General features: G+C 34.5%; 9 protein-coding genes across 14 annotated transcripts; 2 read left to right on the top strand and 7 right to left on the bottom strand.

The window, feature by feature from the left end:
- Positions 1-9,962: 9,962 nt before the first annotated feature.
- Positions 9,963-11,389, bottom strand: LOC125195853 (GATA transcription factor 15-like). The gene is made up of 3 exons (XM_048094111.2): positions 10,944-11,389; positions 10,729-10,866; positions 9,963-10,447 (listed from the first exon to the last, which is right to left on the bottom strand). The coding sequence occupies exons 1-3, from the start codon at positions 10,962-10,964 to the stop codon at positions 10,121-10,123; spliced, it is 486 nt and encodes a 161-aa protein (XP_047950068.1). The 5' UTR covers positions 10,965-11,389; the 3' UTR covers positions 9,963-10,120.
- A 9,080-nt stretch (positions 11,390-20,469) lies between these two features.
- LOC125195850 (uncharacterized) lies at positions 20,470-23,463 on the bottom strand. The gene is made up of 3 exons (XM_048094108.2): positions 22,953-23,463; positions 21,602-21,958; positions 20,470-20,913 (listed from the first exon to the last, which is right to left on the bottom strand). The coding sequence occupies exons 1-3, from the start codon at positions 23,353-23,355 to the stop codon at positions 20,549-20,551; spliced, it is 1,125 nt and encodes a 374-aa protein (XP_047950065.1). The 5' UTR covers positions 23,356-23,463; the 3' UTR covers positions 20,470-20,548.
- Positions 23,464-24,146: 683 nt separating this feature from the next.
- On the bottom strand, positions 24,147-27,510 carry LOC125192951 (uncharacterized). Its single transcript, XM_048090633.2, has 3 exons — positions 27,087-27,510; positions 25,348-25,728; positions 24,147-24,818 (listed from the first exon to the last, which is right to left on the bottom strand). The coding sequence occupies exons 1-3, from the start codon at positions 27,493-27,495 to the stop codon at positions 24,451-24,453; spliced, it is 1,158 nt and encodes a 385-aa protein (XP_047946590.1). The 5' UTR covers positions 27,496-27,510; the 3' UTR covers positions 24,147-24,450.
- Positions 27,448-35,924, bottom strand: LOC125195740 (importin subunit alpha-1a-like). 2 transcript variants are annotated; one of them, XM_089057349.1, is made up of 12 exons: positions 35,781-35,924; positions 35,425-35,663; positions 34,627-34,723; positions 34,420-34,511; positions 34,186-34,317; positions 33,826-34,011; positions 33,570-33,733; positions 33,401-33,479; positions 33,110-33,238; positions 32,708-32,835; positions 32,252-32,620; positions 27,448-27,466 (listed from the first exon to the last, which is right to left on the bottom strand). In XM_089057349.1, exons 2-11 carry the CDS (start codon positions 35,632-35,634, stop codon positions 32,254-32,256), a joined length of 1,584 nt encoding a protein of 527 aa, XP_088913475.1. In that variant the 5' UTR covers positions 35,635-35,663; positions 35,781-35,924; the 3' UTR covers positions 27,448-27,466; positions 32,252-32,253. The 2 variants fall into 2 exon arrangements, with proteins under 2 accessions (XP_088913475.1, XP_047949887.1); XM_048093930.2 differs by lacking the exon at positions 27,448-27,466 and adding an exon at positions 31,587-32,127 and having other exon boundaries at positions 35,781-35,923.
- Positions 35,925-43,752: 7,828 nt separating this feature from the next.
- On the top strand, positions 43,753-44,435 carry LOC125194522 (uncharacterized). Its single transcript, XM_048092786.2, has one exon. The coding sequence runs from the start codon at positions 43,762-43,764 to the stop codon at positions 44,374-44,376; it is 615 nt and encodes a 204-aa protein (XP_047948743.2). The 5' UTR covers positions 43,753-43,761; the 3' UTR covers positions 44,377-44,435.
- Positions 44,436-54,807: 10,372 nt separating this feature from the next.
- On the top strand, positions 54,808-59,034 carry LOC125195744 (uncharacterized). 3 transcript variants are annotated; one of them, XM_089056430.1, is made up of 8 exons: positions 54,808-55,010; positions 55,590-55,713; positions 55,797-55,885; positions 55,999-56,174; positions 56,267-56,325; positions 56,418-57,977; positions 58,091-58,235; positions 58,316-59,034. In XM_089056430.1, exons 4-8 carry the CDS (start codon positions 56,063-56,065, stop codon positions 58,987-58,989), a joined length of 2,550 nt encoding a protein of 849 aa, XP_088912556.1. In that variant the 5' UTR covers positions 54,808-55,010; positions 55,590-55,713; positions 55,797-55,885; positions 55,999-56,062; the 3' UTR covers positions 58,990-59,034. The 3 variants fall into 3 exon arrangements, with proteins under 3 accessions (XP_088912556.1, XP_088912557.1, XP_047949892.2); XM_089056431.1 differs by lacking the exon at positions 55,590-55,713; XM_048093935.2 differs by lacking the exons at positions 55,590-55,713; positions 55,797-55,885 and having other exon boundaries at positions 54,809-55,010.
- Positions 59,035-59,204: 170 nt separating this feature from the next.
- On the bottom strand, positions 59,205-63,918 carry LOC125195745 (AMSH-like ubiquitin thioesterase 3). The gene is made up of 14 exons (XM_048093939.2): positions 63,715-63,918; positions 63,297-63,361; positions 63,118-63,193; positions 62,839-63,015; positions 62,659-62,759; positions 61,922-62,027; positions 61,791-61,837; positions 61,309-61,630; positions 61,048-61,137; positions 60,902-60,964; positions 60,424-60,498; positions 59,948-60,010; positions 59,766-59,818; positions 59,205-59,616 (listed from the first exon to the last, which is right to left on the bottom strand). The coding sequence occupies exons 1-14, from the start codon at positions 63,835-63,837 to the stop codon at positions 59,442-59,444; spliced, it is 1,536 nt and encodes a 511-aa protein (XP_047949896.2). The 5' UTR covers positions 63,838-63,918; the 3' UTR covers positions 59,205-59,441.
- A 749-nt stretch (positions 63,919-64,667) lies between these two features.
- Positions 64,668-65,873, bottom strand: LOC148927128 (uncharacterized). Its single transcript, XM_089057631.1, has 4 exons — positions 65,568-65,873; positions 65,298-65,467; positions 65,006-65,228; positions 64,668-64,931 (listed from the first exon to the last, which is right to left on the bottom strand). Exons 1-4 carry the CDS (start codon positions 65,683-65,685, stop codon positions 64,819-64,821), a joined length of 624 nt encoding a protein of 207 aa, XP_088913757.1. The 5' UTR covers positions 65,686-65,873; the 3' UTR covers positions 64,668-64,818.
- A 135-nt stretch (positions 65,874-66,008) lies between these two features.
- PPR40 (pentatricopeptide (PPR) domain protein 40) lies at positions 66,009-69,099 on the bottom strand. Of its 3 annotated transcripts, none has more exons than XR_016129053.1 (2): positions 66,692-69,098; positions 66,009-66,227 (listed from the first exon to the last, which is right to left on the bottom strand). XR_016129053.1 is itself a non-coding variant. In XM_048095465.2 (2 exons), exon 1 carries the CDS (start codon positions 69,018-69,020, stop codon positions 66,864-66,866), a length of 2,157 nt encoding a protein of 718 aa, XP_047951422.2. In that variant the 5' UTR covers positions 69,021-69,099; the 3' UTR covers positions 66,009-66,244; positions 66,815-66,863. The 3 variants fall into 3 exon arrangements, 1 of the variants encoding a protein (XP_047951422.2); XR_016129052.1 differs by having other exon boundaries at positions 66,009-66,244; XM_048095465.2 differs by having other exon boundaries at positions 66,009-66,244; positions 66,815-69,099.
- Positions 69,100-70,437: the final 1,338 nt, after the last annotated feature.

Raw genomic sequence — 70,437 nt, forward strand, 5'->3', positions numbered from 1 at the left:
TGCAAGATATTATTTAATTTATTTGCCAAGACTTTGATTATATTTTATAAGTGCCTGTCAATATTTTCTCATTGAATAAACATAATAAAATCATAAAATGAAAAAGAATAGCTATATAAAAGCAAATGAAAAGCTTCTTGATTTAGGGCTTGTCATGGTTAGTGCCCACCACCAACCAAACAGGGGGCCATGTCTACTTCATGCTGTCTTAATTAAAATAAATTTCATACTTAAGTCATTATTGAAGACTGAAAGTGAAGCCAATATTGCTCTACATTATAGTATGACATCTCCGAATCTTTGTTGGGATTTCTAAAATTAATATTTAATACTTTATAGGAAGAGTACTATTATGATAGGTACTATTATCCAATTTGATTGTGACATTAGGCTTATAATTTATGAACTTATCACATTTAAAACAGTAAAGAACAGCAGATAAATGTAAAAAACAAGATTTGGTATAAAAAAATAAAAATAAATTAAACTTGCATATTATATATATCTGTCTCATAAATATATAATAACAACAATAAACAATTATTTTCCGAGTAACATATAATAATGGATTAGTAATTGACATGGGCCGACATAGTCTCAAAAGGCTATGTTAAAATTATTGATCAAAGTGGAAATTTGAAGATTATTTAATGAATTCTAGAGGCATCTTATATATACTCCCTTTGCCTATTTTTTTTTTCTAAATAATTGACGAAATTTTCCAATTTTGGAAGAAATTACGAATGGAACCCTGCTGTTTTGATTATTAATATATTTTTATTTTTATTTTTATTTTTATTTGAATTTGTAAATCAGGGTACATAATCACGTTAATGGTTGCCAGCCTGGATAAGCTTGATTTGGTCGGTGAATGAATATCAAGGAAAAATGCAATCTGAAAATGGAGTATGGTTAAAGTCAAGAAAGTTCAATTTTTCACAATGAATATCATTCCCAAGTTTGCTATACTTTTAGTGTATCGAGACTTGCTATTATTATATGGGTAACAAAAGATTAAGGAAAATTTTCGAAAACTAACATAATTCTGCCTAATACTCCCTTCAGTCTACAGTAGTTATCATTCTTGATGTTGGCACAAGTTTTAAAAAGTATAAAGAAAAATTTAAAACATACTTACCATTTATTTATAATAAAATTAAAATAAAGTGTAACCATTTATGAATGACGATTATTATGATATAGAAGGAGTAATACCATCCAAAAAAATATTAAAATATGAAGACCGGATCAGATGAGATATAAATATATATAGTTAACGATATAATACTTTAACATGACTAATAAACAATATAAATATTTGCTTATCAAAATTACAATTAATATTGTAATGTTACCTTGTAAAACCCATACCCATTGGTCCACGTATGAACTGTTTATACTAAAGAGGCCGTCAAATTGACTTATGAAATTAACTGCAATTTATGAACCCACCGAAAAACACAATAAAATATGAATTATAGAATAAGAATACATTTTAAATTCGAACTAAGAGAATCGAACAAAACTTTGGGTGTGAAAGTGAAAGAGAAATTTTCCAGAAATGTACTGTAAATGACATATACATAACCCCGGCAAAACATATGAAAAGTTGCAATCTTTAATCACTTACAAATTTATAATGTCGAGACATTTTCTAGAAAACATTTTTATCTAAAACTTCCATTATTCACAATAAAACCATAACAAAAAATAATTATTTAACAATAATTACCAAATTCATGAAATGAAATTGAGAAAAAGCACCCTCCACCATGAGTAGCCTTTGAAAGTAGTATAGTAAAATGGTAAGGCTGTCGGTGCAACTTTTGCACTCTCATAAAGTATAACACCAAATCAAAATTGGATTCTTTCCAACTAAATTAGTACTTCCCCCACCCTGTTTCAATTAGTCTAATTATTATCATGATTGTTTAGAGAATAAAATTACACCAAAAATATTTATATTTAACATATTTAATAGTAAATGACTGAATTAAAAGCTACACAATCTCCGAAAAAATGCAAACCAAATCAAAAGAATAGACGGGAGAGTATATTCTCAGATATAATAATATTTCACTTGCATATATTTCAAAAGATTCATAATCATAAACCATATTCTCTCTATTTTATTAATAGAGTTATTTTTCTATTTTAGATGTTTCATAATAGTAGAATTATTTCTGTTTCTAATAAAAAAGTAAGAGTAACATATTTTTCCACTATTACGTTTTACCCTCTCTTATTTTATTACTATTTCAGCATTTTTGCGTGTCCTACTTTATTATCTTTTGATTTAATATATTACACACGTTTTATTCTTAATTTTTGTGTAAAAAAGAATGATTTCTCTACTATAAAACGTGGAATATTAATTCATCCACAAAATAAAAACTAAAATGAAAGAAAATAAGAAAAACCCATTAAAAAGTGGAAAAGAATGGTCTTTATTATATTCCACTTTATTCCACTCCCCTTTTTATCCTTCCTTAATGAAGTCATAAAGCCACATTACAATATATTGTAGCTTCAAAGCCAAGTGACCCCTCTCTCATTTCTTCACTTCCCATTTCATGAAATAATCCCATCATTTCATTTCTCTCCACCATCAAGAAAAAATGATGCAAACTCACCCCCAAAAACTCAAAAAATTCCTATTCTATCTCTCAATTCTATTTCTCAATTCATCAAGAAATGTGAGAGCAAATTGGGAAGGATCTAAATACCAAATCGAATGCACAATGTGCTCCGCTTGCGACAACCCATGCAACTCCGCCTCGCCGCCGCCCCCTCCGCCGTCTCCGCCGTCGCCAACTCCGACCAACATCTGCCCTCCGCCGCCGTCGCCGCCCTCCTCCGGCGGCACCTACTACAACTCCCCGCCGCCGCCCGCCTCATCATACTACTACCAGCCGCCGCCCTCCGGCGGCTTCTACAAGCCGCCGCCGCTGATCCCCTCCGGCCCCACGCCGCCGCCGCCAAATCCCATTGTCCCTTACTTCCCTTATTACTACTACAATCCGCCACCATCTTCTTCCTCACTAAAAAAACTCTCTTTTTCTCTCTCTTTCATCACTCTTCTTCTCTCTACCTTCTTTTACTAAAATTATTTTTTTTTCTAAGAAAAAAAAAATTCAAGCATTCTAAAATAAAATGTCGAATTCACAGATCTTCAATCTTGCTAAGCACCCCTTCAATTCTGAAATTGTTCGGTGGAATCGAACAAGAAATAAAAAATCAACTCTTGATTTTTCATAAAGCTGATGGAAATGGAGTGGAGTTCCAAGAATGCCCCTGATTCCGGCGTCACTCTCGAGAAAACAAAGAGGATTGTGGAGGGCTTTTCTGGAAGAGGCTATTAATCAAGGAGAGAAGTCTGTAAATTGAAGACACCTTTACTATGATTAGGTCTATTTTTTTTTAATTTTTTTGTTTAGTTACAAGTATCAATAGATTTTTTTTTTGTAAGAAGATCAGTCACTTATTATTACATGATATATGAAGGTTTCTACTTTCTTCATCTTTTTATGTTGTTCTTATTAATTAATGTTTAATTCAGCATAATTATGTGAACACAATATTAATGTAGATTTGATGCACAATAAAACCAATAATTGCAGAGCTTTTTGGTACTTTATTTCTAAATTTTGTTAAAATTTAGTAGAGATTAGTGATGTTTTGAACCAGACATTGAATAGAAGCATACCTGTCACAATAAAAGCTATTCCAACCATAGCTATGTTAATGCAGTGTATCATTGTTGTCTATGCCTTTGTCTTAATTAGTTGGTTGAGTAAAATAATACTAGTACTCCTATTCATTTTGTGTTTTATAACTGTTTATTAGTAATATATTTTATAGCAGTGACATATCTTGATTTAGTTATTAGTGATACACTATCAAATAATGCGAAAATCGAAAGTGATGTTAGATGTATAATGTGAAATAAGACTAAAGTTGTTGCTTGGATCATGCAACTTTTGCATTTTAAAATTGAGAGAATTTAACTTTCCAGCTTGTCTACATATGGTTGCATGGCTGGCTCCAGTTATATCTAGAAGGTGAAGCTTAATTATTTGCATTATTTCTATATATAGATTAGTACTACTACATAAATTTGTGTTACTAGTATTATATAACATTTTAAATTGAAAATTAGTATTCTAATTGATCAAGGTTTTAGGTCGCCTAATTAAAATTACAGTTAAAAGATTAAATTGAGCTAACTTTTTTTTGGTTTGTCTTGCTCGCTGTTTCACTCACCTAATATTATAACTTCAATCATGATCTATGAAAAACAAGTTATTTAATTTGTGATTCGATACACTAAAAGTTCAATTGACAATTAAAACACGAGACATAAATCATTTTTTGAGAACTACAGGCGTTTTTTTAGTATATTTACTTTACAAAACTTATACTTTTATTATCAATATTCCATATCGTTATTTGAATAAATTCAGATTTTTTAAATCAACTTACACTAAATATCTAGAGATTAATTGTAGGGCTGACAATTTTTGACCCGACACGTTAATCCGATACGAATACGCACGAAAATAATGAGTTTGGTCAAGCCTTATTAGGTTCGTGTCCTTATTGGGTTGACCCATTAAGAATCCGAAAACTTCGGATTGGGTTTGGGTTGGATGCAGGTTGGAAACGGATAACCCATTAAGAAATAATATTATTATTTTTATTATTTATAAAAAAAATAATGCTTTACAAATTTCTTGTAAATCAAGATTAAAACGTGCAAAATGGATTATTATATAAATGAAGTTTAAAATTAGGTTAAATCGTTTAATATTAGATTTTAATCGTGTAATATCAGGTTTTAATCGTGCAATATCGGGTTCGGGTCGTTATCGTGTCGTGTCAATCCATATTATATCGTGTCGTTAACGGTTTCGTGTCGGGTTTGGATCGTGTTCAGGTTTGAGGGTAGCAGGTCGGGTTCGTGTTCGAATTGACAGTTTCCTTAACAGGTCGGATTCGGGTTAGGCCTTATTGGGTTGGGTCGTTATCAGGTTGCCCAATAACGACCCAATCCGCACGATTTGCCACCCCTGATAAATTGTAGCTCATCTCCTTAGCTTTGAAGTCATTGGTAAAATTGATCTGAATTGTAAAAGTTCTAAAAACAATTCAACTTTTAAAAATACAATAAAAATAGCTTGAACTCGAAAAATAACCCAAACTATAATGAAATTTGTGAAAATGACTCTGAATCAAATTTCTATCTCTCATAAACTTCAATTAACCAATGCATGCTCATTAATTATGTTCGACTAATTAAATTCATCAACATCAGCAATCACAGTTTAGATTTGACTCAATCACAATCTCATCGTTAAATTCAAACTCATCATCATCAACAAATATACTTAGTTCATGATGACATAATTAAACTTTAGATTTTGGTATTATTCAACTTTAGAAATCGAATAGGTCCAAGAGAAAAATGTGTCCATAATTAATTTGCTGACCGTGTTGATGGTACACGTGGAATGATGAAAATGAACTCCATAACTTTTCAGCATGTATCGGATATTTATTTTCTCAAATCTATATACATTTATAATGTGACTAGTTGATTTTCAGTAAAGAAAATATTTAGGTTGAGTGAATTTGTTGTTGAAATAATGAATTGTTTTCTAAATTGGCAAGAAAGCCTAATTGTGGTTTGGACCCATATTATACTACTACTACAGTCCACTAAAATTTTATGTTCTTCAATATATATCCACCTACTTAGTTATGGTTTAACTGCCATTTCCTTTTATATAAATAAATTACTAAAAAATAGGAGTATGGTAAGAGAATCCTATGCAATTTTCCCTTTGTGAAATACTCCTACAATCAGATTAAGCACATGCTAATAATTAATTCGTGCAGCGGAGCGTAGTTTTAATTGTTACATTAATGAATACTACTATAATGCTATTGAAAGACGTTGGAAACGGGAGTATCAATTATTTAGCAAATCAATTTATCAACGTTATTTGTTTTGTTTTCAATGAATTAATATATACTATTTCATCCTGTCTTTTAAAAATAAAATTTTCTACAATAATATAAAATTTTAATATAAAATTAATAAAAATAAAAGAGATAGAAAAGAAAGTATGATAGTGAAAAATTAATCATACCTTATTAGAGAGAGGAAAAAATTTCCTTAACTAAAAAATTTCAAATTTTAGAAGACAGACAATAAAATGAATGAATTACTTATTTTTACGGGACAAATTGAGTATACATTACGCGTGTAACGTATTAGTAATTTAATCAGTAGTATAAAATTTACTGATTTAACGTCATTACTTTCAATTATCAAACAAATTATTAATTGAAATCATAATAATAATAATAATAATAATAATAATAATAATGGGTCATATTCTAATGCTTATATCACCCTAATCCAAAATCAAGACCAAATCTCCACCCTTATATTTTAAAATGAGTGGATGAGATTAAATCTTACGAATCTCAATAAATAGTAGACAAAATATTAACAAAAGCGTAATATCGTCATTATATTATCATATGATAATTTTCGTGAATGTTTTTTTATATCAACATAGTGTATTACAAATATCAACAATATGACATAAGAATATCAACACTAGTACAAGAAAATATCAACACATATTTATTGAGATTTTTACATAGTTTTATTGAGATTTTTACATGGTTTTATAGAGATTTTTTGATGTATTTGTTGATAAAAATCTGGTTATCAACATTTACGAAAACTAAAACAAAAAATATCAAATTTCATCATCCGAACATCGTCGGAACATATGCAATTGAGATCTCGTTGGAATCCTTATAAAATTATCTTTAATTTGATATATTTTTTGCGAAAATTTAATTTAAATCGAGATAGTTACGTAAATTTAAAGTTTTAAGATGATTTTAATGAGAGGGAATTGACATTAATACCCTCTAATTTTATTTATTAATTTTTTAAATTAAAAATATAATCCATATGACATTATTTCAACCATTAAATCTTTTAATTTAATGATTAAAATTTAGTCGAGTTTGGGATTGATAATTATTTAGCAATTCTCAACTCCCCTAATAATAATAATAATATAATGATCCATATGGTTCATGAAAGATCATGTGTTCAACACACAAGCTGTCAGGTTGATTGTATAAATTTAAACATGTAATTCTACTATAACCAACTCTATAACAATTGTAAAGTAACTAGGAAAATGTAATCACTTTTACAGTTAAATCTAATAAAATTTGTGTTATTAAGCTTTTAATTTAATTATTATATTAAAAGATGGTGTTTATATTTATTACTGCGTTGATACCTCAAACTTTTCAGTACTTCGAAGACCTCTACAGCAAAGATTTAATTAGGACATAAACATTAGTAAAAAAGCAAATGAATTTGGTGAAACTCATCAACATGAAATACACTTTTCAATTAGTATAAGGAAAAAAGTAATTTATTTTCACATCTAAATAAAGAAGAGGTACGATTAATAATTGTAAATAGTGAAAGGTAACCTTAGCTGGATGGCATAATATGTGTGGGGCCCAATGAGAAAATGACAAGTATCCACGTACAATTTTTTTTTTCAATAACTCTATCAATGATATTTCACATTTAATTAGAGTACTAATATAACATTCAAAAAGGAAAAACGAAAATTAGGAATTGGTAAATTGGGTTCTGATAATTGGACTGTAGGCCCAAATTGACAGGTCCAATAAATTTGATTAACACAGTACCCAATGCCCTAAAAATTTGCGGCATTGAAATCGAAGTAAAATTCAAATATATATGAAAAAATAATTATTCCCCGTGTTATGCTATTCACTCTTTTTTTAGATCGTAAATTTAATTAGTATAATTAAATTAATATTTTAATTATTACTTAAAAATGAAATAGTTAAAATAGTTTGAGACAAGCTGAAATTAAAATTGCAAGTAGCATGAGATAAACGCAGTATTACTATGTAATTACATGTGCTTTCACGAGGAACATATGAGCATAAAAATTCACTTATAAACGATTTCCTAGAGTGCAAAATTTATTTACTTAATTAAAAGGTCAGGATAGTAATAATGTATTTGCAATATAAATTGATAAATGTCGATGATTTGTCTTAAAATATAATATATTTATTACTTTCGTGTAATCTACTAAAATAGATAAGCATTCGCCCCCATTTACATGCATTCTTGCCTTCCACTTGTTTTTTGTTTTAAGAAAAAACAAGAACAATCTAATAAAATAACAAATACTTAAACAATTTTGAAGGAATCTTAAATTTTTAAAGCTAAAATTGCTACGCACTGTACTAATAATAAAATTGTTTACAAGGTAGGTAGGTAGGCCATATTAATAACCAGGAAACCAAATTTTTTGAATTTGTTGGAAAGGTACACCATTAATGCAATTTGCCTATTTAATCTCCTTTCATGTATAGCGTGAACCAAACTGTTAGGTCTTATTCAAACATACTATTCCATTTTTTTGAAAATAGAGTATTTTTTTCAGTCCCAAAATATTTATTTTGTGATTGTGCTATTTTATGATGATAGAGTTTGACTAGTCTAATCCTATTTGTGTTTCATTTGACTGCACAATCACTAACTTTTTTTTTCTTTGGCATTAAATCAAAACTATTTAAAGAAAAACAAGAGTCGTTTAATCATCAAAACACTCCATTCTGTAATTGGCATTTTGGATTATGGGAAAAGAATTAGCGGCTGAATAGTTTGACTTCAAAAAGCATTTGTTGATTGGTTGAAATTAGTAGGATTAAATATGTCGCCTAAGATTGTAAAGAAAGTGGAAAAAAAATACTAACTCTAACTAATGTGTAAAATTTGATATACTTTTTCTTTAAGAGCTGGACTCATGGCGGAGTGGCTGACTCATATGGAAATGGCAATAAGCAACGCGGGCTTGCTAGCCTGTCCTGCATAAACGAGGCGGGTGCTAGCCACGTTGCAAGGGACTAGCGGGACGAGATATGAATTTCAAATATTTTATTCTCTTTATAGTCCGAGTATATAATTATGCACGTAGACTAAATGGATTGGTTGCGGGTGTAAAACTATAAATGGATAAGGAAAATAGTTGTATGCAGGGCGGAACTACGTATAAAGGGGGAGGCCTTTAGCCCCTAATCTAACTTTTTAAAAAATTTATATTATAAAGTCTCAAAATATATTCGTGTTTTACACATATTATAGTATAAAAGCCCCTATTGATAATCTAAATCACCTGAAAATTATTTTTAAACAAAATTTTGAAAATTTAGCCTCTACTCGTATTCATTTCTGCCTCTGCCCCTGGTTGTATGGGACTACTTAAGTGATGGTTAAGAGATGAATGTGGTGGATGCTCTTACGACATCAAATATTCTTCTCAATAAGTTGAACCTCTCAATAAAGTGGTAAGAGTCGTGTATGTTGTGGATGTCCTAACATGAAAAATTGAAAATCGATAACTATTCTAGAAAAACTGTCACTTTATTTGGATTTAGATCTTTAGTATAATTGTCAGTAAATTCAACATCAAGGCAAGTTGAATTCGTTTGAATCCGATTCTACAACATACATACATGTAAAAACAAGATTAAATTAAAATATCCAAACTGAAATTTGGGAGGGAAAATTGAGATCAAATTTTTGAGGATGAAAATGGTTTGCCAACAACATAAATTTTGGACCCTACATTTTCCCTCCAATCTTTCCAACATAGAGTAAGTACACACACAACATGAATTGGACATCTCATTATCTTTTTATTTATGTGTTCTTGTTAGATGGTCCTATTATCTATACTACTAAATCTATTTCAATCCCTTCATTGTAAATCTTGTGCCATAACGTTAAATTCATTTCTTGATCATTAATCTTCACAAACATGAATCATAACAAGAATCTCCGAAGAGCAAAACTAATTAATTTATAAGCAAAATTAAATTAGAACAAATTTCGACATTATGCTCTAAAAAGGGGGGTTACATTCCGAAAAAGCCCATTCGAGCCTTCTCTCTCACTCGCTCAAACCAAAAGCCCAAGGGCAAAAAAAAGAGGAAGAGTTGTACAACAACTACACCACTATGTACAACTCCCCTAAGCATAAACCGATCCACACGACAACGCCATCAACAGAAACGCAGCTTGCTCTTCCTCCCCCATTTTCCTCCTCCTATTCGTGTTCGATCTCGGTCTCTGCAACGCCACGTCTCTCCCAAACTCCCACAGCTTCTTCTTGAACGAATCCCCAATTTTCCCTGGGGTACTATCGCCGCTGCTGCTGGTACAACTGTTGTTGCTGCTGTTGCTCTGGTTGCTAATCAAACTCTTGCTGGATTTCTTGGTTTTCTTCTCCTCTTTTGTCACTCCCATCAATGCCCTCCTCTTTTTCCTGCTGCGAATTCCACATGCGTTGCAGAGTGACTGCAGGCAAAACAACAAATCAAGATTTTAATTTTTAAAAAAAAAACGCACTACACACAGTGATAAGCACATGGGGATGGGAACTTACACTTCACCTACCAAAGATTTTCAATTTTTTAAAATAAGGCAGCAAAGATCGAAACTTTATAAAAATTGGGGGCCCTAGTCGACATACATGTCGTCTGTCACGTGAAATGTCAGTTTTGCCCTTTGATTTATCTAATTATCGAAACTACCTAAAATGTGCAGTAAATAAGATCGGAAATAGGGTTTAGTTGTACCTTGGGTCCAGCTGGACCACCGCGCCATAGGGGGGTTTTGGAGGTACCACAGTCTACACATGTCTTCACATTTGAGCCGTCGGATGAAACCCTATCTGGAGTAGGTGTTTGGCTACTCATTTCTTCACACTCCGATCCCTGCAAAATTAGCACAAAAAAAATCAGAAATCGGAATCGCGATCGTCGCATTCTGATCATAATCGGCGATCACTTACTTTATCGCTCAGATCCATCATTAATTCGTACTGTAATTGGAGATCTGAGACGAACTCAATCGATCAAACCAAGGTGATCGAACTGAGATCGCACCTATGATCCGGCAAAATTGGAGAGGGAAACGAAGTAGAAGCAGCGATTGGAGCTCGAAACTGCTTAATCACCGGATCAAAACACGATCACACGCCGCGATCGAAGTGGAAAATTGATCTTCACTGAAGTGAACTCTCTCTCAACTTAACTAAGCAAAACAGAGAACTTCACCTATCACTGTCTCTCTCTCTAACTCAGCAGAGGCACATGATGAGGAGAGGAGGAAGGGAAGTAGGGTTTTTGAGAGGTTGGGAGAGTGAAGAGGAATTCGGCTAGAAATCGAGAGATGAGAGGGAAAACCGACAAACAGAGATTCTAGAAAGAGAAAGTGCTGTTTTGGGGGGCGATTGTGAAAAATAATTTCTTGGAGGGTTTATATATAAGTTTATGAAAACCCTAAGGCGCGCGGGAGTGCGAAATTACGGAAAGGGGCTTTATTTCCAAACAAGTCGTCCGCGCCAAATACTGTGGAAAAGGCGCCACTGCGAAATTTGTGAGTTTATTGGGAGGGGGGTGTTTTCGGGAATTCGCTGGAAATATTTTGGTGTTTGCCGCCATTGGGAAAAAAATGTTTTTGCTCAAGACACGCACAAACACACTTTAGTGTGTGATGAAATTTTGAACAATGTTTTGAGAATAGTAAAATAGATAATGGTGGCGTGCCTTGTCTATCACTACTCATATTATATTGATTTTTGTACATTTCTTATTTTCTTATGTGAATAATTGGGGCAATGATTTTAGATAAGTTTGGGAGTATCTTTTATATGGAATGAATGGAATAAAATGATTTGATTTTTTCTAAAAAAACACTAACTTATTGGTCAAGAAAGAACACACAAAGTTGAGGAATTTAGTCCTAACAAATCTCTACGGTTTCTAATACAGGGATGCTACTCCTATCGCTTTCAATTTCAAGTTTATTAACCGATCTAAATAGTAGATGAACTTTTTGATTTAACTATATTTTGTAACAACAATCGATTGGATTTTGTCAAGTATGACAATTGGCCTCGTACTAGTTACAAACACAAAGGTCATATTAGCACCAATTTATACTACTATATTTTATCATTTTTTCTTCCACATTAAATGCAATGTTTTTTTATGTTGCTTCGTATGTATGTGCTACAAAATCGAGCGTAGTAAGTAACTATTAATAATAAAAACTCTACTCAAATATACTCCATCCTTTCATAATTGATTCATTTTCCTACTTTGGAAAATTTCCTTCATGGTTAATTCATTTTCAAATAACGAAAAAATATACTCCATATGTGCCATTGATGAACTAAGATTACTGTATCATAAATTTATACAATCGATCACACAAAACTCCACGAATCAAAATTGGCTTCATCCGCTCATATGAATGTGAAAGAGATGTGATGAGCCTTTACACCTTATCATCATCGTCAATTTTTACTCCAATTATGTCTTGTTAATAGATGCGACATTAAGAGTAATCAAATGATCTAAACTTTTAGTACCTCCATGGATCCATCCATCTGTTAAGCAAGAAATTTTTCCTATATAAAGTCGAACAAGAAATTTTTCCTATTAAAGTCGATTAGAAATGTCATTTCCCCAACTTTTCTCATAGTTTTCCCGTTGGAATTTCCATGTGCATTGCAATAACATTCATGGCAATGGAAATGATTTTGTGCTTGACAAACTTAGATCCATCATCTCAATCTTCATCACCTTATACCAAAATCTTTTTTATTTGTATCTCCAATTCAATTCGGCTTGATTTTCACGTCCTTAAAAACACTAGATTATATCAACACATCCCTGACTTACACTTTCCACAAACAAGGTTAGTCTTCCAAATTTCCATCATTTTTTTCCACATTAAACTTCATTGCACTTGATTGAATAACTATCTTACAATAGACACCCGAATCTTTATTATAAAAAAAATCCTTTATGTGAAATATCAGACAATGTTGCAAGATCAAATCAGAGTCTAATATTTCCCAGTCATTAAAATAAAGAATAGAATGATAGTACTAAAAAGGGAAAAAAGACAATTATTACTTATACAATAATATAATATGAAAAAGTTAAATTCGGATAAAAATCGCAATCATATGTAGCATTCCTTTTTATTCTCGGACTATTTGAATTAACCAACCAATTTGACATTAAATTGACATTCTATATTAAGCTATTATTTGATAAGCACAATATTATTGCATTAATTAGTTGTGACCAATCCTTCTTGGCCTTATGTTATTAGAATTAAATGTAAACAAATTGGGCAAACAATTTGATAATATGTTTTTCGTAATTTCTTTTAAAAATTTTGTTATATAAAAATGAATGTAATTGAGATTTCTAACCTACTAGCAATAAATATCCTTCAATTAGAAATTACATATCCGTATACATATATCGACCAAAATGAGAGAACAATCATGTATATGCTCGATTAATATAAGAATATTATAGCTGTAATTGATCTATGATTTTGTTACCAAAAAAATGATAACATTGCCAGCAAAATTTAAAGTATATAAATATCAATGTTATGTTTAGGACATTCACAATTTTTCCAAAACAAACATTACCAGTAATTAGAAACTTTTGTTATATTTCCATTTATTGAATCACCCATTAAATTTCTTTGTATTGCTCACTTTATAGTAAAAGGATATTGATATGAATAAATTAATGTCGAAATAAAAGTTATAGCAGTATATGAAAATGGCAAACTCTCCTGCGCTCGATTGATGCGCTCCATTCTTAATAACTACGGAGTATAGCTTAAATTTTACTCCATCTGTTCCATAAAATTAATGACATTTTTCTTTTTCTTATCTGTTTCATAAATATATCTTATTTTCATTTATGAAAAGTTTTTTCAACCTCACTCCGTCCCACTTTAGAAGTCCCGATTTACCATTTTTGGGTGTCCCATTTTAGGAGTCCCGGTTAGAATATTACATAATTGGTAATAAGCCTCACATTCCACCCACATTTTATTATAAAAGTAATACAGTATATAAAAGTAGGGTCCACATTTCACTATTTTTTTTCACCAACTTTCTTTTACATTTCTTAAAACTCGCGTCGAACTCAACCGGGACTCCTAAAGTGGGACGGATAAAGTAATTTATTTATAACTTATATCACTATGACCCATCATTAAATACTAATAATAATAATGTGGGTCCCACTATTCACTATTACTACTACTATTAATTCTTTTTCTCTCTTGTTATACCAATTATACAATCATTCTTATGCTGTCTCAAATTTTTTTGAAAATTTTTTTGAGACGAAGAGAGTATATTGAACTAGACCGTGGGCTCACTACATTCAATGTGTTCGTCCAATTACTAGCAAGTAGTACTAGTTCACGAGCATTTGGATCCTAAATCTTCACTCTTGACATTAAATTTATCGACTCTACGAATTAATGTACCAATTTTTTTTTCTATCGTATACTGTATGGCGTAAGATTTATAGACATATGTCGAATCCCACATCAAATCATAAATCAATCAATAAGTCATAACCAACTGGATGCTACACATGAATAATTGAAATACAATAAGGTCTGAACATTAAATATATGGAGTACATATGATAAACATTATAGTCATCTACTTTCTAGCTCTAAAATTCTACTAGCTGTTCTAGCCATCTATTAAAATTAAATAAGAACAATAATTACAAATGAAATATATTCAAGCTAACAAAACTAGGATAAATCCCGAATGAATGAATCTATATGCTTTGATTTGCTTATAACCTCTACTTGATGCTCTTCTAGAGTCTCCAAGCCAAAACTTGTGTAGTATGCAAAATATGATACTACCTCCGTCCCCTAAATTTTGACACATTTTACTATTTCGGTCCATTCCTGAAAATTTGACACACTTTACTTTTTTTCCAATTTTAGTAGTGGACCTCATATTCTACTAACTCATTCCTACTCACATTTTATTATAAAACTAATACTTTAAAAGTAGGACCCACGTCCCACACTTTTTCAACTCACTTTTCATTACATTTCTTAAAATCCGTGCCGAATCAAAGTGTGTCAAAATTTGGGGGACGGAGGTAGTAATTGATTCTTTACTTTTGAGCTTTAGGGATATATATAGAGTCCTATTATACAAAGTACATCGTTCCCACAAAACTAAAAATTTAAATCGGATGATTAGATTTCCAGATTTAATGTCAACTCATAACAAATAACGTCAATAAAAAATGTCAACACAATGTGGAGGAAGTTGAGTGGACTTGGCCTTGAAAAACTCTAATGTCATACTCATATCTAGAACCGCAAAAACCACCATTTTCGCACTGGTCGTGCACTTAACGAGTTAATTGAGATGCATGGTCTGCATTTGGCGCACTGAGCACGGACCACACACACAAGACACATTAGGCGCACGGGCTGTGCCCTCAAGGTGCTAGGACAATAACTTAACTATAATTAACATGGTGAAAATGATTGAACTTAATTTGATGATGAGTGGGTGAAGGTGAAACAAAGTACGGCTTTGGCATCTTTCATTAGATGTTGACAATAAATATAAAAATACGAAATATATCAAAGTTGTAGTAAGAGATTGGCAAATCTCTTAGTTAAGCTATTTATTTTGTATTTACTCTCATTTTGGAATATAAATTCCAAATTAAACTGGATATGCTATATGATCTAAATATATGAAAATGCAACTCATCAAGTTTGCGACTAGTGGCGTTCAAGTACCCAAAGACCAAGTGCAAGGATGTGATTAGTGTGATTACGAATAAAAGTATCTAAGCTTCAAATATTATTCGCAATGATTATTACTCCCCTTATACCATTTTAGGAGCGCCAGTCACTTTTGCACACCCATTTTATAAAAATCATAGGAATAATAAATAAGTTAAAGTAGAGAAATGATAAAGTAAGAGAGAGAATATTGTTGAGTAGTAGCGCTGTTCGGTTTCCTAGATAAAATAATACTAAGATATAATTTAGGATTGAGTTGTGAGATTATTTTAGTTATAGAGGGTTAACTATGACTAATTATCCCACGATTATCCATCTAGGATTTAATTGTGGGTTGTATTTCATGAACCAAACTGTAACATCCCACTTTTTCGAACCCTAATTTTCAAGATATAAAATTTTTGCATTAAATGTTTTTAATGCTATGATACATGTGGAATTAAATGATGATTGATTTATTGCAGTATTCTTTGTGACCTAATTGCGATATTGAGTTTAGTTTGAGTTGAATAGTCAAACTTGTGGAAAATATGACGTGGCCGTGGAATGGTCAAAATCGTTGGAAAATATGAAGTGGAGGTGAAATTCGAATATGTGGATATTTTAATGTGGGGTAAAATAATAATTGTGGTGAATTATTTTCCTAAGGGATCAGTGAGAATTTAATAGGAGCATTATTTAATTATGTGGAATTTTCGACCCCTCCTATTTATTGGAGAAGAAATCATATTTTTCTTGGATTTAATTATTGCTTGGGATTATTATCCGAATTTAAATCTAAAGTCCAATATTCCTTATTTAATTGGTGAATTTTCGGCTCCTATGATTTCTTTAAGGAGATTTTCGAAAATCTCCTATATTATGGGAGAAGGGATTATTTTATTCTATTATTTGATCCCTTATTTATTCTCTTCCATAAATAAATTAAAAAATCCTAGCATATCTTGCCATATCTAAGAATATCTTGCCATATCCTATTTAAAATAGGATTTTAATTAAATTCCTTGTGGGAGGAATGAAAATCACACCTATTTCCTTTTAATTGGGGAGAATTATTATTTTATTCTGCTCCGTGATATTTTATTCTACTCCGTGAAATATTCAAATTAAATCATAGTCTAATTTAATAGCCTAAAATTCGAAACCCCCTTATTTCTCCTAGCAAATCACGCCAACTTCAACCACCAAATCTCTTCCAAATCTTTATTTATTTAATTATTGGATTATATCTTGCACTCTATAAATAAGAGGCAAAACCTAAACCTAGAACACCAAAATCACGCCCCCACTCCCAAAATCACGTCTCTCTCTTTCTCCCCATTCTCTCAAAATTTTCTTCTACTTTCTCCAATATTTCTTCATCTTTTGGAGAAGAATTGAAGTTGAAATTCAAGAATCGTTGAAGAATCAAGACTACTAATTGAAGTTGAAATTCAAGAATCGTTGAAGAATCAAGGCTACTACTTTGTTTCTACTGTTCATTCTATCGAAAAAGGTATTTTTATTTTGATCTTTCCTTCATCTACCGATTAATCGGTGTTCTTGAGTCCACATGCATTTAGATTGAGTGAAGGGGAAATTAATTGATGAATGAGATGCACATGTGTGTGTGTGTGTGAAACCGTGTGTGTGTGTTGGTGCGTGTGTTCGTGTGTGTGTGTGTGGGTGTGTTTTGAAACACTCAAGCGTGACACGATTTGATGATAAATCTGGAGTGTTGTGCGAATAAAAGCGATATGATGATCGTACTTTGATTTTGAATGGTGATATTAAAACTAATCGATGGGGAAAAAAAAGGGAAAACGTGGGAACATGCATGATTGTAATACATAAATTAAAGGTGATAACTCGCGCTCACAGAGTGATAGCAAGAAGAAGAACATACTTGTGATCTAGAAATCGAGGTGGGCTTTATTCTTAAACTCTCTTTTATGTTGCAAATTTATGAAAGTGGAGCAATAAGGGTGGATTAAACTGTTATGTCATGCCTATGATTATTTTGGATATTGTGTGTGCCTGATGCCTAGTTTGCGAGTGCGCTCCATTAGGCTATAGGGTTATATAAACGAATTCGGGTCTGAGTAGGGCCGCAAACCCTATCAGGCTAGTGTACACGGGAGATCGGGAGCCGTCCTTGCTAGTCGGCCGGTCTCGTGGGCGAAAGTGTGGCCACACTTCGTCGCACCATGATATTGTTGATTGATGAGAAAATGGGAGGTATTGTTTGACTGGCCAGTCCATGAAATATATTTGTGATACTCGATGCTATTCTTTAAAATAAATGCTAAACCTCGAGTTCACTATGGTAAGGGTGGCGTAACTATTAAAACGTTTTGGCATGAGTCCACTGAGTATGTTTAAAATACTCAGCCCTGCATGTGTTTTCCCTATGTGCAGGTTGAGCGATGACGAGCGGTTGGCGGTGTTGAGCCAATAAATTAAATATGATATGATTGTTTGAAACATCAAGTGGAGTTGTGTCTTCATACATGTTCTTCACTTATCTCTTGGTTGCTTCCGCTGATTTATGACACTTATTATCTTTTGGCTGATTTGAACTTATTCCTTTGAAATTAGGGTATTGAGACATAATGCGTTTTGGTGGATTTATATTAAACCCTTGCCTTTTGAGAATATTCCATGATATCTATCCATTATTATTTTCTTGATCAAGCCTTTGATCTATTGCTTTAATAGTGCATTAATTATTTTGGTCAAATCCCTTTAAGTGGAACCCTAGCCTATGTTGTATTGCTTTTAAGTCTGCCTAGGTAGCATTCGCCCCATTTATTATACCCTAGAATGCCGGGCTGTTACACAAACACACTACATATTTAATCCTTGATACAATCTTGTAAACCGAACACCCCTTATAGTACTGATTAATCATGATTACATAGTGAGAAAATGATTATATTCAGTTGTACTAATAAAATGAGACATATTACTATATATTGATTAGTAAGTAAGTTGTAATGAATTAATATAGACAGATAACTGACAAATCTGCATATACTATATAATATCAAAATCCATATTGTAAGTTGTAATGAATTAATATAGACAGATAACTGACAAATCTGCATATACTATATAATATCAAAATCCATATTGTACAGAAACTGTCGTATTTTCAAGTTGTAATATATTCCCTTCTTCTCACATCCAGTGATAGATTTCTTTTTAGCCGTTGTTTTGTGAATTGATTTCTTTTTAATCGTTGTTTTGTGAAGATGATAATAAATATAGTTAAAATAGAGAAAAAATAATATAGAAGAGTTGTATATACATTATTTTCATAATTATTTTACTTTCTTTTTACTTTAACTATTTATTATCATTTTCTCCAAACATATGGCGAAAAACAGTCGATCACTGGGGATGAGACAAGAAGAGTACTGGTTTAATTTCAAATTTAAAGCAAACGGCTTACAGAAAGAGGGAGGAAAACCTTGTAGACTTCAAAATTAATACTCCATCACTCCTATTGCGAGTGATGGAGAAATAAACATCCAATAGTTAAAAAAAATCTAAATTTAACGTAACAAGATGTGATAAACAGAAAATTTCTGTGAATTAGAAAAATGGCTTGCAGTCAGTCTGATTTAGAAAAACCCAGGGAAAGAATATTTGAGAAAAAAATCTGAGATATTCCCATTTTTAATTAATTTCATTTACAGATTACAATGTGACAATTGTTAAAAGTTTATTTTTTTTAATTGAGATTATAGATAAAATTAAATAGGACAAGTATATTTTTCCCTATATATTATGGTGACAGCAAATGAAAAAGATTGGTCATGAAACCATTTTGTATCTTGGTGAAACAGAGACAAAAAGGTATAGAGGACCACTACCTTCAAATATGCAAGTCACTCACGTATCCATTTCTTATTCCTTTTTTTATTTATTTATCTAGTTACCCTTAATTAATATCCCAAATATTAATATATATCAATTCAAAGCTATTGTATCCATAAGAAAAAAATATTTGAAGCTTAGAAATCCGATTAAAATGAGTATTTTCCCAAATTTTAAGAGACCAATAATGTTTCCTCAATGACTCAATGCTCGACCTATTATTTAAAAGCAAAATATTTATCAATTTAGGGTTAGTATATAATTGAGAATCAAGGCCCCAAGCTAGTATATACTACCATCGTAATTTATGAGAAGCCTATTTATAAATTATTTTAGTCGCATACTTATATAGGGTCATATTAGGTTAAATGAGCTCCCTAATGCATAATTAATTATCTATTATAGGCTATCATTAGAAGACGGAGGGGGCTCATATCAAATAATATAGATTTAATTACATATATTATGAAATGTTATTATAAAAGTATTAATGTCATATTTTTAAAATTAAATGCTCTAATTGTTTCTCAAATATATAAGAAGTTGTTTTTTTATTATTGTATGGAAATAATATTAATCAAGAAAATAAGTCATCATTCTATATAAATATATATATTGAATGATAGACTTCTGATTAAAACAAAAATTTGAAGAAAGTTCATATCTATATCAATTACCATCGTCGTTCGAGTTGATTATAGATATTGCTGGATTCTAGTTGCAATTTCAAATGTTAATTTTTTTTTTGCAATATATATTAAGTTAAATAACACCACACTCCCAAAGGCTACATTATCACACAAAACATACACATATTAGTTGATAAATCACTCCCAAAACATTAACATGTCCATCAATCTTATAAACATCAAGAACAACAAACTATATAGGATTACAATTAAAATTTAAACACAATCACATCCTAAGTTTCTTATCGTGATGTCCAAACTTTGAGAAGAAATGAGCAAGAAATGCAAAGAATGTAGCAATGCAGCTCATTATCCATAATAAAAACATGATAATCAAATCCACAAATTTCCTCTTAGGCAGATGAGATCTGTCTGATTGCAGTAAAGCCCTATACACAGCCTCCGTTAGTGCGAACGCGGTTACGGGATCACAGTCTTCAACAAGAATCCCTTTCTCCGTCAAGCATGCCACGTCGTATGCCCCACTCGTCTCTGGTATACCTAAATATTCACATATTTTTAGCCTCGCCCCGATCCTATCTTCCGGGCTTAGGACGTCACCGTGTGTTAGAATTAAGATCGGATTCTCATCTGTTGAAATAAACATACATTTCTTTATTAATTTCTACGGATTTATATGTATAAATAAATAATAGTAATATTATTAACGAGACAATAACAATCGTACACAATGCACATTAAAAAAAATTGCTACTAGTACCGAATAAAATTTCTCTCCGAATCCGATATCAGTTCAATGTTAATTACAATTACAATGTTAAAATGATATTCTTCTAGATTAGTTGGTAATAGTAGATATTAAGGTTAATTTTAAATTAACAACTCACGTGTAGTCCTAGTCAAGTTGTCATAATAATAAAAATAAATAAATAATGCAATTTGTAAGTTCTTTACAGATATTTCAGATTTGACTAATCTCATATGGGGAAAAGGAATGCGACTTTATCGACTAAAGTGATGTTTCAAATTTTAATCATATAATTATAGACATTACTACTTACTTTGACTCTGTTCTGCAACAATTTTTGTCCGACTGATAAATTTATTACTGTACTTATTTAAAACTAGTAGAAATTCTCAAAATTATTACCAAATATTGAAACTTAAGATATTACTCCATTATTTATTACTGGATAATCAATCATAATAATCAATTACCATTAACGAAATTCGAATTACATGATAAAATATTAATTATATACTACCTTAAATGAGTATAATAGACCCTACTTAGGAAAAATAGAATGAGAAAACTTACTCAAATTTTTGATGCAATCCAAATGAAAAAGGGACTTCAACGCCTCGATGGATTTGAAATCAGCAGAATTGAAGGCTTGGTGAATTTGCAACAAATCAGCCACAACCATCACACAATTGACCCTTCTCTTCACATATCTTGAACTATTTAATCTCATAAATTTTCGATCATCTCCTAATCTGTAGCAAGGTTGGTTGTGTCTAACGCCGTCTCTCATCCACGTCGAAACCTCGTCCAATCCTTCGTCTATTCGAATCTGGTCGAAGCCTCTAGTGTCGTAGACACACAATCCACTCCTAGGAGATCTCAACACATTGTGCTCTTCAAGAAACATAGTCGTGTATCTTGATGATTCCCCTAATTTCATATGCATATTAAGTTAAATAGTAGTAGTACCATGTTTCAAGAATTCAAGATTTTGTGTGAATATATCTTGACAATCTTTAATTAGGGACGGACGAAAAAGGAAATTAGGATCAATTAATGGAGGACGGATGGAACATTGAGAAGCTTAAGTATATTAGAAAGCATATCACTTGGTAATTATTGTATTTTATGGGTTGAGAACATCAATTGGTAATTATTGTGTTTTATGGGTTGAGAACATCAATTGGTAATTATTGTGTTTTGTGGGTGGAGAATTAAAGAACATCTAGTGGGTTTTTATTAATGTTGTTTAATACTATAAATGATAATGAGTCATGATTAGTCTTTTTCATTAATATATGGGTTAAATCATGATAAAGGAAGTATACATGTGCACTATATATATGCACCAATTAACCAAATTAGAGCACCTAAAGTTTGATCAAAGGGGTATTGGATGCATAAAATATCTTGAAAATATATAATCACCACATATATAAATTCCCTAGCTAGACATTACCAAATAACCTAAAACTTGGACATAAGTCAAAGAAGGGAAACCTCTACATAAATACTAATGGGTACTATTATATGCACACAATGCTCTAGCAGTTATACAACAAATAACTAACTACTCACAACTCACAAGAATAACTAACTAGTGCATATCTACACTATATATCCACCAAGTATAGTAGTAACACCTTTGATATGTACACACTATTCACAATTACTCACTAGTACTACTACTATTTATAATTAAAAAAAAATGAGATTTATATTAACGGATGAACCGAACTGACAGAAGAAATTTTTATCTCCGAATAAATGAAGTACTACTATACAACAACACCGCTTAAAATTTCATGCTGAAAAAAAATTCCAGTTTGAATTAGATTTGTTGGTGAACTATTTAGTCACACAAGAAGACATAATAAACATCATGATTCATGAAACATATAATTGATGAAGAAAATAAAAGTACCTGATGTCTGAGCAAAAGGGATCAAGCCAGATCTTCCAAGAACACTATACATCAAATTGATGAGAGAGCTTTTACCAGACCCATTCAACCCTGTCAAGAGAATTGTGATGACAGGTGGAATATCTATTTCTTCCTTCTTGATCCCACCGACAGGAAGCCATAAATCTCCAGCTCTATAACTCTGCAGTTTGTGTCTGAAATCTTCGAAACCTTCCACAGAAACAAAGGCCAATCTCTCCATCTCTCTCACAACTCTCATTCTCGGTGTCAAGTTTGAGATGTCTGATGAATTCTTGAAATTGCCATTTTCGTCGAATTCTTGGAGGGATTTCCACCAATAAAAAGATGATGATCTGGCCATTCCACTTTGGTCTTCATCGCTAGAGAAGACATGGTTTTTCATCTTAATTGGGAAGATCCAGTTTGAGGTGGGATTTTATTGGGTTTGATTTTTGTAGGAATTGATTGTTGTTGTAGTTATCTACACATGGTGGTATCATTTTCAACCTGTTGTATGATTTAATTAATTTGAAAGTGGGTGGGGATCATGAATATTAAACTAAATGGGGATGGTTTTTGACTTAGTGGCTAAAATTGGTGACAGACTGTGTCATTAAATGCAATTTAGTACAACTACAGCTACTACTTCAATTTTAACTGGTGGGGGTGGGCGTGGATGTCGTCTGCCCGGAGTGCGTCGCCGCTGCTATGGGCAGCCAATGCGACGGCTCCATGAGGGTGCGTGCAAAAGCATGTACACGAGCGAGTCGGCTCACACATGACTTATTTGTTATCCCCTTTGTTTACGGTTTAAAGTCCCATACTTGACATGAATTTTAGGAAATCTGAAGGAAATAGTGAAGTTAGTGGAATATAGGTTACACTTTATGTATTTATTTTATATAGTAGAATATGATTATAAGAAATTAGTGGATTGTCGGGGGTCCATTACATAAAATGGAAAAAAAAATAATTAAGACTTTAAATTATGGACATTATTCATATATTATTTTGTGGGAGAAAGGAATACTATTTTAATATATTATTAAATAAAAGTTACTCTTTTTCGGGCACCAATGAACTTCTCATTTTGCCATTTTCATTCTCCCGCTAATAAACTTCTCATTTGTTTTTCAATATATTATGGTATAGTTGTGCGGTGTAATGATCCCACTTAATTATATGATGGTGTAGTGATTTAAAAGATATAATTTCCTTATGAAAAGAGCAATCCTTCAATGTAAGATCTTGAAGTTACACACATGACACATAACACATCATATATGGCGTCTCTGTTACACAAGCATTAAGCAAACCCACAATCTACGTACCTAAATAACCTAGCTAGCTAGCAATTGGGGATCCTAACATACATTACTTAAAATCATTGCCCAACCTATAAAAGTCGAGCTATTCAAAGTGAAAAAAAACTTGAAATCATTGCACGAACTTAAATATTAGTCAATCCTCACAAGACACCACTAATTAAACTCAATCCTCACATATTCCTAAGTCTCCCATCACAATTCCCAAATCTTCCAAATATTTGTGCAAGAAATGAAAAGAGTGAAGCAAGACACCACATGGTCCATGAGAAGATGAAGGTGGTCCATTCTTTCAACCTCCATTTCGGAGGATGAGCTCTGTCCGCTTGAAGCAACGCCTTGTATACGGCTTCAGTGAGCGCGTACGCTGAGATCGGGTCGGAATCTTCCGCGAGCACCCATTGCTCGGCCAAACATGGTATGTCGTAGACGCCATTTGTCTCAGGGATGCCCATGTACTCGCATATTTGAAGCCTCCCCTTGATCCTATCTTCGGGGTTCAGAGTGTCCCCGTGTGTTAGGATCAAGATCGGGTTCTCATCTATTAAGAATATAAATGTCATGTTAAAATAAGTACTTACTTATAGTTAGAGCTGTCATATTTTCGACACGACCTTGCTTGAGCCCATCAAGCCAAATGAAGAATTTAGACCTAGCCCAATCCAAAAATTGGAGAATTGTTTTCTTAATAGGACCCATTTTGACACCTTTACTTACACATGTGAGATTTCACGCATTGAACTTGTGAAGAAAAAGTGATCAACTTAAATATACCTAATGAGCACTTTCTATCCTTATTTTAGAAGGGAACCTCACTAGAGTTTGGTCGATCTCTCCTTCACGTATCAGGTACGCTTCAATGATTGAGACCGTACCTAACCCGGTAAAATTTGATACTTGCGGCATAGTACACAAGATCCTAAATTCAACATAAATAAAGAATACTAGAGATTAAAAATTTCACACAATAGACTTCATATATCAATTAATTAAAATGTAGAAAATCTGATTTGAACATATAATAAATAAAGTAAAAGAGGAGCCAGAGAATGATTAAATACAAGACTTACTTGAATTCTTGATGGGTGGGAAATGGAAGAGTGTTCTCAAGGCCACAATTGGCTCCAAATCACCAGATTTGAATGCTCTATGAATCTCTGATAAATCAGCCATAACCATTACAAAATTGACCTTTCTATTGATGTATCTTGAATTAGTGAACTCCATTGATTCATTGAGTTGAATTAATCCCTTGATGTTTTCATCACCAGCCCTTTTACAAGGCTGGTGATGTCTGACGCCGTCAGTCATCCACGTCGAGACCTCCTCGAGTCCTTCCTCCATGTGATTTTGGTCTAAACCCCGCGTGTCGTACACACAGAACCCACTCCTAGGTGACCTCAACACGTTGTGTTCTTCTAGATACATTGTGGTGAAATTTGAAGATTCACCTATTCATATAGAATGAACAAACATTTCATATGTATCGAATTAAACTCCTTCCGTTCTAGAGAAGATGCATATGATAAAATGTATAGAACTTGTGGTAGGATAATGTTTAAAAATGAACGCTAAAATTCACACACAAATATTTAATAAATCTAGAAACTCCAAACTTATTGGTTAGAAGGAGAACATTCTTATCAACTGAGTTGTGCCTTGACGTCGTCACGTTAGACCCACATCATGCCAATTAATAAATCTAGTCTCATAACGAAAAATGAAAATCCTTTTCATTAAGATAATAATGAGTCCTTTTATGATAACTGGCAAAAGATAAAACATGATGAATACACAAAAGCACTAAAAATATGTGTGAAATAATCTTTAATTGTACCAATCACTTTCTTCAAATAAGACTGCAGTAGTCAGTATTTTGCTTTGTAAGTGGAAAAAAAAGATGAACAGCGAGCCCTTTTTTCCATACCAGCTAAGATATAGACATGATGAACCCACAAATTAAAGCTCTGAAAAGACACTTTGAAAATATTTTTTAGAACTTATTAATATTAGTAATAAATAATCGGAAAACACAGTGTGTGAAAAGAAAGGTCCCTTTTTACTAAAAATGCATATGAATAGAAATTTATGCTAAATATGAATATTAATAGAAATTTGTGCTCAATTTAGTATGGTTTTTTGACTCAAAACTTTCAATGTTCTATGACATTGTTTATTGTATGTTTGTAAAAATCTGGAAATGTATAACACCAAACCCATATAAATATGTAGTATAGTATGAAGAAAAACCATATGACCCAATCAGCAAATCTATACTCATCACAAAAATTGAAACATTATGTGCACTTTCTCAAAACAGATAGATATCGCACTGGTCAGTACTGACTACTGAGTGTTGTATGGAAAAAAGAGCCCTTTTTTCATATACTGAGCTAACTCCTAAAATTAAATGTTAGTAGTACTAGTTAGTTTTATAGAGTTTTTAAATGAAGTACTTATACTGAATTATCAATTTTGAATTTTTCTTAACTATATTTTCTAGTTGTATTGAAACTCAAAATAATGTTATTTTATTTAACGAATCAACATTGCTAAAATATGTCATTCGGATGAGACAATTGGAAAAAAATGAACTCCGGTTTCAGTCTCCCATTTTCAAAATGTAAAATATCAGTATTTGACTAAATTTCATGATTTAAATGACTATTATCCCTATTAATTAAATTTTAACAATGGATTAATTGTAGTACAGAATTCAAACTGAATCGAACCAAACCAAATCAAACACAGTTAGTGGTGTGTATGAAAGAGTTGAATATTGAAATGGTGGGGAATATAATGTATATACCTGATGTCTGAGCAAAAGGGATGAGGCCAAATCTACCAAGAACACCATACATGAGATTGATGAAAGAGCTTTTGCCAGAGGCAGTCAAGCCAGTGAGCAAGATTGTGATGAGAGGTGGGATTTCCATATCCTCTCTCTCTATCCCACCAATTGGGAGGCAGAAATCCCCAGCTCTGTAGCTAAGAATCTTGTGCCTCAAGTCATTCAGCCCAGCGCCGCCGATGAATCCCAACCTCTCCATTTCTATCAAAAGCTTGATTCTTGGGGTGTGATTTGCAGGGTCGGAAATGTTGATTTTGAAGTGGCCATCTTCGTCGAAATCTTGAGGGCCTCTCCACCAGTAATGGGATGGTTTTGGGGAGGCGGATTGCTCCTCGTCGCTGGAGAAGGTGAAGCAGTTCTTAATCATATCTCTCTCTCACTATCACTCCCACACTCTATTTGTACTTACTATGTGAGTGTTTTATTGGACCAGTGTTGTGTGATGGATATTTTAATTTTATAGATACTCTATAGTTAACCTTCTTTGATTGATTAGTTAATTTGAATAGACCTCGCATCACTTTTTATCTTATCCATTAATTAAATTTTTTTATTAATATTTAAAAATTAAAATTTATAAAATTTAATTTTATAAAATTAAATCTAATATTGAAATAAAGTAACAAAGTGAAAGATGACAAAAGGGAAGAAGAATGATAATTTTGAAATAATATCAGATTTAGTACATAACTGAAATAATACCAGATTTAAAATATTAAAACTATAAAAAGACCAAATTGCCCACCCCCTCCAAAGGGTATTTTCGACCGAAAACAGTGAAAAATGACAATTTTCGAGATAAACCCTTAGTCTATGGATGTCTGACGATATTTTTAATGTCCAGAGACTATGAACGAGATAAACCCATAATACAGGGACCATTTTTGTAGTTCACTTTAAGAAATATAGTGAACTATGTAAATGTTCATTGACCTTTGCGTTTTGTACGTTAATATTCATTGGACATTAAAAATGTCATGGTTAATCTTGGAATAAGATGTAATTGATAACTATGTTGTTTTAAAGAGAGAGAAAAGGATTTAACATAAGGACTACCCATGATATTTTAAACTCCAATGACTATTAGCGTGCAAAACGTAAGGTTCGAGACCATTAGTGTAGTTCACTCTAAGAAATAAGGTATTCACACAGTCTCATGGTGTGATTCATAATTGATATAAAAAATATTGAGTGTGAAACAATAATCGTGACAAAGCATCCACGTTGGGGATGCTCAAAATTGTGTTGTGACTGTGATGAATCGCTACTGTGCATGGTTTAAAAATCATGTAAATATAGTAAAGTTATAGTCTAATGTGCATGGTTTAAAAATCATGTGATTAGCCAAAAATTTACTAAAAATTATTGTCTAATATGCATGGTTTAAAAATCATATGATTAGCCAAAAATTAACTAAAAATTATAATATGCATGGTTCAAAAATTATGTGATTAGCCAAAAATTAACTAAAAATTATGATTAAATTCTTATTAATGAAAAGCAAAAAAAAAAAAAACTCAAAAAAGAAAGTGAATTGTCAAGACTTTGAATTTTTGCTATCCACAAGTTTCCACTTTTCCGTTGATTGGGATAAGGGAAAACATGTTGTTTGGAATATCTCCACGTCAAAAAATTATGAAATTTTATACTCCTATTACATAAAAATAATAGTAATTTATTTCTCTCTCCGATAATAAAGCAGAATTTTATGATATTGTTATTCATGAAAACTGAAAAGTTGAAAAAAGAGAAATACTAAAGTTAACTGTATGTACTCACACAGATGGTGTGGGACATATGAATCAAGTAATAAAAACAAAAAAAACAGAGAAATCGGACGCAAAATTTGGAGTTATAAGCCAAATCTTACAAAACATTTATCAGATACGCATGAAGCTTCAAACAAGAATCTTACCTTTCAAATTAAGAAAAATATAGACGATTCCCATTAATTTAATTAGAACAATGCTCAGCAAGAGCAAGATGTATCATTAAAATTTTATTGTTACTAAAATTAGTCTAACCAAAATCTAGCAAGATAGTGTTTTTCAAATAGAACTGATAAAGCATACTCAATCGGTCCCATAAAAATAGACATTTTGTTCCATTTTGATATATCTCATATAAATAGTCCATCTTTTTTCTTAATAACTTTTGTCTCTCTATATATTAAGATAGTCTCACTCTCCACTAACAATTATTTAACCATATTTTATTTCTAGTAATAGAATAAAATGAATAAAGATGCTTAATATTTTGAAATATGTGCCCATCCAACATGAAATTTGATCTGGACTCGTTCAAAATGTGTGTGGGTTCATTTTATGGAATCTAATATCCACATTGATTGTGAAGGATTTTAGACCCAATGATATCTCTTTTATTTATTAGTCTTTTAGGATGCGTATTATATTTGATCTATAATATTCGTGCTTTCAATAAGAGACACAATGACTCAGAGAGGTGGCTTGCGAATGACCCCTGACAAACGTGGGCATAACCAACCAGAACATTTGAGAGTCAACTCAGAACGGTGGCACGACAAACAACCCTACACGGCCAACGAGAATTCGATTGCCTTGACCAACAAGGACGTTTGGGAGCGACTCAGAATGATGGTCGGGCAAATTATCAGCCAAAACCAACTTGGCGATGACCAGTAAAGTGATGGCCAGACAAAGAACCAATTGTGAAAGGAAATAAACCCTATATCATAATATATTACTCTTTTGAGATGGCCTGTAACAATTCCACAACTCAATCAACAAGCCTTTCCAATTTTATTTAAACAATTTTTAACTTACAAGGAAACAAAAATATTCGAATAGTGATGAATCATTTTCACCTTGCCTTTTTAGGACAAAAATTATCAATAGACATTGAGACTCCAGGGTATGCCTCTGCAAATTAATTTTGGATCCTTTCTAACTGTGACATCACGTGAAAAATGGCAAAAGATGATGCATAAATGAAACCCTAAATTTACTACTCCCACCGTCTCATAATAGATGATATAGTTAAAGAATGACACAGAATTTTAGGATATATTGTTTTGTGTGTTGGATGGAGAGGAAAAATAGTATATTTATATTAATGCAAGAGAGAACTTTTTCCAACAAAAAGAAATATGATATCTTTTATGGGACAAACTAAAAAAGAAAGTGTGATATCTATTATGGGACGGAGGGAGTACTATGTTAGTACTTCCTCCACCCCATTAAAATATGGGCAATGGAGATGACACGAGAATTAATACAAAATTAGTAAAATAAGAGAAATGAGGAGAATGATATGGTAAAATAAGAGAGGGGTGGGAATTGTAGTTAAAGTAGTGTTAGTGGATAAGGAGACCTACATTATTAAATTAATATAACTTTCCAAAAATGAAATGCACATATTTTTATGGAATGGAAGAAAATGAAAAGTGCACGTAGTTTTATGGGATGGAGGAAGTAGTACATTATATAACTCCAAATTTTTATATGCCTCGTAAAAGTAATCCATTTTCGATTTTTCAAATATCAAAGTTAAATTGATTTGATTCTTATAATTGAGATTTGAGAGTTATAAGATTCTTCAAAACAAAGATAGTAATACAACTTCTCAAGATTCTTACTCCCCGTCCCACAAGAATATATACTTTTGGTTAGACACGGGTTTTAATACATACTCCCAACGTCCGCCATTAGGAGTCCCGGTCACTTTTGGGCACTTGTTTTGCAAAAATGATGATAAATACTAGTTAAAGTAGAAAAATGATAAAGTAAGAGAAATAATAATGTTAAGAAGACACTTCTCAACCCTTCTCAACAGTATTCTCTATTTTACTTTATCATATCTCCACTTTAACTATTTATTATTATAATAATGTTAAGTGCCCAAAAGTGACCGGGACTCCTAACGGCGGACTGAGGGAGTAATTGGTAAAGTAAAAGAGAAGTATAAAGAAAAAATAAATAAAGTATTGTTAATGGAGTCCCACCTAAACATTGAGAAATTTAGAAAAATTCATACCCTGTGAGACTAACTAAAAAGGAAAGAATGCATATTCTCATGGAACAAAAGGAGTATATCCTAACTTTTCTTAAATACTTTTTTCAAAATTTCAAAATTCATGGTACTACTTATATATACTCATCTAGCACTGTATATATGAGTATATTATTTTTTATAAAGCATAAATGACATTTATAATTTATTATTAGTTTAGATAAATAAAATTGGCTGATCCAAACAAACATTTTTTATTCGCACCGCTTGGATAGAGAAATCCTAATAATAAAAATAATTAGGAGTACTATATTGCAGTCAATCTTGAATAGTTAACACCTACCTAGAGTTTATTTTTGCACAACACATGTTTTTCAAACAAAGAAAAAAGAAACAGACACGTATAGAAAGAACCTTATGAAGAAGGTAAAAAACTCCCACTTTCGTAAAAAAACCACAAGTGTAATATGATCCAATCCAATCCAATGGATATATGTAAATGGTCTCCAAATAACTCAAATTCACTTTTGTTGCAAGCAACATAAATAGACAATTATGACCGCATTGACAAATGGTATAAAACTTAAGCATGATCAAACAAATGAAAACAATACCGTTGCCACGACTTAGGACTACGACAACTAAAAGCATGTATACATGCAAACACAAGACTCCCCACATCGCCAATCTCAAATGGAAAAACCATTCCATGTAGGGTTCCCCTAGACAACTCCAACCATACAGGGGAAATGACCAGATACGACCCGACCGACTGTCTCTGCCCATGCTGGAACCCCGTTACTCAATTGACCAGCACGGCACAGATCGACACGTACTAGGAGGTCTCACCTCCATAATATTGACCGACTCTGGACCCGACCCGACTCACCAAACTCGTTTAGGAGTGCTGCAAACTGACCAGACCTGAACTCGACCCATGCTGCAACTCCTGACCCTTGACCGACCTAATTGGTATCACTACCAACCAGAGAAACTGCTGTACACCAGACTGAAAAAAAAACAAAAGGATGATGATTCTTGGGTCCTAAAAGACGCATACTCATCATATGATTTTTTATTTTTGACGCGTATCAAAATGAAGGGATTAGAATGAGAAGAGTGGGAGAACTAACCTTCAGTTGAAACTGAATCCACCAGGTGGTACTTGAAGGCCATTTCCTCCAAAGTTGAATCCGTTCTGGCTTTCGTCAACAGCAGCAGGTAAAGTCTCGTCCTCCTCTAGCCAATAGGTCTCGAGTATCTTTACAGCCTTCTCGTAGATTTCGTTGTTGTCATGACTCTGCAAATTCTCAATTTTTTCTAGCCCTTCTGCTTCATCTATTAACTGGGCAAAATAATTGACATCTCCATAGTTGCTCTTCTCAGCTTCCCCAACCTTCAGTATGTTTTCCAGACCCTCCAAACAAACAGTCACGATTCTTGGATCGGGGCAGATCAGAAGATCACATAAAGGTTTAATACAGTTCTGACTGACCAAGTACCTACATCAAGAAAGTGTGCAGTTTTCGTAAAGAGGGAAATGGAGATCGAACTGATCCAAAAAATGAGCTTGAAAACATCGAGCTTACATGATTTGCTCATTGGTTCCTCCAGACGTAGCGTTTGATATAGCCCATGCAGCCTCTTTCTTTATATCGAATTCGGCAGTCTGAAGTAGATTGACTAAGGGACCTATCAAGCCAGCATCTATTACAGCCTGCCATTTAAAAAAAAGATCAATAATGACTTCCACAGAACAATGCATAAAAGGAACCAAGAATCCAACAAATCACAGTAAACTCCACAACGTACACACAATCACTTCCCTTATAATTATATCATCAAAATAATCAGTCCTAGCAAGTGAAAAAGCCAGTAATTTGAACAGAACGGAACTCAACAAATCATTATGCTCACAGAAGATTAAGACAAGATCATAATCATGACATCATACAAATGAGACTCAATCCATCCAAGTGCATGATTATTACCTGTATTTGTTCTCTGTTTCCAGCAGTGATGTTTGAAATTGTCCAACAGGCTTCTTTCTTGATGCTCTTTTTGTGATGGTGAGTCAACAAGCTTAGTAGTGAAGGAAGTGCACCATGCTCGATGATCGACTGAAAGAAAGAAATGGAATTAAAGAGCATATAAAAATATAGTCTTTAAATGCCAAAATTCTTCAAGTATACTAATCACAAAACATCTGAGCTTCCGACAAGCAAAAGTACTATTAAGCAAATTGCAATAGCTGCAACTGAATGGAGGTGGAAATTTCATACCTGAGTTTGAACATCATCGCCAGTCACAATATTTCCAACAGTACGGAGGGCAGGGATAAGCACTGAAGGAGAGGGATGGCTACAAAAAGAAAATAAGTAAAATCATAAATAATACACAAGAAGTTCAGGGAGTCAAGGACCAATAGAATATTATACAAATGCCACTCACAGGAGGAGATCAACAAGGCGTCGACAGAGACCAGTCTCAATCACAGCTTGAATTTTGTCATTTGTACCATCCGATAGATATGAGAGAGCCCAGCATGCATCAGTAAGTACCTCTTCATCATCTGAGTAAATAAGACACTCAAGGGCTGGAATTGCTGGTCTTACCTGGAAATGTTGCAGCAAATTAGAGGAATAACATCTTCCATAAGCCAAAGAAAAAATATATAACACTCAGCTGTGAAAATCAAAGCCAATACCTGCTCAAAGGGAGGTTGTGGCTTGCCTCTGCAGAAGTTTGACAAAGTCCAGGTGGCATTTCTCAGCATTGAGAGCTTAGTAGAGCCCTTCAACTGAGCCAACAAGGGGATCAGGGCCCCATTGTTAAGGACAAGGTCACGGCATTTAGGAGAATCACCGGCAACATTCCCCAAGGCCCAAACAGCCTACAGGAACAAAAAAGAAAAACCAACACTTTTTTTAACAAAATTATCCACTAGGCCAGGTACATACGGAACCTGATATTGTAAAATAAGAATGGCAATGGGGTGTGTTTGCCGCTATTCCAGGGAGCCTACTTCCCATCCCAAACTAAAGTTAAATGTAAAAAGGATGTGTACCTGTTCACGGACATCGTCACTCGGTGAACCTAGAAGCTTCACAAAAATCGGCACAGCATCATGATCAATAACTACCCTGGTGTTTTCTGATGTACCAGAGGCAATATTAGTAAGTGCCCAAGCAGCCTCAAACTGTAAGGGATCACAAGATGGACAAAAGCATTAGAAAAAGTCAGAGATATGCAGGCATGGCATACAGTAACTCTTTCAAGATAAAACTTTTCACATAGATACCTGAAGCTGAGGGAAGTCCTCTCTCATGAGGAACTGAACAAACCGAGGAACAACACCAGATTGGATAACCTCTTCAATAGGAGGGCTTCTTTCTGAAATATATTTTGCAAACAATTAGTCATCATAAAAGACAATTCGACTATCAGTGTAAATCACCTAAAGAATACATAGAAAAATTAGATATATGAATGAGGGAGGAAGTCTTACCAATTGATAGTAATTTGCGGAATTGTGCAGTTGCTTCAAGCTGCAAGTTGTTATCATCTGACCAGATGCCAGCAATCATAGCAGGAAGACTCTCCAACTGCATAGAAATGGAAAGCTATAATTCCTCCAAGTAAAAACTAAAACAACAAATGACAACAATAAACACAACCACTCTACAAATTGAAAACGAATAAGCACACACAAAATATCACAAACTGAATTGACAAGCATAAAAATCTGCGTATGTCAAGCCAAATATTTATTATTCAAGAAAGAAAACAGTCTCCATTTCGGTTTACAGAAAACGCCAGATTCACACAGAGGTAAAAATCAATTATTTATCCAACACATGCAGCATATTCTTATGCGTATGGATTGATGGAAGCTAGAAAACACAGAAAAGAGTCGGATATAGTGAACACAATACCCCCCACACACATACTTCCACAGAGAAGACATGTACTACTTTTATACATGTAGTAAGTAATAGAGATTCTATCAAACATATGAGACTTATCTCTGCTACAATCAAATGCATGTTCCAAAAAAATTAGCATTTCACAAACAAATCAAACAATAGCAATTGCAAAGAAAATACCATACCAATCATTCAATCAATCAATATATTCATATTTAGTTCAGCTAAAACAACATAAACAAGCAATTATTCAATCAAATAAAAGAATCTCAACCGAACTCATACAAAAATCAAAATTAGGCAAAATCTAAAAACCTACTCCCAAACACTTCCAATTTCACCAGACAAACCAACCCCGTCGAATAAGTAACGAGATATACCTTCCTCTCGAGCGCGGAGGACTGAAGCGAGGCTGCGAACGGCTGCGGCTGGAGGCCTTCCCTACGCTTCTTAAGCAAACTCTCCTCGCGCTTGCTCTTCCGGATCTCCACCATGTTGTCCTCCCTCCTCCTCCGCCCCTCATCGGCGTCCACCGCCACCTTGTAGCGGCTCCGCCTCACCTCCGCCCTAGCGCCCGGCCTCAGCGACATCGTATTCTACAGAATAAGGCGACGAACACCTGAACAGCGATGAACACGAAACCGAAGTATGAGCATGAATACAAATACATACACCAATTATAAACACAGAGAGGAATCGATTCAATTCAATTCAGTTCAATTCAATATGGCTTTACCTTCGTTGATAGTGAATGAATAGTAGGGTAGAGACTAAACACGGAGAGAGAGAGAGGGGGGTTTTGAATTAGGAGAAGTTTCTTTTGCAACAATTATCAGCCGCATGAGGGAAAACTGATGCTACCGGCTACCGATGCAGCAAGTGCCATGAACCATCTTTTTTTAATTCAACCTTCATCCCTAAATTTGCTTATAATTACACAACCCCCCCCCCCCCCCCCGCGGTTCATTGTTACCACAACAAGTACTACTAACTTTTTTTAATTTTTCGTCACAAAAAGTTTAAATATCTGCCTTATTTGTTTATAAATTAGATATTTTTGGCTCAACTTATAATATTATTCATCAACTTTAAAATATTTGTGTTAATGTCAAATTTTTTGTTTAATTTACTTTTGCAATTAACTACTTCCTCTGTCCGCTATTACCATTAGAAGTCTCGGTTTCCATTTCCGTCCACCGTTAGGAGTTCCGAACCTTTTTTTATTATAAATGATAGATAGACTCAACTTTCCACTCACTTTCTATTTTAAAACTAATATATAAAAATGAGTCTCATATTTCTCTATCTTTTCTCATCCATTTTTTTTTTATATTTTTTGTCAAACTTAAATGGAACTCTTATTTTTGGACGGAGAGAACTAAGATATTATTGTTGACATGATTTATTTATGCACTTTTCTTTATAATACACGATATTATATTTTCATCAAATAATGTCACGCGAGATTAACAATGTCACATCAATGAATCATCAAGACAATTTAGCTCTAATATTTAATGAAATTTAAATTGGTCGTATTAAATTAAATGTTGAATACTTAGTATAGTATACATACTTTAAATGTGAAATGCGAATTTTTCATCATGCAAATGCCTTTTGTGATAGTGAAAACTTATTAAATTTTAAGGATATTAATTTCTAAACCCAAGAAGTTGATATATTCATAAACTTGAAATTTAGTCCCAAAAATTATGAACTACTCGTGGGAAATTGATTATTATTTGCCACTAAAATTTATATTCGTGAGAAATATCAAATATAGTCAAAGTAAATGATGTTATAGATAAATAGTCGTATATTTTGAAATATCGACATTCATATTTAATTCTTATTTGTCAAATATATAAAAGTATAATATTATTTTAATCTAAAATCTTATGGGAAAAAGCACATAAAGCATTTTATTCTACACAATTAGACAATATGAGTAAAATGAGAACATTTCAAATGGAAACCTTTGTGTGAGAACTGAAAAATGAATTTTAAAGAATGACTACTGATCTCTAAAATCACAATTTTGTGGCCGAATTTAATATTAGAGTGAACTACAAAAACAGTTCCTGGACTATGTGTTTATCTCGCCAATAAACCTTGGACTTTAAAAATATCCCCAGATAACCCTGGACTAAGCGTTTATCTCGAAAATGGTCCTTTTTCACTGTTTCGTGACGAAAATACCCTTTTATGGGGTTTTGGAGGGTTTGTGCAATTTGGTCTTTTTACATTTTAAATCTGATATTATTTCAGTTATGTACTAAATCTGATATTATTTCAAAATTATCATTCAACTATTAATTTTGTCATCCTTCACTTTGTTTCTTTATTTCAATATTAGATTTAATTTTATAAAATTAAATTTTAAATTTTAAATATCAATAATTTTTTTAATTATTAAAATTACTATTAAATAACAAATTGATAGTTTTAATCAATATTTGATAGTGTATATTTAATCAATAAGGTACGACGACACCTTAGATTTAATCAATATTTAATAATTTTAATCATAAATTGATCATATAACACGATTTATTCCGAAATAAATATGCATCTAATGTATAGGAGAATTTGACTAAAAATATTATGAAGTTGACTAAATCGTGTTATATGATCTATTTATGGTTAAAACTATTAAATATTGATTAAAACTAAGACGTCGTCGTACCATATTGATTAAATATAAGACACTATCAAATATGGATTAAAACTATTAATTTGTTATTTAATAGTAATTTTAATAATTAAAAAAAATTTATTGATATTTTAAAATTAAATTTTAAAATTAAATTTTATAAAATTAAATCTAATATTGAAATAAAGAAACAAAGTGAAGGATGCCAAAAGGGAAGAAGAATGATAATTTTGAAATAATATCAGATTTAGTATATAACTGAAATAATATCATATTTAAAATGTAAAAAGACCAAATTGCCCAAACCCTCCAAAACCCTCCAAAAGGGTATTTTTGTCAGGAAATAGTGAGAAGGGACCATTTTCGAGATAAACGCTTAGTCCAGGGTTGTCTGGGGATATTTTTAAAGTCCAGGATTCATTGACGAGATAAACGCATAGTCCAGAGACTATTTTTGTAGTTCACTCTTAATACTATGAACTTAAAATTTTGTTGCAAAAATCATGAATTATGGGAATTTTTACGACCTTCGTTTTAATTTGGAGAAAAACTGAATTCACGGGAAATTCACTACATAGCCTAATAAGTTCATGAGTTTTACGACCAAATTTCATAACGTACAAATTTCTGTTAAAGATTGCGATTTTAACGACAAATAGCAAGTAAATTCATCTCTTGCAAATGAAGTTATCACTCATGAGTTTGAGGTGTTCCAGCTCTGAGCAACATCAGCATGTGTGTTACTGCCATTTTCCACATGATTCTTGCAAGGATTTGGACACGATTTTGAGTGATGTCTTAAATCAGCCATGTTTGAATCCTGTAAAAAACTGCACTCAAAGATTAGTCTTTTTGAAAGTAACTAATCATGCATCAAACTACAAAATGCGTGAACATATGATATGGTCTTTTTAAAAATTAATAATGATAATAATTGTTTCAATATGGAGTATATCTGAAACAGGTTCCTATTGAAGTTCTTGATCCATCACTGTCATTCATAACTTTAACAAAAATGAAGACACCCAAAATGGGAATTTCCACGAAATCACTTTCGTAATGTTTTGTCTGACAAATTTCACATGGAATTGTTGTGTGCAAATTTATCCATCCATCATGATATTCATAAAATTAAGCTGAAGTCAGATTTTTTTTATTATCAGAGTGCTAACACAACATTAATTGAATCTTTTTTTTAACAAAAAATCAAACTTATAGTGCTTTAAACAAAGAATAAGTGGAAATTCAATTAGAATATATGGCACAAATGTAAATTTTGGTCATCACAAAAGAGATTTAGGTTCACGTGAAAATTCATGCATTCACAATGGCATTAATTGCACTAAAAATGAATACCTCTGTATTCGGATGTTGTAAATGCAAATCACTTTATTATATCGTAGTTTGATGAGATTTATATTGTTTATTATCATATCAAAAATCATAAACTGATTATTGGGAAGTTCACAGTTAGAATTGTCTTGTAAAGGTAATGATGCCATAACCCATAATTATGGAAAATACACGGATTGATTTGCAAACTATTGAATGTAAATCGATTCATAAATTAGGTAAATCAATCGTTGTAAATATCATACCATCGGTAACAGGAGACGCGAGGGTATCACACCTTTGAGTTCTAGTAGAGTGCGCGGTTGGAGGGGATGTCGGGTGGGGCACCGGGGGGAAGGGGATGGCACCAGGTGTGGGTAGCGGTCTAGAAATTCGAAAGTATCTAAACATACTGAATAAATTGTCTTTAAATATTAATTTTATATTGTACATATTCGTCTCATAATATATAAAACATGTGAAAACACTCTTTGTTAAATATAATGCATATGTTCAATCGAGATCTCCTAACTTTTTCCAATTGAATTGTGTGTCAAGGAATTGTTCCAGTATCGAATTGACCATGCACATGACCGAAAGTAGTAGGTTCACTTGCAGGATTAAACCGACCTTAGAAAACAAATCTTATAACATGAAAGTATTTCTAACTATTGTGTTATATGCTCATCGTGTGATTATAAATATATGTATATGTCTATTTTCATATCTATAACTTCGGTTCCGTATCATTAGATGAAGACATAATAACAACACTAACATATGACTGATATGAAACTCTAAAGAATGATCCAATTGGCATGGATAACTATAAATATTCCATCTAATGTATGTATAGCATAACTATGAAGAATATCATAATCCCTCCCCCCACACATACCCAAACACAAATACGACAAAGAGAGAGAGACACACACAACAATTATCCACATAAACATTTGATGGTGGGAGATGTGGAGAGACAAAAAGGGCCCTTCACTCGTGCAATTCCTTTCGTAATTTAGCAAACAAAATTATTTTGTGACGTCAATTGTGATAAGCCATAGTTGTTTAATTAGGCAGCACCTTAAAAGTTGACATGGCTTTATCTTGCTATACATCAATGGTACACTTTTGTAGTCATCTCTTAGGTATCTCACTTCAATTATCTAGGCACGACGCGACAACTCACAATGTAATAAGCTAATGCTACTCATTATCAATCAAAAGCAATTAATTCACGATTGAGGGTGTGCATTAAATATAAGATCAAATCAGTGTAAGGCTTGATTCATATTCCGGTCGAACCCGATTTAGTCTTTGTCTATCAATTCATCGGAGCCCGACAAGCAACTCAATGGTGGTTAGTCACTAGCTATGTGTAGCTAGCTAGGATGTATGAGAATCCTTACCTAATTGGCTAATTCCAATCTAAAAATATTCCAATCAACAAAAAGTAAGGACATTAATATCGAGGGTCTACATTTGAGTTTTCACAATGTACTAGCAAGATCATTTTGATTCAACTTTCAAGGGCATGTAAACATGCGAACATGGGTTTAGAGAATCCTCAAATCTTTGTATAATACTTTCATTCATTCCGTAGTATATGTATCTCACTTTGACTCAGCTCAAGTTTTAAGGAGTGTAGGTATAGAAATTTAGTTGAATATGCTCACTTTTTATATTATTGGAATTATAATGAGGTTGACTGGTTACTAATTACGTAGTAATATTTTTTATTTTGGTACGTCCACCAAATTTAGTTTAATTTATTTCTATATATGTAGGAAAACTTTCTCACCACTTGTTCTAATTTTGTCTCACTTTATCCCATTTTTTCTATCTATATCTCATACTCCCTCCGTTCATAAAGAATAGTCTCATTTGTAGGTAATATGAGTTTTAATGAAAAATTGGTAATATAAGAGTGCGAATGAGAAAAAGTGGATAAAGTAAGAGAGCTAAGGAGAAAAAGTGAATAAAGGGAGTATGAGAAAGAGAAGAAAAAGTAGGAAAAGTATAAGAGATAAACGTTCCATTTTTAGAAATAAGACTATTTTTTACAGACATTCCAAACAAACAAAACGAAACTATTTTTTTTTTGAACGGATGGAGTAGTTTATAGTTACACGTTAAAACTCATCTACAAAAGTAAATTAGACATGTAATGCCGGACGGTTGGAAATGAAAAAAATGGGACACCAGACGCATGGTGCAGGATTTAACTCATCTACAAAAGTAAATTAGACATGTAATGCCGGATGATTGGAAATGAAAAAATGGGACACCAGGCGCATGGTGCGGGATTTAACTCATCTACAAAAGTAAATTAGACATGTAATGCCGGATGGTTGGAAATGAAAAAGTAGGACACCAGGCGCATGGTGCAGGATTTAACTCATCTACAAAAGTAAATTAGACATGTAATGCCGGATGATTGGAAATGAAAAAATGGGACACCTAGTGCATGGTGAAGGAAGTATTATACATTTACTAACTATTCATTATAAATTAAATTATGCAATTTTAATTCAAATGCATGGTGAAGGAAGTATTATACATTTACTAACTATTCATTATAAATTAAATTATGCAATTTTAATTCAAAAGCCAATCATCTAATATAATACACTATCCACATTCTCACATTCTATCACATATTTATGTACCACTTATCTCTCTAACACCTATACTCTACGAGTTCATTCAATTACCATATTTATTTGTGAGTAAATATCACGCCTAATCTTATCTCTTGTTCAATTGTCTTTCTCTTAAAAGCTCGACCCTTAACAATATATCATATGCATATAGTGACAATATTATATTTTTTCACATGATTATAAATTCCACATTCACCCGTATAACTAATTTAATCCTAAACAAATTTTCATTTTGATTTATCTTGTATTACATGTTACTGTTATTGTGTCTAACGAACCCTACATTTCATGGATCTATTATCCATAATAAAATGTAGATGGAGGGAGACGGTGGAAAATTAGACCGCCAGTGAGAGAAACGGAAATTGGGAACATAATAAAAAGAAAGTTGATGCCTGTCAACGTTAACATGTGCTCGACTGCTCTGCTGGTACACCTCCCGGTCGTTATGTAATTATTTGTTGTAAATAAAAATATTTGATACATGCATATGGTCGGATACTACATCCAACCGGACCTGATCAATCGCGATCACTTGGTTGCTAGGCTAGAATGAAGCGGCTATACCTAGATGCTATAGGTGGACCATCACTTTGATTTTGCAATCTTATGATGTAACTCTTGATCAAAAATTGACACCCTAGTTGAAAATGTGCTGACAAAAAGCAAACAAAAGATATTGAAATTCGATCCTCCACTACACATATATATCCTTTGCTACAGCAACAAAATCTTGTACCACAAAATTAGGGTTTTGATTAGGGTTTTAGTGTGGAATGAGTTTTTGATGGAGAATGGTAAGTTCGTCAACCTTAAGGTCTTTTCGGTTGCACTATTCCTCGGATTAGGCCATTCGCCACAACTCTCTGTCTCCCCTATCTCTTGTTTCGTCCTATCCAAGCAAGAAATGTCGTCTTGTCGACACACCATCATCAATCCATCACGCTTAAGGGATAGAAACACAAGATGCCCTACTCCAAAATTGTGAATCTTTGCTTAGTGGGAGGGTTTGTTGTGCACACACATGTACTTGACAGAGAGAGATTGTGGATGACAACAAAGTGGGCAGGAGAGAATTATTTGTACTTGTGAACAACATGAGAAAAAAGGGGTTGTATCACAAACAACCAAAGAAGACTATATAATGCAATATTGGAGTAATTTGATGCCTTATCCTTGCCTTCATTAGTACTTGGCATAAGCCCACAAACACGACACCCACACGTGGTCTGACCCCATTTTCTCACATGCTCTAATTTAATCAAGAAAAGGAAAATAATCATCAAAATTATTAAATGAGCCATCATCATCATCATCACTTGAAATCATGCTTGTTTAGTTCTAGTTCTAGCTAGGTTGCCATTCACTTTCTTATGAAATATTTTGTTTCCTAGAATTCAAGAACTCCAAGTTGTGTGTGTGTGTGTGTGTAAGGTGATATGAAAGTAGGCATAAAATCATTTTTTTGGTTGTTTATGTGAATCACGTTTTTAGACTATATTGCATTCACATTTGATTAGAGTCCAATCAATTGGCTGATGAAATCAACTATACTCTATGAGTATCTTTGCAAAGCATAGGTGGGGGATGAGTATGCATAACATAGACAAAAACCTTGGATTTTGCACAAGATTTGGTCATCATCATCTGTAGACATGATTGGCCCAACTCCATGTTTAGTGTTTTCACAATTAAATCATTCAAGGTTTGATCATATTTCACACTAATCACAAATTAGCATTTTCAATTCACAGTAATTCTTGAAAAAGTTTGGTGTAATATGAATGTTCCACTACACATAAATGCAGTGGGATCTTAGCCTAGCTAGAATTTTAAAAATAAAGTAAATAAAACACACAAAAAAAAAATGCATGGCTAGTTAAAATCTAGGCAGCTCTAACATACCTTCTGTTACAGGTATATTTAGGCCTTGATTCTTCATCTGACCAACTTTTCACAATGTGTTTGCTTTTTCATGTAGGGCTAATAGTGTCCATCCCATTCTAAATCCCTACATTTCTCTCTCTATATCTCTCCATATATATTACACTTAATTCTACTACAAGGTCATGCATACATCAAACTTTTGCCCTCATACCCAAAATTTCCTTTTTTTTTTAAAAACAATATTTTTCTCCTTGATGGATGAGCATTCATCATCTACATGTGACCATGATCACCAAGATTATGCACATGCACCACCATCCGTGATGAAGATCTTCGGATTCTCGCTGCGAAATGACCAAAATGCCCCCGCCCATCAGCAACCGCCGCTAGACCTAGAGAGCAAGAGGTTTGAGTGCCAGCATTGCCACAGGAAATTCGCCAACTCACAGGCACTGGGTGGCCACCAGAATGCGCACAAGAAGGAGAGGCAACGGGCGAAGCGGGCCCACTTCTTCGCGGATCACCGGCGCATGGGGGCCGCCGCAGTGCACCTGATCGGGCCCCACGGAGCCCGGTCTGGCGGCGGGGGTGGGCGGCTACTGCTCCCATCACAGGATGGGCATCAGCCGCCGGTTGTACCTCGCGTTTTGTCAGGGGTACCCCTGAGGTACCATGGCAGTGTCCACGTGGCCCAACCGCATCAGGCTGGATATGCCAGCCGGGGAGAGGTGGGGCCACAGAGACAGGGGCTGATGACAGATGGCAGCGAGGGATTGGATGTTGATCTGCATTTGTGATTACTTGTGTTAATTATTAATTAGATGTGATTGCTTTCATAATCAGTTCTTTCTTCCAATGAGTTACATTTACATATCAGTTTTACTTTTCTAGATTCAAACAATAAAACCAACTTTTTTAATTCCACATTTTGATTTATATCAAAACATACTCAAATGTTGGATTTAGTAGTATAGGTCCATCAATCGATGAAAAAGTAAAAGAATGAAGGAAATAGAGTAAAAAATATTCTTGCTTTTGGTGTGTAGTATAGTTGAATAAACACATGTCTATGAAGTTCTACTTAATCTACAAATTACACTCATGTTGAGGCTGAATAAAAAAGCGGATCAAGCCACACAAATATATTCCAAAATGCTCAAAACATCATCCAAGCCCTTCAAATTTTAAATAGTTAGGGAGAAGGTTTCAAACGTCGAGCCCATTTTCGTTAATAAGCATTAAAAAAAATTATATTTTTTTGTAATGACATACTTAATCAGAAATATAAATTAAACAAAAATGTGAATAGTATTTTCGGATGTACAGTACTGTCGCAGATCGATGCCCTTTAGAAATATTTAAAGTCCAATATAATATTATGGTCATTTTTGGTACTCCATCTTGTAAAAATATTTAAAGTCATATGTTATCTTCTTTGTTCAACTAAAAGTATCACGTTATTTTTTGGATTTTCTCAAGTAACACACTTTTTAAAATAAAAATAATATCATCTCTGTTTCTTTATCCCATTTAATTCTCAAAACAGCATTATTAAATCTCAATGCAAATGCTTTATACAGTATTTAATAAGATAGATGGAGTATTATTGAATGACAATGAGTCAATGACAGAAACTATCCTTAAACAATAGTACATTAAACAGTACGGAATTAATAATAGTATAGTGGAAGTTTATAAAATATTCAAATTGATATTGTAGTAGCTAGTATAAGTAACGAAGAAATATTCTTAATTAAGTTTTTTTGGCTATAATTCACAACTATAAGTCTATAAATATTTGTAACCATGAAGTAATGTTTTTTGAATACTATATATACTCTTAGTTTTTAAATAGTGTATTTTGGCCAACTTCAAATACTCATAGGAGATGTTTGGTTTGTAAGATTATATCCCATAATTAAATTTGTATTCTATTTGTTCATGAGATTGAATCTCGTGACTTAATTTGAGATGGATAGTATGTGATAGTTAGTCATAGTCAATCCCCTTCTACGATTTTACTAAATAATCTCATAACTTAATTTTAAATTATATCTCGATACTCCAGAGTGAATACACCATAGTTGTCAATTACTGATTAGATTGACACAAACTTTCTTTGTCCTCCAACTGTATTTATCATCGATTATATCGAAAGGAAATTTACATCTAAATAAAAATAAATTAATCCAAATTAAGGGATAGTTCGAGAATTTATGTGAAAATAGGTAATTCAAAACCTTCACATACGAGCCACCAAATTAAGGGATAGCTCGAGAATTTGTAGTAGGGCATGAATTTTTCACCCATTAGGGCATCCGCATCGCAGACGCGATGCTGTCTCGGTTTCGTCTCGACGAGACAAGACAACATCAAGGCAGCGTTGCAACGCTCGTCTCGTCTCGACGAGACGAGACATCTCGTCGCGCGACGCGTGCCGGCGAGGCCGGCCTCGAGCTGGCGAGACGACGCGCGCGCCCTACATGGCGCGCGCTGGAGGGTGGCGTGACGCCCACTCGCCGGCCCGCGAGTGGGCGTCGGAATTATGACGTAATAATTTATTTTTTTTATAAATTCGAAAAATTCGAATTTAATAAAAAAAAAATTAAACGGTCAAATGACCGTTGCATCAAACAGTCGAATTTTTAAAATTTTTCTTTTCTTTTATTTTATTATTCTATAAATATACTCCATACTCCATTCACCATTTTACACACAAACACTACTCTCATTCCTCTTCCATTCACTACACTCATATATTCCTTTCTCTCCAATTGTTAAAAAATGTCCGGCGATGGAAACTCCAGCGGCGGCGGCTCCGGCAGGCGGCGCTCCGGCGGGTTCGACTTGAACTCGTTCGATGATTGGGCGAGTGATACGCTCGCATTTTGCACTATTTTAAGGCCATTTTGTGGTCTGTTTTTAATGTCAAAATTGCATTACATGTCCATTATTTGCATATTTTATCTATTTTGGTATTTTGACATGTTTTGTGAGAAATGTGCATATTGGAGCTTAAAAAGAGAGTTAAATCGAGAAGTAGGAAATCTGGAGAGCTTTAGGTAGCGTCCGACGACCGCCGCAACACTTCCGGCGACCGACGACGCTTAGCGGAGAGAAAGACACACCCGAAGACCGCCGGGAAGTGCGTGGTGACCGCCACAAGGAGTCAGAAGCCTCTAGACTACGCGCGGCGACCGCCGGCCAAGGTGCAGCGGCCCGCCACAGAAACGCGGCGCGCGACAGCTGTCTTCAAACTCAATTTTCTGGCGATCCTGAAGTTCGATCAGGGCGATATATACACCATTCTCTTCGTCTTGAAAAGAGCTTTAAGATGGTACAAGAATCACCTCAATCAGAGTTCTGTGAAGAGAGTTATAGTTGTTCTACCAAAGTCGCACAAAGCTGTCAGATGCAGCCTAAGCGTAAATTTAAAGAAGGAAAGAAGATATTACCTTGTGAAGCCAAATCTTTTCCTTCTACTATGAGAAACGAAATTTACATATTTCCTAATGCTTGGAGGAAACTTATTACCAAATTTAAATCCTTCTTAAGCCTATATATACCCCATAACCTCATTCATAGAATTCAACCCTTCCATAGCCCCCAAAAGGGGGAGCCTTCATGGCTCCTCCCTCCATTCTCCAACCCTAATTCCTTCATCCATCATTCCATCACCATTCTTGGAGATTGAAGCAAGACAAGAGGAGCATGAAGACTTCAAGATTCATCCTTGGGTTTTGTTTGTTTATTTCATGTCTCGTACTTTAATTATAGTTTTAGTTCATCTGTCTATGGATTGCTAAACAATAGAATTTTGTGGTTTGATAGTAATTGACTTTTATGTAGTTCTTTTTATGTTTAATTTTCAGAACTCGTTTCCACTTGATTTTTCTTGAACTTTTGTTCGACTAATTGGTCGTTACCTTGATTATTGTCAATCTCTGATCAGTGATAGCTTTGATTGGTTTATCTTATATGTTCATACAATAATTGTGACATGAGTATTGATGCATGATAGGGAGAGATCGTGGTAAAACTTGAGTCGGATGAACGTAGAACTAATTAGAATAACTAAAGAGTTAGTGAAATCATTATCCTTGAAATTCTTCTATTTGCCTAATTCTATCTTCTTTGCTTTTATTGTTTTACTTTATGTCTAGTTTTATAAATTTCACACCGAAACTCTTGTTTCTCTAGATAGTATTTGACGCTTAGTACATGATAGCGTGTTCGATATCCTGGTATTGACCTTTAGCTATACTAGATCTACCCTGTATACTTGCAGGTATTTTTAGTGCTAATAAAAAGTGCATCGGCGAGCATGTACAACTTTTTGGGTACTCCCGATTCATCGTCGGGCACCCAAGCCTCGACAACTCCGTCGGCGTACCAAACACCACATTTTGATGTGGATGCATACTATCGTCCCCCCCCCCAGAGGTACGGGCAATCGCCGGGATTATCCAAAATTCCGGAGAATTTTTTGCCGCCTGAACGCACTTTGCCCGACTGGCCAATAGGTGGAGGCTCCGACAGGATCGGCGTCAATGCCGAGGAGGAAGAGGAGGAAGAGGGAGACCACGAGGTTGTGGGGGACGGCAGCCGTCATCCATACAGCCAAAACGAGACGTTGGCTCTGTACGACGCTTGGATCAGCGTCTCGTACGATCCTGTCGTCGGGAATCAACAAACCAACAAGTGTTTTTGGAAAAAAGTCACCGAAGTTTACAACGCACGAAGGCCGAAGAACACCTTTGCCCGCAACGTGAAGATGCTCCACAGTCATTGGGACCGATGCGACAAAGATGTCAAAAAATTTTGTGCGATATTCAGGGCAGAAGAGGCGAATTATCAAAGCGGAGCCAGTGGAGCCGACATTCTGAGAGCGGCGTTGCGGGTCTTCAAAGACGACGTCGGTAAAGATTTCAAGTTTGTCGATGTTTGGTCGCAAGTCCACCACCTTGAAAGGTGGGCTGGCGGTGTCGAGTCGGGCTCGAAACGCACGAAGCACACGTCGCGTGGCCACTACTCGTCTAGTGATGGCGGTGAAGGCAACACCTCACATGAGGGCACGCCAACCGATGATGCAGGGGGGTCTTCTTCCGGTGCACGACGTCGGCCGCAAGGGACCAAGGCGGCGAAGGCGGCGAGAGCGAGGGGGAGAGGGAGAGGGAGGGGGAGGGGCCGCGGCGAATCAAGCCAGGCGGGCTCGGGCTCGGGCACGGGCACGAGCTACAATAGCCTAATGTCCATGTACCTGGTCGCTACGATGGCTGACACTTCAAAAATGAATCATCGCCAATTTGAAGCCCATATGGACGGAATTGAGCATATGCAGAGCTCAACTTGGTATTCGGGATCGATCTAACTTGGGTGCACCGCCGACTTTGGGGGATGATTCGCCGGCGGAGTAGTTTTTATAGTTTAGTTTAGAGTATTTTAATTATGTATTTTTTTATTTTTTAGGATTTTAAATTATGTATCTTTTTATTTTTTAGGTTTTTAAATTGTAATTTTTATTTTATTTAATGAAGTGTGTTTTTTTTAATTGAATTTGTTGGAATTAAAAATAAAAAATGAAATTGAATGAATAGTTAAGAGATGGTTAAGAGATGGAGGGATACATGTGATGTCTCTTAGTTAAGAGATGAGCTGAAAAGTACAGTGTGGCCCATGAATAGTTAAGAGATGAGACGGTTAAGAAACAGGGATGCGGATGGCCTTAAGTGTTTCGATGAGCTGACCCAACTCGGCCATTTATGGATTGGAGCAATTAAGTTGAATCCAATTTAACTATGCACCACAAACAAAACAAAAAAAAACACTGTTCAAGTAGCACAAAATTCCTAACACGTGAGCCTAGTTGTCGGAATATAAAAGAAATTGTGCACATTCCGATAACGATCAACGTGCTAGGGATATCTATTGGCAATTGCGAGCAAATTTCCGAGCACCGTTAGAATGTGCTAGGAAATTCCTAGAATCTACTACGTGCTCGAAAAAATTAGTGTTCTGCTCGGATAAGTGCTTGGTATAAATTCCGAGGAAGCAAATTGGCTAGCACCCTAGGTGCTCGGAAAACTCTATTTTTCTTAGCACTTTGGGGTTTTTACTAGCAATTCGGTGCTAGGTAAATGTAACTTTTTTTGTAACGGAAAAAATTAATACTGTACTAATTTACTCTATTTTAGAATTAATGTTGCAATCCATCCTCATCAACTGATTATTTCTTGTATAAAAAATCTTGAATATTCATTTACCAATTTATAATGAGATAACGGATGAAATGAAAAATGGAAATGTTATTGTATTTATGGAGTTGGAATTTTATATTAAAAAAATACTATAAATATTACCACCCACCCAAAAACCACCCCCAACCCCACATAGCGGTCCAACATCTCCTTCGCAACATAACCTCTGTAATATTAATAGCTGTTAATTTGCTAAAAAAAAAATTGTACTATAACTAATAGTAGTGCAAAAATAACAATAACTAGGATGCAAAATCAAATAGAAAGAAGAAAAAGAATGACAACCTCCACTTAGAACACTTCAAATCAGAAATATTAATTAAAAATTATGCTATGAATAAGGTAATTTATAAGATACCAAATGTCATGATACACTGTATAGAGGTGGGAATTCAGGTACACGACCTGAAAAAATAGAGTATTGATGGGCTTTGTTTTTGTATATGTTTAGAGATTAGATATATATTGTTTGATTTAGTGCATATTTGGCTATGAAATGACATGATCACATCTAATTTTTTATGGAATCTGGGTTCCACATTTATATAGTACTATTAGTTTTATAGTAGAATGTGGGTTTAATGAGTTAGTGAAAATTGAACTTCATAAACCAAAAGTAAGATTTGTAGAAAATTAGCTTAATTAGGTAAAAAATGGATGAGAAAATGGACCTCGGACGTTTATGCCCAAATGGAGTTTGAAGTTCCCAGCAACTCGCTGGAATGACATTGACTTCCAGGGATGTTCCAACAACTCGCTGGGTGCACACCTAGCGACTCAGTGGAATAGCACGATAGTCCAGAGAGTTTCTAGTGACTCGTTGGAATGTGTGTCACCAACTTATTTGCCCTATGTAAGTGAGACACTTCTTTTAGGCACGAATATTAGAAAAATGATACTCCCTCTGCCCCATTTTAAGAGTCCTGGTTGAGTTCGGCACGGGTATTAAGAAATATAAAGAAAAGTTGATGAAAAAAATAGTGGAACGTGGGTCCTACTTATATATATTAGTTTTATAATAAAATGTGAGTGCAAAAATGTGGGTGGAATGTAGGGCCTATTACCAATTATGGAATATTCCAACCGAGACTATTAAAGTGGGACACTCAAAAGTAGTAAACCGAGACTCCTAAAGTGGGACGAATGGAGTATTACTTCTCTATTTTATTCTCTTCCTTACTTTACACTCTTCAATCTAACTCTTTAATATCTTATATTTCTAAAACCCGTGCTTAAAAATGTGTCTTACTTACCGTGGAACAGAGGGAGTAGTAGTCTTTGTTCCAAGATTATTAAGTCGTACTCCTTCCATCTCCATTAGAGCACTAGCAATGGTGGCTTATCTGCGGAGTCCATCTCAGAGCGTATCTACATTTTTTCCTGCCATGTCAGCAGACCCATCTCAGAGTCTATCTCCCTGCAATGAGAGCTCATCCCAAAGCCTATCTCAGAGTTTATATCTTTTACATATCAACAATATTTTTTATTTTTCACTTACTCCCTCCGTCCCAAGATATTAGACCCACTTCTTTTCGACACAGGAGTTTAGGAGGTGTTGTTTAGTGGTGTAAGTGAAGTTGTTAGTAAAGTAAATTTTTACCATAAATAGAAATGACTCAAATATGTTCGGACACCCCAAAATGGTATACGAGTCTAATATCTTGGGACGGAGGGAGTATAATTTAGTGAAATAAAATGGTATATAATAACAAGAAATAAAGACTAACTCAATAAAAAAGCAAATTTTATTAAAAAGAAAACATCCTACATTTAAAAAAAATTATAGGAAAAAACAAACAAAAAACATTAATAAAAATATTAAAAAACATTGTGACTAGAGAGAAGTAAAATATAGAGTGAGATAAAATGAAGTGGGATAAATGTGAATAACGAATGGATTATATATAGGGGATAAAAAATGAATAAAAGTTAAAAAAAAAAAAAAAAAAAGAAGAGGAGGAGGAGATCGGCTGTGCTGATCAATCGGCCCATGGTGGGTGGCCATCGGCTCTTTCTCCACAATGAAGGCCTTAGAGAGCCGATGGGGAGGCCGATCGCTCGGCTCTTGCGATCGGCCTCCATTGCGGGTGCTCTTAAGTTGGGGCAAAACTTTTGGGCACAAAGATTAAAAAATTGTACTCCCTCCGTCCGCGAATAGGAAACCCGTTTTTTCATTTTAGTCTGTCAGCGAATAAGAGTCTCGGTTCACTTTTACCATAAATGGTAATAGGGTCTCACCTTCCACTAACTTATTTCACTCACATTTCATTTAAAACTAATATATTCCACTAATTTTTTTCTACTCACTTTTCTTAACATTTCTTAAAACTTGTACCGTCCATGAATGAGACTCCTAATGGCGGACGGAGGGAGTATATGTTTAGAGATTAGATATATATTTACTTTTTCTTTTTCTTTTTTTAACACCAATTTCTTAAATCTCATACCTATAAAATATTTTACCACTTTCGTTCCACGTTAACTGTCACATTTACTTTTCTGCACTCGTTTTGTAAAAATGATACCCCCTCCGTCCCTGAAAGTTTGTCCCATTTTTTCATTTCCGTCTGTCCCACAAAATTTGTCTCATTTCACTTTTTACTATTTTTTGTAGTGGACTCCATATTCCACTAACTCATTTTTACTCATATTTTATTATAAAACTAGGACTCACATTCCACTAACTTTTTCTACTCACTTTTTATTACATTTCTTAAAACTCGTGTCAAGTAAAAGTGGGACAATATTTGGGGGGCGGAGGGTGTAATAAATAGTTAATATTGAGAAATATTAAAATAAGAGATAGAATAAAGTAAAGAAGAGTTTTTTTTTACTTTATTCTCTCTCTTATTTTACTATTTTTCTACTCTAACTATTTATTACTATTATTTTTATAAAACGATCGCATAAAATTAAATCTGAATGTGGGAGGTAGGCAGTAATTAACTTAGAACAAGAACAAAAAGCCTTTATTTATAGAAAACTTTGTCACAACCAATGAAACCACACCAATCATTTTTTTAATCTTCATTCTGAGAAATCATTTATTAATGGCATAGAGAAACTTACATCAAAATGTCGTAGACCAATTTTCAAAGAAAGGGCGAAGGACGATATGTTTTTTTGTCGTCTGTTTGATTGGATGCTCATTCAATACTTGTATATAGAAGGGAATCTGAATATGATTGATGTGATTATTTTTACAGCATTACTGGTACAGTGGAATGAATTTTGTAATCAGAGGTTTTATATTGCGTATATTAAATCTATTACTAATAAAAATTTAGGATTAATTCATCGTTTGTCGTTGATTAACGTGTGGTCTGGACTGTGTGTAATTGAATGAGGACTTCCGATGGAATAATCATTTTATTAATTTAATTTATAATCATATTTATATGCAGGAATTTAAATAGTGACATTGGAAGATACACCAATTAAATTCTCCTCTTTCATCGTTTTGAATTTAAAATATTTGAACTCTATCACCTTGTTTAGATATATTCTTGTAGTTTTGCAACCTTTTACTTCATTTTGGTATTTAGAATTCTACAGTATTTCTTTCATTTGCCATCAGCTTTATTTCTTATTGTTGAAATACTTCTATTTAATTTATACTTAGATAAATGGTCCTCACATATGATTAGTACAAGGTTTACACCCAAATGATCATCATAAGAGTTTTGGTATCCAATAAAAACTTGTCTTCATTTAGAAATTTGTTGCATTATGAAATTGATTACAACTATACGAAATTTGATCATTTATACATAATTTTTGAATCAATTCCATTCGGATTGAAACTGATTTGACACCAAAAATTTAATAGTACATCAGATGACTTTAAACATTTGGTTGCTAACGTGATTGTATATAAATGAATGCATTAAAGTGAGACATATGGTGCTGAATCATTTGGCTGTAAGCAATCAAATAGTATTAATTAAAATCATAGTACTATAAAATATTAGAATTTCAGTGTTATAACAATTTTAAATTTCAATTCGAATGAAACATAATTTTGGAGAAATTATTCGATTAATCAAACTTCATATATTTTGTCCAACTGCACAATGCATTACAAAACTCAAAATTTGTTTAACTCAAATAATTCAATATGCCACCAATAGAATCACGAAACACCTTTAAATTCAAATTTGGGTTGGATCATAACCTTATTTATTATGAACTCATCTCTCATAAATTTTGATACAACTTTATTTCATGACAATGGCACCCAAAATAGAATGTATAATAAACTAGACGTTTGAATCAAGTGGCTCAAATGTCATGCTCAATTTTCCTTAAAGTTACATTTCAAATTGTTGAACATGCAAATATGATATATCTTCCTATAAAAGAATTTACAACCTCACTTGCATACTACGTCTTGTGTTATAATAAGAAAACATTTCCTTTATGGTTATTTTCTACATACATTCTTCCTCCATCTTTTCCCTAAATCCCCAAATCTAAAATTTTTAGAAAAATCAATTGCTTCAATTTGAAAACTTTCTTAAATAGAATCAAATTCTAAGCCAAAGAAGAAAAGAAATTAAAACTCATCCCCAAATAGTATAAATTTGTTGAACAATAAACAAACAAACTATGATATCTTTCACCCATTTTTTTTATAGAAAACACATTAATTAGTTTTCCACTTTGCTCAATCAAAATAATTGAAAAAAAATTTGATTCCGTACTCCGCAAAACACCCAACTAAAACCCTCGAGGCCGAGAGTGGGGCCCTTTCAATTCTATTTGGAATTTGAAATCTCTCCCTCTCACAAAGAGACGTTACAATCTTTTTTAACCTTTTCTGCAAATTTAACCACAAAAACCATTTTTTCGAGAATTTGAATAAAAAACTAAGCTTTCCACACAAATCAAACATATAAATAATATTTTTGTCTTTACTTTTTCTTTAAAATCACTCCAAAAATCAAATTTTCCCCACTGTCTCATTTAATGTTGAGTCAGCGAGTTGTACCATTCAAAAACACACCCTCACTTCTTCACTGCTTATTTTCTGACAGGAGTTCTATCTGCAGCTCCCAACGTTCGAAAACATTTTTTGTTCTTGCAGCAATTTACATTTTTCTTGATAAAGAAACGATTTTTGCTCATAAAAATTGAATCTTTGCAAAGAAGGTTCCTCGTTTCAACTCTGCTGCGTGAGTTTTCTTTATTTATAACGTTGTTTTGATGCTGTTACGTTGAGATAACGAAAAGGGTCCCTGTCTTTTTTTTGGGTGGTTTTATCTGTAAAAAAGATTACATTTTGAGAGTTTTCAATCATGTGTCTGTGTATGTGTGTATAGTTTCAGAAAGTGTTGGTGAATGAGATAGTCATGGTGATCAATTTTAGATGATTTTGTAATTCTTTTTGTTTTTGCAAAGAAAACAGAGATGGAATTCTTGAAAAAAATGCTTGAGAGATGGAATTCTGCTATGCGTTTTTTTATACTAGAACTATAATTACTGTGGTAAAATGTTGGATTTTCAGATGCTATATTGCTTGCCCTTTTTTCCACTAGTACTTATTTTTTTTCCAAGAAAGGGAATTGTAGACTTGTAGATTAGTTCTAGATTTTAGGAACCGAAATCATTGGTTTGAAAAAATCTTTTTATTGTTGAAGTTGTTATGCACAGAAAATATGGGCAGTCAACGTGCATTTTTATTTAATTTTTTGGGCTAAAGCATCATCTTTTGCTGAATTCTAAGTTACATGAATATGGTTGTGTGTATATAGGTCTAAAGAAGAGGCTGTGGTTTTTGCAATTCCAGAGGTGAATTTTAATAGGTAGATAGGAGTATAAATTGAAGGAAAATGGTTGGCATGCTGTTGAAATCATTTCTTGGTTTGTTGCAGTGTGGTATGTAATGAGAAAATTTTACTAACAGGGATTTGCTTTCATTTTTAATGTTCAAATTTGGCTGATTTTTTTTGCAATTGCAGTGGATTTTATTAGGTAGACGAGAGTATGAATTGATGAGGAAAATTGTTTTCATGCTGGTGAAATCATTTCTTGATTTGTTTCAGTATGAGTATGTAATGAGAGAATTTGCTTCCATTTTTAAAGTTTATAATTGCAGAAGAAACTTTGAGACTTTTTACAACATGATTGTTTAATATCAAATGGCATGATCTTCTATTGCAGATACAGAATATGGTATTCCATCTTGTCCCTTAAGTTGATTGTGTTGTAACATTGGATTGCAAAGATGGGAATCGAGAAGCAAAGCTCCAAGAGTGGTGTTGGTAGCTTTCTCCAACTATTTGATTGGAATGCAAAATCTCGAAAGAAGTTGTTCTCGAGCAAGTCAGATTGTCCCGGTATATAAAAATTCTTCACAAGTTTTTCATCTTGATCATATGCTGAATTTTTGTATATGGCGAGCTCTTAACCTTCCCTTATCATTATGTAGAGAAATCCAAGCAGAAAAAGAGATGTGACGGAAATTTGCCAACGACACGCCTTGATATGGTGAGGCTATTGATCTTATGACATTGAGCTTCTTCAGTTTCTGATAGTTTGTAGGAATATTACTTGTGTGACACTTCTCTTTCAACGTATAGATGGACGAGGATGAGGTTTCAGCTCGACCAAGTATAAAAGGAAGTAGCGTTTATAGTTGTGCTTCATCTGTTGTAACTGATGAGGACTTGTATGGAAGCAAGGGCCCCGGAGTTGTAGCACGCCTCATGGGATTGGAACCATTGACAAAACCCAATACCCTCGAGCCCTACACACCGTTTTCCTACAGCCACTCTCTTCCTGGCTCGTACTACCAATCTAAGACTCTTGATTATCGTCAAGACCCTCAGATCATGCAGTTGGGCACCTTGCAGCAGCCCGGTGTCCAATCTGTCACGGAGCCTAAGTATCAGATGGTGAAGCAGAGGCCGATTGAGAAGTTTCAGACTGAAGTTTTGCCACCAAGATCAGCTAAATCGATACCTATTACTCATCACAAGCTCCTTTCTCCTATAAAAAGCAAGACTTCGATCCCACCTAAGGATGCTGCTCACATCATGGAAGCAGCTGCTCGGATTCTTGACACCGGCCCTAAGGTGGTTAAAAAACCGGTGCTGCCATTGGCTAGTTCGTCTCTGAGAGTAAGGGATTCGAAGGAGAAGGCCCAAGCAGCACAAAAGCCTTTCCCAAAGGCGTCTGAAGGTTCTCAGAGGTCGAGAGGTGGGAAGAACACTAGGGGAAGCTCTGTCACTAAGAGCTCAAATAGTGGCTCCATAGATGCAATGTCTGTTAGCAGTTTGCAAGATTCTGCCGAAGTTACATCCGCTGTCAAAAGCAAGGGAAAGTCCATTTCACTTGCACTGCAGGCTAAGGCCAATGTCCAGAAACGAGAGGGTCTAAGCTCGACTAGGAGCAAGGCTGAAGCGAATGTTTACAGTCCAAACATGCTATTCACAAGTCAGTCAGGGGCACAGAAGAGTACTCCTAACAAGAAGCCATCCACACACAAGAATTCTGGTGTGCTCCGACAGAATAATCAGAAGCAGAACTGTGTTGCTGATAAAGGAAAGCCGCCTTTGAAGAAAGCAGTTGGTGGGGATCAGTCTTCTGTGAGGCGACAGAATTCCAGTAAATCGTTAGGTACCTCCAAACTGAGCTCTAGGAAGTCGAGCACAGAGACTAGAGATGACAAAAGCAATACATCGTCTTGTAGCTCAGAAAGAGTCACTCGTAAAAAGAGATCCATTGAAGGGAAAGTTATGCAGTCTGCTGATATCATGGATACACAAAGTGGTGGAGGATCGGATGTCATCTCATTCACGTTCACAACTCCATTGAGGTCGACTGAGTTTGAAGAAAATAGAAAGCCCTACCCAGTGGATTCTCCTAGTAAAAGGATGATGCTGAATGCAGATGGTTTGTCTGCTTCTAAGTTCACTTTCTCGGGACATAATGTCAGAGGAGGTGACTCTTTAAGCACGTTTCTAGAGCAGCAACTTAAAGAATTGGCTCATAAGGCAGACTTGTCCCATCAGAAATCGGGGCCAGTTTCTCTACACAGCTCAAGCTTGCTAGGAGACCATAAAACGAGAAGCGGAGATTACTCATTTGATCCGTTAGGCCAGCAAGGGTCAAGTTTTCACACCCCTCGACACTTTGAGGTACATTGATTACCATTTTTTTTGCCATTCTCATTACCTAAATCTTTGAACAAGCGATCATTGGTATAGATTCCTCCATTTTCCACATTCTAATCAAACGAGCTTCGTTTCAGGGCATGAGTGGACAGAAGAACATATCATTAGACAAGACATTTCTCAATTACCGACATCCAAGTCCAGTTTCTGTTTTTGAACACTTTTCCTTCACAGAGAGCTGCAATTCATCAGATAGTGCAGAGAGTAATCGTGGTACTGAAGGTAAAACGATGCATATCACGTTTTGCATTGGTAAACTAATTAGGGATTAATGAACTAACTATTACTTATCAATATCACAGGTGGTGGAAACAAGTGTACATCACTTCAATCCGAGGACTCACTCAGTAGGAATTCCATGAACACCTTCCTTTCGTGTGAAGTAGATTTTGACTTATCAGACTCAGCTTCTTCAACTTATGCTGGGACTGTAGCAAAAAGGAGAGAGATCACCTTAACCTCGGGCCGACATGGGAAGCCGAAAAGCTGGGAGCTCGACTATGTTAAGATGATGTTATGTGGCATTGAGGTTATGTTTAAGGATTATGCTATGGGAAGATCTACTGAGATCATCAGCCCTCATATGTTTGATCAGCTGGAAAGTTGCAAGAAGTGCTTCGATGGCTGTGAGCTCGTCTCAAGCAAGAGCAGGAGGCTAGTGTTCGACTGTGCGACAGAATGCTTGGAAACGAGATGCAGAGGATACGCTGCAGGAGGGTACGAGCTGTGGGCTAAGGGTGTTAGCACAGTGAAGAGGAAGGAGAGACTAGCTGAAGATGTATGTAAAGAGATTTCGAGATGGAGGGGCATGGGAGATTTCATGGTCGATGAGCTCATCGAGAGCGACATGAGCTGCAGCACGTACGGGAAATGGCTCGACTACGACATCGAAGGGTTCGAGCTTGGATTACAGATTCAGTCGCGCATTCTTAATTCTTTGATAGATGAGGTCGTTGCTGATATCTTGGTTCTTTAATAACTTATGAACACCAATTTCATCGTATAGTTTGCTTCGATTTTTGATTCCAACTGAAAATTTTCCTATTTGTAAGTGAATGAGAGAGATGAAATAGTAGTAAGTTTTACTAGCATCTGTGATCGATGTATGCGTGAGAGAGAGAGAGGCCTACAAACAACTGAAAAACACAAACTAAAAAGTGATTCGCACCCACTCTCCATTGCAAGGAAACATATCAACAAAATCATAGAAGAAAATGCAATTAGAGACAATAGTCGTGATAATTACAGCAGAGGGCATGGCGTGCACGTGCCTAATTTCTCATGAAAACCGAAACTCGATATGGTCGAAAATCATTAGCAGCATCAACTACCCATCATAACCGAGGTAATAGATATTCAAGTAATAGGTGATCTAGTTTACAAAATTCAGAAATAATGAACCTATACAGTCTCTGAAATTATACACGTTCAACGAAGATCGACCACGTCAAACTTCAACTTGGCATTCATATAAACATGGGAGCAATGCTCGTAGATAGGGCTTCCGTCATCAGCCTCTTCATGAGGATGGAACCCACGCTGCTGGCAGTTTCGAATCACAGAGACACCACCAGGGTCGGAGAGATGGAAGATGCCATGAGGGCTGCAATGAGCGCATAAGTATTAGTCCATCTTCTTGTTGCTATGGAAGAATGTCCAGCAGAAGCAACTCCCAGATGAATTAACTTTCATAACAAACCCAAAATAAACATTTTTATTGATTTTTTTTTTTAATTTGGGAGATATATCTACCTTTGTGTGTCTGTAGGAGCCATAACTATTGCAATTGCTTCTGGCAACATGACCTAGATACAAGTCAAAACCGTTACATTGGCAAGGTAAGCAAGCAACCAAAGGGGGAAAAGAAGAATTTTAGAAAGGATATTGAGGCCGAATGGGGATCAGATCAACTACCACAAATACACTTATATTACCTGGTATGAATAATGAGTGTGAAGATCAACGGAAGACATAAAGCACGTTTGTGTTGGATGTGTCTGCAAAGCAACCAAAAATTAATCAAATTTGGAATATGATATCTGCATGCTATATATACAGTGACACAGCATTTGCATGAATTTTCCATTTTTCTTCCATTTGCAGTTGCCTTCAAATCATCTGTTTCTTTCCATAGAAGTTGAAATTTAAAAAGTCATATAATATTTATTCAATACTGTGAACATAGAAGGCAGAAGAGGAAAACCATGGCGCAAGTAAATTAGCTCAAGTTATGCTAAAAGATAAAACAGCGAAACACAACCAATGGTGGCAAGCGTAATTCCCTCAGGCTGAAAGTATATGATGTAGCAGTTGGATAGTGTGTATTAGTAATCCATAACAACGAAATGAGAGGAAAGAATAGCCAAGAGAAAGACTGAAGTGTGTTAGCCAAGCTAGTATTAATACTTACGTGAATCCATCCAAGAGGAAAAAGGGAGCGTTTGTCTTGAACATCAAAAATCTCTTCTTCATTCAAAGTTTGACACTGAACATAAAGAAAAAGAATATTAAACTGTCAGTTGGTTCAAAAGTAAATTCAAACTAAAACACATTGGATATGTGTGAATTGACTGTATGCACATCATAGCATCCACTTTATGCCTAGTGGAATGTATTGGATTGAGATCAACAAATAGGCAAAAATACCATATCTTGGAGTACTAGTTATCAATAACAAAGTTCACTATAAAAGGCACTTATAATAATTTACTTTGTACTAGAGGAGATTTGTAATGTTGCAATATTAATATTCTGATATTTCCATAAAAAATCATTCTTGTACCCTATGGGAGAAGCAGTCTATAGAATGGGTTATAAAATGATATCACACAACGGGAGAAGTGAAAAGCTGAAAAACACAGATGAAAATATGAAGTTGTATGCAATACCGAGTCTGAAGTTGATTCCTGCTTTGGGACAATGAGCGTCGTAATATGAAATACTCTATTCTTCTGCAATCCAACAAAATGCAAACATTAGTTCAGCTATCATATTTTTGTGCTACCAAAAGCATTTAAGGAGACTGAAGACTTACAAGTGAACCAGCAAGAACACCACACGTCTCCAAATTCCTTTTAGTATTTTCTCGTGCCAACCGCAAGAAATCATCAAGTATCTTCACTGGCTGCAGCATAAGCAAAACATAAGTGCATCATATTCCAGAGAAAAAAAGTAGGCTATAGATTTAGTAAGATATTTTAAAACATCGAGAGGTTTTTTCTAACTTGAAACAACTAAGAAAGGGTTTCAATTAGGCTCTGATATGTACAAGGTTAAGAATTGACACCACACTCACAATGTGAAGATCTTGGTAAGAATTGGAACTGGGCAAGCCATCCTGAGAAAAATTTGCTGGTCCTGGTCTCGGATCAGCAACTCTTGATGGAGATATGTGACGATGTTCGGGCATCACTTGTGCTAGGACAGGAGGTGGAGAAGGTTGCCTGATATTTCCCAACTGAAAATCATTGTTCTCCACATTCCCTTGGAGAGGACCAGATTCCTCGGCAAGCCATCTGCCATCATCCAACGATAGCACAGATTCTATTGTTGACTTTTCTGCATTTGAATCATCATCATTCGCTGCCACTAGTTCTTGTTGCCCAACCTGATTCAGACTATAAAAGTAGTGATACAAGATTGAAATGTTATAAGCAGCCGGTGCATGGTTTTAGTCCCCAAGTACATTTAACCAACAAAGTAAATAGAGGCTCGTTCCAAACTTAAATGCATGCCAAACAAAAAAAAAGCGTAAGAAACATTAATTTGACCCCATACCTTGAGAATTCTGTAGTATCCACAACAATATTAGTGGGATAATTAACCTGTAGAGTAGGAATCAATAAATTTTGAATACATTAGTTGGTTTAATTTATGGGAAATGAAAACACCAAGACGCTATGGTTTACCTTAATCTCAGCCCTTGGACCAAGCCATTGACCACGTAGACCGGTTGGTCCTAATAATGAATGCCTGGATAATGTTTCCTGCTTTGGAAGAGGTAAACCAAGAGACCTGAAAATGCAGAAAATAATTATTACGTGCAACTCACCCGAGCATACTATAAGCATCACTGCATAAGCAGTTGGAAAGTAAGTGATAGATTATATATCGAACATCTAAAACAAAACCAATTCTAATCAAGATAAGTTTGGACGCTATAAATGGCTGTTACCAAATGCATGAGCAAAATCTTATGGCTCTACCTGGGTGTTCATAAATTTGGAGTGATGGTTTCAAAATTCATCAACCCAGTTAGTATAATGACAAGTTATGATGGATGGGTCTAAGATGCTTTAAATAGCTACTTTAAATAACTGTGGTTTACATTATTCCCACTACATGAAGCCTCTCTATCCAAAATCTGGCCTTATTATTCATACCCCGCATAATTCAAGATAAAATCAGAGTAACAATGACATATATTTAGTCATACAGATAGATACTGCAACGAACAAAACATAACTGGCCCATCAAGAAATACTAAACAATATATCTGGCTAAGGAAGCTATCTTCCTAACTTTCATTACGAAACAAATGAGGATCCTTTACATATATAAATAATCACAACCTTTTCTATTATTGTATAAAAATAATAAACTTGATGTAAGAGAGTTTAGGTATAGAATCATAGTAATCACTCACATCTTCTGGAATTGAGACTCAACAGGTTTTGGCGAAGAAAATCTAGCATAATCATTATTCTGCTTCAATGAAGATGAAGGCGCAGTAATCTGTTGTGACATCTGAGACAAAGTAATAAGTTAAGCAAGGAGGTTTTAAAAAATTTAACCAAACTAGCAAACCTTCAATCTCAATAAATACCTGCTTGCTACTGTAGTTTAAGGAGGCTTTGTTATTTACTGAAGGCGTGTAGGAAACACTAGTCGGACCATCAAGCTGATGCATCTGAGTATTAGTGCTAAATGTTTTCTGTTCATCTAACTGAAGACGCACTTTCGGCTTTAAAGCCTCCAGCTCATCTAGCACAGCAAGCAATTTCTGCAACACCATGACATGAACCAAACTTATCTAGTACCTTACCACTAAAACTTGATAAGCTAAACATACAAATTAGTAGTAAATTAAGGATAAATCACCTACCTTCTTATAGAAAGATCTTTCTTTGGAACACAAAACTTGGTAATCTTTATGGTATGGTATAGTCTCTGACACCAAACTGTTTAAATTCAGGGCACATCACAAAAGCATCAGTCACTCATTATTAACTCAAAACATACAAAGGACAAGTCCAGATGTGTAAGTAATTAAAAACACTTCACCTTGAATATCTTAGCAGTATAACATACAAGTCGATCAAGTTTTTTTCCTCCCTATAGATATTTGCCTGCACAAACACATGATCTGAGAATCAATCATCTAATACAGCTTTTCACAGATTATGAACTGATAATGCACATTCTCTGAAGTCAATCAATGCCGCGGGCTACCATCACACGAATTAAAAGCTTAAAAACCAGCTCACTGAAATTCAGCTCCATCAAAAGATAAAGTAATCTCACATCAACTAATTATAGCATAAAAACCTCATACGCACTAAGTCCGAAAATATCAAAGCTAGAAAGTAGAAGCTCAAAATCAACTGAATTTCGACTCTAACAACGAAAATTCTTCACGCGCATTGAGTTATTGAAATTAATCAAAAGCAGAATAAACAAATCCGCGGTTAGGAGTTCCGACCTGTTTGAGGATATTATCGGCGATACGATAGTAATTGCGGAGAGAGATCCGATTGTCGACGTCGACCTTCCGCGTCATAGCGCTGAAATTGATCGGCGAAGTGGAGTAGGACGGCCGCCTCATTTTTCCGGTGAGATTTCGCGGCAGGAATTCGATTCTCCGGCGAGGAAAAAAAGAGGCGTCGGGTTCAATTAAAAATGATAAAACTGAGTCGTTTTGAATTAGAAGTGGTTAAATAAATCGGTGATCTTCATGTCGACATTCTGTCAATTTTAGATTTGACTATTAATCAAATTCTTTTCTTTTGAGTCTTATTGATTAAGTATTGGCTAATTTTTTTATAAGTGATTTGTTACAATGAATTTATGCGAAATTATTTTAATAAATAATAAACATTATAAAAAAAATGCTATATTCATCTCAATCTTTAATTCTTTAGATTTTCTTTGTATATTATTCACTTATGTATAAAATTGATTGGAGTACAAAATCTTTTTAACCAAAGAGAAAAAATAGTAGTATAAAATTATCACACTCTCCCTTGTTTTTAATATTATCAATTGCTCGATTTATACTAAGTCCGAATTTATGATACATCCGAATTTAGCATACTTAATAAATAAAAGTGAACGTGCCCTAAAATTTTTAAATATATTGTACACTGTTATTTCAAGTATTGTTATTGTCGTCTTTATTATTTTGTTAAATTGTCATAATCGTTAGTATTTGATTTTGATGTTGTCTTCGAGTTATTCTAACCAAACTTCATATTAGTCTTTAGTATTTTTCATGATTTAGTATATAAATGAATTTAACATCTAATCGGATTCTATTGTCTATAATCGAACCAAATAAATTTCGATTTCTATGAATAATTGAAGATCTAAATTTACTTCGATTTTGCAAAGACGATCAGTGGCAGATGCTTATTTCGAAAGCTATCCAAAGATCAATTTATTGAGACTAATAGGACCATATATTAGAGATTTTAATCCACGTAAATTCATATTATCCCAACACATTGATCATAATATCAATCATATGATAAATAGTAAAATGCATACATAAATATTTCATCTAATGAAAAAAAATTAATTTTCTGAATCACAGCATCAAAGCCATCATCACCATCGCCACAAATGCATAAACAACCTTCAATGCCTTATCCTTCTTGCCACCACCATTTGTTTGAATATGCTCAAGCACATCAAAATTACCTAAAACACAACACACAAAATTCAAGATAATACTTCACACAATCCCAAAACAAATAGTAAAACATGTCACGCACCTCGTTTAGGTCCATAGCATCCGGACTCGATGGTGTCGCGCACGTCATCCAGTGTCGCACTATTGAGGAACACGAACCCTTTCAGGATCCCGTCCATGCACCCCAGCACGTGCTTCGTCTCCTCTATGCACGGCCCCTTGCAGTACTCGTCCGTGTCATCTTCTGGCACGTGCAGCTCCCCATTCTCAGTTAGCCTGTGGGCTTCCTCGCAGCTGCTGTAGATCTGCGCACACGGTTCGTCTCAAGACATTGCGTTTTTTTTTTTTTTCAGTTTCTTGCTATGATCACTTACGTAGTTAGCCCTGAGGCACCCAAGGGCTTTGTCGAAGATACGGGAAGGACCGGTGCCAATGATTCCAGCTTGAGGGAAAAACCCTATCTCTCCATCGTGCTCTGCTTTGGGCAGATACTGGTCCGCGACCACACCTGCAGCACCTAGATGGGGATAATCATACGCCGTTCCTGTTAGAAATGGAAATGAAGAAGAAAAAAGGATAACTTAGCATTTATACAAGAGTTCTTGAACAATAATGGCAGCTCAAATAAGCTTATACAGTTATACCAAATTTAGTACTGCATACAAAGATGTAAAGCAGAAGTGGAACGAGAGGGAAACGATGAGCAGATGCCGAGAATCTCATCTGAAAAACGCACTTGAAAACACTGAATGGAGGAGCCATTTAGCAGTATATATAGCTATGAATCAGACAAACTGTTTCGTTTTCTAGTTGCCACAACTACCCGAAAACACATATTCGTATCCAACTAGATATAGAGTGATATGATTGTCAAGTATAATTAATTATCATAAGCAGAACTATAGAAAATAAATCAAGAAAAAAAGTGCAAGTATAGGTAATCTGCTGGAATTATGGTCATACCTTTATAAGAGGATGGTTGGGCAGTTCACACCTACTTTGACATAATTTTTTATTGAAGGGCAAGAAATCACGCCTGCATGAGAAGCTTGTAGTACAAGTAATGATCTACTTTTGAGTGACAATTATGCACTCCAACACTTCCACACATTCAGAAATATGAAGGTTCCAGAGACCAGTAGTATTCACACATTTTTGGCAAAACCGTGAAGTTACAAAATATTGATATGACAAAGCCAACAGCTTCTCGACCAACAGCAACATCTCCAATCTAGAAACGAGCTAGAGCTTCAAGCAGAATCCTTCATGAATTCTGTTTTCATTAATCGAGCGCAAGAGATTCCCTGCAGGCATAAATGTCCTGATCACATATGGAGAGAGAATCAGTAAGCTTTACACATTCATTTAGCAAAGCAGTATTCTATGGTACACAGCGGATGCCAAAATATCGCACAGTTCTAGAATCGAAACAGTCAAGTACTTACAGAAGGTATTCGTATAACGAAAGCAAGACATGTCAGTTAGAAAACGTAAATGCTCTAAAAATAACAAGCATTATCTATTAACATCGTCTCATCCGAAATTCTTGACATTCACTGAACAAAAATAGTTACACAACTCGGGTTTTCAATGCTTGGTTGTCCAAAACTCTTTACAAATAACTAAAACAATGTTATGATTAGGGTTTCTTGACAATGGCTGATTGTGAATAACTAACAGTTTACTGATCTATCGACTTCAAGTGGCCCGGTTCAACCTCATTTGATTAATCTCATAGATGTGGAAAAAAAAAACTAAAATAACTAACCAGAGAGCCATTTTGAACTGGCATCAAGCCCTTCTATTACGACCTCAACCATGCAACTCAGGCTATCCACAGACATATTACACGTACAAGACGAACTGTACAACGGATGGTTGGTGTCTATACCAGCACTTGACGGAGCAATGAAAATTTGTTCATCTCTTTGATGAAATAATCAACCAACCAATACTTCAGATCCGGAAGGCACAGGTTTCAGAGTCAGTCCCTTCTCTTTATATTTTGACCATACGTCCATCGCTTCTTGAGACATCCCTGAGTTGACCAGGGCATCAATAAACAAGTTGCACGTATAAGCATCAGGCTTACATCCATTCATCTCCATCGAAGTCAGCAGACCCTTAGCCTCATGAAACCTCTCACACTCGCACAGTACATTGATAAATGCAATGTATGTAAAATTATCAGGGCGCAAGCCCAGTGTCAGCATGCTTTTCAAAAGCCTGTGGGCCTTATTAATCTTACGGTCTCTACAATACTTCTTTATTAGAGCATTAAATGTATACATATCAGGTTGGATTCCATCAATTTGCATCTTTCTCAGCAATCTCATTGCTTTGGAAACATTCCCGGATAAGCACAACGAACGAATTAGACTATTGTATGCGACAGCATTGGGAGTGACTCCCCACTCCAACATCTCTTCGAAACAATCAAAAGCATCACCAGTCCGATTAACCTGGCAGAGGCCATCGATCATAGAACTGAAAGTGAACACGTCTGGTCTAAAACCATGACCAAAGAGCATCAGTAGCATTTCTCGTGCCTTATCTACATCCCTCAACTTGTAATACCCTGTAATAAGGGTATTAAAAGTAGCCACATTAGGGAGAACACCTTTTTTCGCCATCATCCCGAAAGTTTCTAATGCTCTATTCATCATTTCAGCTTTGCAAAAGCAGTCAATCACCATATTATACGAGAACACGCTGTTGACAAGTCCTTCCTTGAATATCCATCTTATATATTGATTGCCCTTCTCTTCCCTCATTGACTTGTACAATGCATCAACAAGTGCTAAACCAGTGCTTAAATCAACCTTCACACTTCTTTTAATGAAACGCTCAAATATCTGACATGTATCCTCAACATCTAATCCTTTAATCAAACAAGTCATGGCAATGTTAGCTATTGAGCTGTTAGGAACATAACCTCGTGCCTCAGCTTTCCTAAAAAATTCAGCTGCCTGTTTAGCTAACGAATGATCACAGAGGTGATATATCACACTGTCAAAAACCACTTTAGGCAGATCGAGCTCACTATCCACCCATCTTGACAACAACCTAAACGCTTCAACCGGGGCAACAGAACTAAAAACACCATTGATCAGTGACCTATATGTTGCTTCATTTGGGCTAACTTTCCTAGCCTTCATCGTCTCAAGAAGCCTAAAGGCCTCATCTAAGCTTCTAGCCTTGATATATCCATCCATCAAGATGGTATACGTGAACACATTAGGCGAATATCCGAAAGCCTCCATCTGTTTCACCAGCCGAAGAGCCTCCTCCACCACACCCGCCTTACAGACCCCATGAATGAGGATGTTATACGTATATCTATCCGGGACACAGCCATCCACCTGCATCTGCTGAAACTTGAGGTATGCCAAATCGAGCGAATTGGACTTCACAAGCCCATCTATCACAGCATTATACAACCTCGTGTTGGGAGTAATCCCTAAATAAGAAACCTGCTCAAAAACCTCAGAGCAGTACTTTGCCAACCCCAATCTTCCCCAACTACCAATTAGCGCGCAAAGCAACTCCTCACTCACTTGACAACCCGAGTTTCGGATGTCATGTATCAAATCAGCAGACAACAGAACTGGACCTTTCCTATAAAGGGCATTGCCTAAAGCACTACGAATCATTTGATTCTTAGCAAGAGAAGTACTAAACATAGAAATCCAAACATAAAACCGCAACGCGCATAAAACATTTTCTTGATTCTGCAACACGCTAACCACCACTGTTGCATTCAAATTACCTCTGCTAGCATCAAAATCATGATTTAGCAGCAAAAACCAGTCTTTTCTGGACAGAATTTCAGCCAAGTAGCCGTGATCAATAACTCTAGAGTTCAACCTTTGGTCACGATCTGAAATGTGAGATTTGGGAGGTGAAATTGAAGCAGAACTAGAATCTTTGAATTCAAGCTTACCCGCTGCAGAAACTACGCGATTTTGGACGATATTTTTGGGGGATTTCAGTTTTGTGGGGGACGGATTTCTGGGCTTAATCGGGATTTGAATTTTTGCAGCAACATATTGGATTTGAGGTGCAGCCCAAGAAGCCAAAGATGAAAGCTTTCTCATAGGAAAATTGGGCACAGGAAGAATTTGCGTTTTAGATTGAAGAAGTGTTTTTATTACTAAATTGAACTGAATTTTGGGTTTAGGGTTTATAGGGTAATAATAAAGAATTTCTCCTTAAACTTAATTTTTTATATTAGCACTCTCTCTATTGCTCAGAAAAAGATGTTATGATATATTTGATGGAGAGATAATTAAATTAGAGAAAATAAAGTTGAGGGAATAAAAAAAATGACTCGATATAGAGTATGGATACTTTCAAATAAAAAAAAGTAGAACTTTCACTCCATAGAAAATTAGAGATTATTATTACAAAATTTAGACATGGCATCGTAGGGGTGTGTTATATTGCTAACTCTTTAAGTTGCTAACTCTGCTAACTCATCAATACAATGTATTAAAAATGTTAACACGGTGACATTAAAATGTCAATACATAATATCAACACATTATATTGAAGTTCAATAAATTTATGTGTTAGACATTTTAATGTCATCGTGTTGACATTTTTAATACACTGCATTGATGAGTTAGCAAGTTAGCAACTTAAGAAAGTTAGCAATTGATTACACCCCTGGCGTCATATCCACAGTTTTGTGCTCGCTAAACTAGATTAAGAGTGACATTTGCGTTTCTTTTTTCATGAGTAAATAAATTTAAATTTAAAGATCGCGCCACAGATGAGACATTTGCGTTTCTATCTTGCACAAATATGAACGGTGTTATATACAATCACCTAGAGGTCACCACGGTTCAAGAACCGCCGGTTCCCGGTTCGGAACTGGCAGTTCAGGTTCGAAAAAATGCCGATGCTGAACCGGCCCGCCTAGGTTCCGGCAGTTCCGGTTCAGACACGGTTCAACGCCGGTTCAAGACCGGCGGTTTCCAGACTGTTCCGGGCCGGTTCCGGTTTGGACCGTCGGTTCAAGTTCGTTTTTTTTTTAATTTTTTTTTAAAAATTTATTCATTTATAGTACTAATTACAAATTACACCTTGTAGTTGTAGTCTTTTACTATCGAATAAATAAATAAAACGAGAATGACAATTGACAAATAGACTAGAAGTCGACATTGGAGTTGGACAATTGGAATTTTATTGATACAATTATACAAATTTGAACGATATGTCAATATTACAAATATAAATGTTGAAAATTGAAATTACAAAAAAGTCAAAAGACTTAATACATAACATAATACATGCTTGTTAGCTTGTATAACAATTTAAATAAAAAAACTTGAAATAAAAAACAATAAATTATAAATGTAAATAGATAGTATATATATATACTCTTAGTCGGCGAAGAAGATGTTTCTAGATAACTAAATTGAGGATACCTTTAGCAATTCAACCTTAATTGTTGAGTTTAATTTAACCATCAACAATCATGGTAGAATTATCAAAAGTCTCCTGGATTTA

The sequence above is a fragment of the Salvia hispanica genome, chromosome 4 (genome assembly GCF_029641045.1).
Source record: "Salvia hispanica isolate PSC_SH4W2 chromosome 4, Shi_PSC_v1, whole genome shotgun sequence".
NCBI classification, from domain to species: Eukaryota; Viridiplantae; Streptophyta; class Magnoliopsida; order Lamiales; family Lamiaceae; genus Salvia; species Salvia hispanica.

Bases quoted from the DNA above. Each gene is read 5' to 3' on its own strand.
- LOC125195853 (XM_048094111.2), bottom strand. From the start codon at position 10,964: ATGATGGATCTGAGCGATAAA. The intron at 10,867-10,943 runs GTAAGTGATCGC...CTAATTTTGCAG, and splicing joins TGATGGATCTGAGCGATAAA to GGATCGGAGTGTGAAGAAAT. The intron at 10,448-10,728 runs GTACAACTAAAC...TTTTGCCTGCAG, and splicing joins GTGGTCCAGCTGGACCCAAG to TCACTCTGCAACGCATGTGG.
- LOC125195740 (XM_089057349.1), bottom strand. From the start codon at position 35,634: ATGTCGCTGAGGCCGGGCGCTAGGGCGGAGGTGAGGCGGAGCCGCTAC. The intron at 33,734-33,825 runs GTATTGGCTTTG...CAACATTTCCAG, and splicing joins CACAACCTCCCTTTGAGCAG to GTAAGACCAGCAATTCCAGC. The intron at 32,621-32,707 runs GTAAGCTCGATG...TTCTTGATGTAG, and splicing joins GGAACCAATGAGCAAATCAT to GTACTTGGTCAGTCAGAACT.
- LOC125192951 (XM_048090633.2), bottom strand. From the start codon at position 27,495: ATGATTAAGAACTGCTTCACCTTCTCCAGCGACGAGGAGCAATCCGCC. The intron at 25,729-27,086 runs GTATATACATTA...CTATATGAATAG, and splicing joins CCCTTTTGCTCAGACATCAG to GTGAATCTTCAAATTTCACC. The intron at 24,819-25,347 runs GTAAGTCTTGTA...TATTCTTAATAG, and splicing joins CCCACCCATCAAGAATTCAA to ATGAGAACCCGATCTTGATC.
- LOC125194522 (XM_048092786.2), top strand. From the start codon at position 43,762: ATGCATACATCAAACTTTTGCCCTCATACCCAAAATTTCCTTTTTTTT.
- PPR40 (XM_048095465.2), bottom strand. From the start codon at position 69,020: ATGAGAAAGCTTTCATCTTTGGCTTCTTGGGCTGCACCTCAAATCCAA.
- LOC125195850 (XM_048094108.2), bottom strand. From the start codon at position 23,355: ATGAAAAACCATGTCTTCTCTAGCGATGAAGACCAAAGTGGAATGGCC. The intron at 21,959-22,952 runs GTACTTTTATTT...ATATGAAATTAG, and splicing joins CCCTTTTGCTCAGACATCAG to GGGAATCATCAAGATACACG. The intron at 20,914-21,601 runs GTAAGTTTTCTC...TTATTTCAACAG, and splicing joins GGATTGCATCAAAAATTTGA to ATGAGAATCCGATCTTAATT.
- LOC125195745 (XM_048093939.2), bottom strand. From the start codon at position 63,837: ATGAGGCGGCCGTCCTACTCCACTTCGCCGATCAATTTCAGCGCTATG. The intron at 61,838-61,921 runs GTAAACCATAGC...CCTACTCTACAG, and splicing joins GTCCAAGGGCTGAGATTAAG to GTTAATTATCCCACTAATAT. The intron at 61,631-61,790 runs GTATGGGGTCAA...CTACTTTTATAG, and splicing joins GATACTACAGAATTCTCAAG to TCTGAATCAGGTTGGGCAAC.
- LOC148927128 (XM_089057631.1), bottom strand. From the start codon at position 65,685: ATGGCTCCTCCATTCAGTGTTTTCAAGTGCGTTTTTCAGATGAGATTC. The intron at 65,468-65,567 runs GTATAACTGTAT...CATTTCTAACAG, and splicing joins TGTATGCAGTACTAAATTTG to GAACGGCGTATGATTATCCC. The intron at 65,229-65,297 runs GTAAGTGATCAT...CCGTGTGCGCAG, and splicing joins GGTGCCTCAGGGCTAACTAC to ATCTACAGCAGCTGCGAGGA.
- LOC125195744 (XM_089056430.1), top strand. From the start codon at position 56,063: ATGGGAATCGAGAAGCAAAGCTCCAAGAGTGGTGTTGGTAGCTTTCTC. The intron at 56,326-56,417 runs GTGAGGCTATTG...TTCAACGTATAG, and splicing joins CAACGACACGCCTTGATATG to ATGGACGAGGATGAGGTTTC. The intron at 58,236-58,315 runs GTAAAACGATGC...TCAATATCACAG, and splicing joins GAGTAATCGTGGTACTGAAG to GTGGTGGAAACAAGTGTACA.